Source organism: Crocuta crocuta, unplaced genomic scaffold (genome assembly GCF_008692635.1).
Source record: "Crocuta crocuta isolate KB4526 unplaced genomic scaffold, BGI_CrCroc_1.0 scaffold36, whole genome shotgun sequence".
Lineage (NCBI taxonomy): Eukaryota > Metazoa > Chordata > Mammalia > Carnivora > Hyaenidae > Crocuta > Crocuta crocuta.
In genome coordinates, this window is record NW_027532203.1 from 6,782,129 (window position 1) to 6,854,217 (window position 72,089).

General features: G+C 40.7%; 1 protein-coding gene across 6 annotated transcripts; it reads left to right on the top strand.

Annotated features, from left to right (window-relative positions):
• The first annotated feature begins 24,449 nt into the window (after window positions 1-24,449).
• On the top strand, window positions 24,450-60,704 carry LOC144242666 (uncharacterized). 6 transcript variants are annotated; one of them, XM_077777654.1, is made up of 6 exons: window positions 24,450-24,465; window positions 26,919-27,240; window positions 47,391-47,482; window positions 53,977-54,116; window positions 60,001-60,025; window positions 60,684-60,704. In XM_077777654.1, the coding sequence occupies exons 2-5, from the start codon at window positions 27,114-27,116 to the stop codon at window positions 60,014-60,016; spliced, it is 375 nt and encodes a 124-aa protein (XP_077633780.1). In that variant the 5' UTR covers window positions 24,450-24,465; window positions 26,919-27,113; the 3' UTR covers window positions 60,017-60,025; window positions 60,684-60,704. The 6 variants fall into 6 exon arrangements, 3 of the variants coding, with proteins under 3 accessions (XP_077633780.1, XP_077633779.1, XP_077633781.1); XR_013338410.1 differs by lacking the exons at window positions 53,977-54,116; window positions 60,001-60,025; window positions 60,684-60,704 and adding exons at window positions 32,704-32,846; window positions 49,668-49,807; XM_077777653.1 differs by lacking the exon at window positions 60,684-60,704 and having other exon boundaries at window positions 60,001-60,067.
• Window positions 60,705-72,089: the final 11,385 nt, after the last annotated feature.

The following is a 72,089-nucleotide window of genomic DNA, read 5'->3' on the forward strand; positions in this document are numbered from 1 at the left end:
AAATCATAATTAACCATTTGCAATTTTTGTGAGAAATTTTCATTTTATCCAGAATTTTGTGCCTTTAAATATCGGGCTCCATTTGCATATTTCATGATGTAATTAATGTATTGTCATTACATCCTTGTAAATTCTTTATAAGGTTGACATTTTTCAAACAAGCAGCTATGAGAAAAATCAATTTTTTTCTCACATTATTTTTATAATTTATTCCTGCTTCTTAGGAACAGAGAGGTAAACAAGTTGACCTCTATGCCTTAAATAAATTCTTTGTCCCATAAGATCTTTCTAATATCTCTAACGTCAGTTGCACCTTCCTGTAACATTCTTTATATGATTTTTTTCAAACCTCAGTATGTAACCCATTGCCTAATTTAGTCAAAAGCTAAAACCTAGCCAATAATCAAAACAATATCTAGCATTTTCAGAGGCTGCCTAAGTGCCAAGCGCTGTGCTATGGGGCTTTTATGGTGGGTTTTTAATCTTCACAGCAATCCTGTGAGATAGGTGCTGTTATTAACATCCCCAGTTAGTAGCCAATGAAAGAGCGTTTAAAGAAGGGAAGGATCAGAAGCTCTCTCCCCTGCATAAACAGGATTCAAACCCAGACAATCCATCCTTAGGGCACTGGATCCTAGCCACTCCAATCCATAGGGCCAGTCTTGACTTCTATAATGGATTCAGTGTGTTATGGACTGAATTATAAACCCCCAGAATGTAGATGTTGAAGCCCTAACACCTAATGTGACTATAGTTGCAGATAGGGCCTTTAGGAAAGTAATTAAGGTTAAATGATTTCATAGGATGGGGACCTAATCCAATAGAATTGGTGTCCTTTTAAGAGAAAGAGTTACCAGACTTGTGTGTGTGTGTGTGTGTGTGTGTGTGTGTGTGTGTGTGCGCGCGCGCGTGCACACAGAGAAGAGGCCATGTGGAGACGACACAAGAAGGCAGAAGTCTACAAGCCAGGAATGAAGGTCTCACCAGAAGCAACGCTGATGACATCTTGACCTTGGATACCTAACAATCGTGACTGTGAGAAAAAGAATTTTAATTATTTAAGCTAGCCAGCCTGTGGTATAGTCTTATGGAAGCTTAGGCAGAATCCATCAAGTTTCCTCTCCCACTGCATCCTCCCCACCCCCTTCGATGAATTGTGAAGAGTTAACCATGCTTTATTAATGCAGTTACGGAATTTACATAAAATTGATCATAATTAATTGCCTATTCAATATTCTTTTGGGCTTTCTTATTCTTTGATGCATTGAAAATTCACTATTCTCTTACACTAATATTAGACTTAACACTGTAATTACCTAGCACATATTAATGCTATTAATCATGTCATCCCTATATTTAAAAGGGAAATGTTGTCAAACAGAGCCTTCCTTCTTAGCTATAGAAAACGAATAGGACATCAAGCTTTATAGCACTGAAATATTAATGATCCTAATGCTTACTTAATTTTGAAATTCATTGGTTATGCCTCAAAGCAACCATATAAAGATAACGATCCCTGTTTTCTAGAGTCCTAACTATTCACGTGACTTAGGTCTGACCCTGCTAAATCCTGGCTCTGCAAATTTCTCTTCCTCTCTTGCCAGGTCTTGGCCAACATCATGTGTCCTAAACCATTCTGTATCCTTCTAGCCTCGAAATACCTATCGGTCCTGTCTTGTCTTCTATCAAAGGTTTTTTCTATTTGCAAAGATAACACAGTCTCTATAGCAAACATTTATGCTCTAGAGTTGGATGGCCTGAATTTTAGTGATTTCCCCACCACTGAATACAGCCAGCAAAGGCTGGTCAAGTTCCTGAAATTCATGTGCCCCAAGGAGCACCTGGCTGGCTTAGTCAGAAGAGCATGTGACTCTTGATCTAGGAACAATCTCAGGGTCATGAGTTCAAGTCCGACATTGGGTGTAGATATTATTTAAATATATAAAACTTTAAAAACAATTCATATGCCTCAGCATCCTCATTTGTTTTATATGGTAAGGACTCCCTGGTTACTATGAGGAGTAAATGAAGTGAAAAGCACTTAGCTTAGTGCACAGAACATAATAAATAATAAATCGTAGTTATTATTAGGGTTGCTGACTAGTCAGATTAGTCTGTTGATTGATTGTAAATGGGTGCCACCAAATCTAATTTTATGATTGTTGGTTACCTATTTTGAGACAGAACCTCTGATTGAAATGATGAACTTAAAGAAATGATTGAGGTTAAGAATATGGGAAGTTGGATAAACTAAGACTGAGATAAATGCTTGGAAGCAAGGAGGCATTTTGTTTTTCCTGCTCAAACCACACCAAAGAAACATTCTAGTTCCCCTAAGTAGAACAGAAGATCTCTCTTTGAGGTAGTGATTTCATTTCCTTCGGGTAAGTGCCCAAAGTGGGATTGTTGGATCATAGAGTAGCTCTATTTTTAACATTTGAGGAGTTTCCCTACTATTTTCCAGGAGCTGAACCAATTTACACTCCCACCAACAGTGCCCACATGTTCTCTTCTCTCTTTACCCTCACCAGCACTTGTTAGCTCTTGGCTTTTTGATGCAATAGGTGTGAGGGGATATCACTGTGGTTTTGATTTGCATTTCCCTGATGATTTAGTGATACTGATTACCTTTTCACTTACCAGTTGGTCATTTGCATATATTCTACAGAAAAATGCTTATTTGATCCTTTGCCCCTTTCTTCATTGGGTTATCTGGGGTTTTTTTAACTATTGAATTGTAGGTGTTCCTTATATGTTCAGGATATTAATCCCTTATCAGATAAATTATGTGCAAATATTTTCTCCCATTCCTTAGGTTGCTTCTTCATTTTGTTGATTGTTTTGCTATGCCGAAGCTTTTTAGTTTCATAGACTCACACTTGATTTTTCCTTATTGCTTGTGCTTTTGGTGTCATATAAAAAAAAGCATTGCCAAAATCAATATCAAGAACAATTTTCCCTACATTTTATCCTAGAAGTTTTATGGTTTCAAGTCTTACATTTAACTTAACTTTTGTGAATGATATCTGCAAATATTCTTTATCAACCTTAAGGAAGATACCTTCCATTGCATGTGTGTGTATACACACACACACACACACACACACACATTCCATACAATGGAATATTATGCCACCATAAAACAAAAGATGAGATTATGTCATATGCAACATGGATGGACCTAGAGGGTATTATGCCAAGTAAAATAAGTCAGATTGAGAAAGACAAATACCATGATTTCACTCATTTATGGAATCTAAAATAACCAATGAGGGGGAGCCTGGGTGGCTCAGTCGGCTGAACACCCAATTCTTTTTTTTTTTTTTTAATTTTTATTTATTTCTAGGGGAGAGAGAGAGAGACAACGAGACAGCACGAGCAGGGGAGGGTCAGAGAGACAGGAAGATACAGAATCAGAAGCAGGCTCCGGGCTATGAGCTGGCAGTCAGCACAGAGCCCGACGCGGGGCTCAAACCCACGAACCGCGATATCATGACCTAAGCGAAAGTCCGTCGCTTAACGGACTAAGCCACCCAGGTGCCCCTTAACACCCAATTCTTGATTACTGCTCAGGTCAAAGTTCCGTGGATCCTGAGATCAAGCTCCACATCAGGCTCTGGCCTGACAGTATGAATCTCTGCTTGGGATTCTCTCTCTCTCTCTCTCTCTCTCTCTCTCTCCCCCTCCTTTGCTACACTTGCTCTCTTCTCGCTCTCTAAATAAATAAACTTTAAAAAAATAAAATAGCCAATGAATCAACAAACCTAAGTCAGACCTATATGTACAGAGAACAAACTGGTGGTTTCCAGAGGGGAAAGGGGTAGGGGGTATGGGCAAAATGGGCAAAGGGGAGTGGAAGATACAGGCTTCCACTATGAAGTGACTTACTCATGAATAAGTCACAGGAATAAATGGCACAGCATAGGCAATATACTCAATACTGTAATACCATTACATGGTGACAGATGGTAGCTACATGTTACACTACATTACATCAACTACATAAAGAAGTTGAGTCACTACATCATATACCTGAAACTAACATAACATTGTGTGCCAGCTATACTCAAATAAAAATGTTTTTTAGGGGCGCCTGGGTGGCTTAGTCGGTTAAGCGTCTGACTTTCGCTTAGGTCATGATCTCGTGGTTCGTGGGTTCGAGCCCCGCGTTGGGCTCTGTGCTGACTGCCAGCTCAGAGCCTGGAGCCTATTTCAGAATCTGTATCTCCCTCTCTCTCTGACCCTCCCCTGCTCACGCTGTCTCTCTCTCTCTCCTAGAAATAAATAAAAATATTAAAAAATAATTTAAAAAAATAAAAATGTTTTTTAAATATTCTTTATCATCTTTACCAGTGCTATCATGGTAACCATTACAGAACTGGAGATGTTTACCTTGAAAAAGATAATATGTATGGTAGCATAATCAAGTCCTTAAATAGTTAAAGGGTTGGGTTTTTGGGAAACTGGACCAAAACTAATTCTGTGAAATGCAAGGGAGAAAAATTAGAATCTGTGAATGAAAATTATAGAAAAGCAGATTTAGTGAAATATAAGAGACTGCCAACAGTAGGAAATTATATAAACTAGTTATGGAATAGAAACCAAAATTAGATTTTTACAATTTTTGAGAAGTCATCTAGTCACCAAAGTCTGAGAAACAGAGTCCACCCCTTATACATCCAGGCATGTCGTGGCAAGATTTGAATGTCCTTTAAGGGGTATTTAGTTGGGAAGAACATCAGATACTCTCTTCCATCTCTGATCCTCTCATTTCTAATCAAAAGCACACTGAGAGGCATGGTTACAAAACAAAAAAAAAAAAAAAAAAAAAAAAAAAAAGGCTCACTATTCAAGGCATGATTGTTGCCCACAGAAATCTAATGCAACACACACAAACAGATTTTTAAAAACCCATTTACCAATAGCACATCTAGGAAACCATAGAATTGAAAATACTATCCCTCAAAGAAACTTTCTCCAAAATCTATGATCCCCATCCAAAATAAGTATCTAAATATATATTTCCTTTAGAGAAAAAAGGACTTGGAACAATTTATGTTTATAAACTAGAAAATGTTATTTGCTTGTTACAGAATCCAAATTCAGACTCCATAGTTTCCCATAAAGAAAAATCATGTGTTAACCGAAGAAGACACTACACATTTATTTGATGTTGTCTTTTTCTTTAAGAAACAAGGCAAAATGTAACTATTGTCTTGGAAATTTGAAACGCTGAAATGAGTTGACCATAATTACCAATTCTTATATCCACCATCTGTCCATGGTACAATTTGTTTAATTTGTATGCTAACCTTGATCCAGAAGCTACTATCCATTATTTTTATTTATTGAGAAACTTTCCAGTAATTATTAGTTTCCTATTTGTCAGATGAGGATCCAAGGGTTTGGAAAGATTACGACTTTCTCGTGGCCACAGATTAATAACTGGCACTAGTAAGTTGGTATTGTTATTTACACAAAAATATATGTTAATAACTGATATTAGTACAATACAGGCTTAAAATTTTAGTTCCAGTAACAAATGATTAATATGGCAGTAGAAGCAAAATTATCTACTTACCTTTTCTTTTGCAACATTGATTTCTATTCCATTGAATCAATATTTTTATATTACAGTTCACTTTTCAGTTAGTTTGCTCAATAACAGCAGTTTTAAATCCTGCTGGGAATACTATCTGTACATTTGAATATGTATGCTAATGTGTATGCACCACTTATGATAGAAAAGAAAGCTATTTCAAATACAGTATTACGTAAAGGAGAGGGGGAAATTGAGGCGCCTGAGTGACTCAGTCAGTTAAGCGTCCAACTTTGGCTCAGATCATGATCTCACAGTTTGTGGGTTGGAGCCCTGCATCAGGCTCTGTGCTGACAGCCAGCTCAGAGCCTGGAGCCTGCTTCTGATTCTGTATCTCCCTCTCTTTCTCTGACCCTCCCTTGCTCATGCTGTCTCTCTCTCTCTCTCTCTCTCTCTGTCTTTCTCTCTCTGTCTTTCTCTCTCTCTCTCTCTCTTTCTCAAAAATAAATAAAACATTAAAAAAGGGGGGGAAATTAAAATGGATTGGTTATAAAATGAAATGTTATTGTTTTAATCTATGTAATGAAAATTAAGATCCATCAAGTGGATTTTAAACTTTTTTTAAGTTAATTATTTTAGTAATCTCTACACCCAATGTGGGACTTGAACTCACAACCCTGAGATCAAGTATCATGGGCTCTCCCAACTGAGTCAGCCAGGTGCCCCCCATCAAGTGTATTTTAATCTCTTACTTTAGAAAACTATGAAATTACATCAGTGGGATTTTACCAGCAAGATTTTCTTGACTTGGTTATCTGTGTTCACAGCATCCACTTAAATTCATACAATGATAATGGACTTAAATTTTTAAGTATTTTTCTTTTATAGAATTTTAGATATCGAAGAACTTACAAATTTAAACTGATTTTTTAAACAAGGACATTGAAACTCAGAAAGTTGGTGATTTAAACAAAAAAATGTTCCTTTCCAAAATAGCCTACACATCATTATTTTGGCTAAGATTTAGTATCCCTTCTTCCTGGTAACAATCTTTTTTTTAATTTCAATTTTTTAAAATTTTTTTCTAATATTTTTATGTATTTCTGAGAGAGAGAGAAAGAGAGAGAGAGAGAGAGAGAGACAGTGTGAGCAGGGGAGGATCAGAGAGAGAGGAAGATACAGAATCAGAAGCAGGCTCCGGGCTCTGAGCTAGCTGTCAGCACAGAGCCGGATGCGGGGCTTGAACCCATGAACCGTGAGCTCATGACCTAAGCCAAAGTTGGATGCTTAACTGACTGAGCCACCCAGGTGCCCCTAACTTCAAATTTTGATTTAAATTTTAGTTAACATATAGTGTAATATTAGTTTCAGAGGCAGTTTAGTGATTCGCCACTTACATATAACACCCAGTGCTCAACACAAGCGCCTTCTTTAATACCCATCACCCATCCAGCCCATCCCCTGCCCACCTCCCCTCCAGCAACCTTCAGTTTGTAGTCTCTGTATAGTTAAGAGTCACTTATGGTTTACCTCTCTTTTTTTTTTCCTTTCCTCTATGTTCATCTGTTTTGTTTCTCAAATCCAACATATGAGTGAAATCATATGGTATTTGTCTTTCTCGGACTTATTTTTCTTAGCCTAATACAGTGTAGTTCCAACCACGTTGTTGCAAATAGCAAGATTTCATTCTTTTTGATGGCTCAATAATATTCCAGTGTATTCCATGGACATATCACATCTTCTTGATTCATTTGTCAGCCAATGGACATTTGGGTTCTTTCCACAAGTCGGCTTTTGTTGATAATGCTGCTATAAACACCAGGTTGCACATACCACTTTGAATCAGTGTTTTTGTATACTTTGAATAAACACCTAATAGTACAAGACACATAATATTTTGTACTCTTTGGATGCTAAAGTTTAAAAAAAAATGTTTTTAACATAAGGAACAAACTGCTAGAATCAACCTCACTGAAAAGTAGAGAGAAGGTGGATCAATCCCTTATGGTGGCCAGAAACCAACATTTCTGGCTAGGCTTTAAAAAGAAAGAAAAAAGAAACCCATTGCATTTTTCTGCTTCTGACCATGCCTTCCAAACATCTGTTCTCCCCAAGTTAGAGAAACTCTTTAAAATATATCAAGCCATGTCATTTCCCCTTCATTGACTTGCCTTCTGTACTCAGAGCCAAATCCAAAACCCTAGCATGGCCCTGTTTCGCCTCCTTGCCCTGCCCCCCATACACCCCCTTTTTCCATCTCCATTCTCTCTCCTCCTCCACACACACCGGCCTCTTTTCTCCAGCACACCAGGCACACTCACACCTTCGGCCCCTTCCACTTTCAATTTGTTTTCCTTGGAAATCTCTTCCCACCGATACCCATGTGACCTGCTCCCAGTTTACTCCACGAATGTGCTCATATGTCCACTCTTAAGAGGAAGGCCTTCCCTGACACCCTGTATGTAGTAGCAGCCTCCCTCACTGTTATATATATTTACTTGCATTTATGAGCTGCTACCTAACACATTTATATATTGATTTATCATCTATCTCTTCAACTACAACCTAAAATCCATAGGAGCAAGGACATCTGCACACCCCCAGAACCTGGCAGAACAGTGGCATGACAAAGGCACACAATAAACGTTTAATGAATTATTTGAATGAAGGAAATGAACCCCTTTCTAAATTTTTTTATTAGCTAAATCCAAAGTTTACATCAGGTTCACTCTGCACCATACAGTTCTATGGATCGTGCCAAATGCATGTCATATATCTACTATTGCACCATGATATAAATGGTCTCATCACCCTAAACATTCCCTGTGTGCCACCTAGGCATCCTACCCCCTCATGTCCCAAGCCCCTGGCAACAGTTTCTTTTTTTTTTTTTTTTACACTCTCTAATTGCCTTTTCCAGAATGATGTTATATGGTTAAAATCATACAGTATGTAGACTTCTCAGTATGTAGGCTTCTTTTGCTTAGCAATATTCATTTCTCATATATCCCGGTCTTTGGGGAGCTTGACAGCTCATTGCTTTTTATTACTGATTTAAATGCAACTGTAATACGTACCATGGTTTGTTTATTCCTTCACCTATTGAGGGATATCTTAGTTGCTTCCAGTTTTTAGAAATCCAGCATGACTCCTTTCCTTACTCCTCTACAGGTTTTCAAGACTTCTTCTTTGTCTTTGGCTTTCTGCAACATTCTACCACTATGGCTAGTTGTAGATTTTTTGGTACTTATCCAGATTTCTGGATCTACGATTTGGGGGTCTGCCATTAATTTTGAAAATTCTCAGCCATTATTATTAGAGATATCTTTGCTGCCCTCTTCTCTTCCTGCTCCGATTGATGTTCCTGTTCTATGTAGCCCACTTCTTAGTAGTTGCCCCATGGTTCTTTGACATTCTGTTCAATTTTTTCATTCTTTCTGTCTGTTTGTATTTCAGTTGGAGAAGTTCCTATGGAAAGATCCTCAAACCCACGGATTCTCTCCTTAGCCATGTCCAGTTTAGTGATAGCCCTTCAGAGGTATTTTTCATCTCTGCTACACTATTTTTGACTTACAGCATTTCTTTTTGACTCCTCAGAGTCTCCATCCCTCTGCTTAACTTACCCATCTGGTCTTGCATGTTGTCCACTTCTTCTCATTAGAGACCATAACATAGTTATTTTAAATTCCCAGCCACCAGGAATTTAAATTCTGAAGTCTCTGCCGTATCTGCATCTTACTGTATTGCTTGCCTTGTTTCTTCAAACTGGTATTTTGTTTCTTGTCTTTTAGCATACCTACTGATTTTTTGTTGAAAGACATGTGATGTTTCAGGGATGAGGAACTGAGGAAAGACCATTAGTTGTGAGGTTTTACGTTTCTCTTGCTAGGAGTTAGGCTGTGTTCACATGTGGGGTTTTTTCCAGCTTTACTGAGATAGGATTAACAAATAAAATTTGCGTAAGATTAAGATACACCCTGTGATGATGTGATACATGTATAGATCATGAAATGATCACCACAGTAAGGTTAGTTACCATACCTCACAGAATGACAATCATACTCTGCTAGCATCTTTCAGTCATTTAATACAGTATTAACTATCATCACCATGCTGTGTATTAGATCCCCAGAGCTTATTCATCTTGCAACTGGAAGGCTGTACCCTTTGACCAATATCTCCTCATTTTCCCACCCCACCCCCCACCTCAGTTGATCCCAATGCACAGACAAGTTTAGAAACCACTATTCTAAAGTAAATAGTCCACTGCACTGGTGGAACTTAATGGAATATCAGAGGTTCCTTGGCCAAAAGTTAAACTTCTTACTTCAGAAAATATAGTCGTAGTAGAAAATATAGAAGACCTATTTCAGGTACTACATTTTAGAAAATGTTTAGAAAAGAGCATATGAGCAAGTGTTAATTAATGAATTCATGCAAGACCAGATGGGGCAGGAGACCTAGGGAGAACCAAAGTCTAAAAGCACAAGCACCCATTGGTCAGGCACATAATAGGGAATAGATTAGTCCAGAGGTGCTATAGAGAAAGCTATTTCAGAAGCCAAAACAAGGTCCATGTCCACTAAGTACATGGAGGAAAACCACGAAACTCTTAGCACACTAAAGAGTATGATGCTCAGAAACAGAGAGACAGTCTCAGGCACTGAATGGTTCCTAGGCTTTGCTGGACATTGGAATCACCTGGCTCCCAGCCCCAGCCATTCTGGTGTCCTTGGTATGGGGTGCTTCCCAGGGCATCCAGGTTTTTTAAAGCACTGCAGGTGGTTCGAATGTGCATTAAAGTTTCAGAACCACCGATCATAGGTCTTCTCAGGAATTCATCGCCCCTGCATGCTAGTCAGTGCCTTCCGCAGTCAGATGAATTGAAATGGTTGTCCCCCCTGATGGATGGCCACCTTGGATACCAAACATGTGTTGAGTAAGAGCTAAACTTACAGGACAGCCACTATATCAGTTTTGTACTCCCATGAGTAGCATGTATAAATTTGCAAGTCCAAGGTCCAAGAATCTCATGAGAGCAAGAAACATCTCATTACTTTAGTCCTTGTAAAAAAATTCAAGTTTCCCACAGTGCCCCAGCTGACTTGGTAGAGAGCCATTCCATTTCAGTTTTAGAAGGGGCCTTCCCCAGGCCCTAACATTATGCAAAGTTCCAAAGATTCCTTCAGAGAGCAAAACAGCCTGAGAGGATCCCCTCCCTCCCTCCCTCCACTGGTAACACCAGACAACCCCGAAATGCACATTTTCCTAGTTCACACATTTTTAAGAAGAACATGGAAGTCATCCCATTGAAAAAAACATATTTTTTATCATCATTAATTAAAAAACAAATTTTGAATAAATCAATGAGTTGATCATTTGTTAGATTCATTTGGAACAAGTTTTGCTTCATTTCCCCAACGATATTTGTGAACACTTACTACACATGAGAAATTTCTTATAAATATTTTAGGCTGCAAAAGGATGACTTGGACATGAATTCTACCTTCAGAAACCTACACGTTTAATCATTCTAACCTAAAGGAATAAAGTTGCCATAAGAAGAGATAAGAACTAAAGAATCAGTAAGTGAAAGTGGCTACACAACGCAGGACAGATGAAAAAAGAAAGAAGATCAGAGAAGACTTTATGGTGAAAAACAGCGATTGAGCTATAAACTTTCAAGGGTGGCTGTGACTGGCCGATTCAACCTCACACTCATTATTTCATTTTTTTCCCCCATAAAACCCCAGTGTCGCATGTGGAGCGAGAATTGTTGTTATCATCATCATCGCCACAGTTTTTCAAGTGAAAAAAATGAAGACCCAAGGTGATCATATAAATTACCAAAAACCACAAAGCTTATCGGTGATAAAACTTGAACCTGAAATTCTACCTATTGACACCAAAAACCAATCTCTTTCCACTTGGCCAGACAATATTCATGGATATTTATATCTTCAGCACACTAAATGTTGTAAACAGCACTCTTTATTATCGGTGGAACCTCCAATCTGATTGATTGTTTTTGAAGATCTAATCACTCTTTTAAGTCACTCATGACTTGGGCAGCATCTCACTATCCCAATCTGATTTAAATGTTTGCCTTGGGAACACAAGCAAACTTCACGGTGCAGTAAGAGAAACAAAAAATTCAAAGAAATTGAAAGTAACTCATAAAACGTTGGGAATACCAGACCAAGAAAACAAGGGCCACCCAGAAGAAGCCAAACTTTAAATCATCAGCACACTGACAAAGAACTTTAGCAGGAGGACTTAATAGTCTACTCCATTCCATTTTCCCAGGAAAGAGCGTTTAGGATGCCACACTGTCATTAGTCAGGGGCCTCCTGAGAAACAGCGCCAACAGGCTGTGCATACAGAAAGAAAAGAGATTTAGGAGGAGGAATTGGCCCAGACAGTTATGGAGGCTGACAAGTCCAAGGTCTGCAGCCAGCAAGCTGGACACCCAGGAAAGCCGAGGGTAGAGATTCAGTCTGAGGCGGATGACCTGAGAAGCAAGAGAGCAGAGTTGATTCGCAAACTACCTCCCTCCGTGCAGTTGGAAAGGGCAACCTTTCCAGATCAGTGGGCGGCGGGTTTAACGAGCAAGGGAACTTACATCTGAGGCTTGTGTTAGGCGTGCAAGATGCAGTCTCCGCACCAGGCCGCCTGAATCTTAAAAGTTTACACAGAGACAACTTACCTGGGCCCGTAGCGTGTACTGTCCATTGATCTCTCAAGGCTGCAGTCCTTGCAAACGGCTCCGGCCTTGGATACAGTAGGCTAAGCAGTTTCCGAGGGCGGGGGAGGGGCCAAGAAACTGGTGTCCCGCGCGCGGGTCAGCCAGAGGTCAAGTCCCCTCGATGACCCCCAAAAGGCGGATGGTGTAAGTCCCTGTCTGAAAGCCGGCAGCCTCCAGATCCCGAAAGAGCCGATGCTTCTGCTTCGGTGTCCGAAGGCAAGCAAAGCTTAGCCCCCGGCTCAAAGCAGGCAGGCAAGACCCGAGGTCCTAGAGACCAGGTTCAGCCGCTCGCCCCGGACAAAATCTAAGGACAAAATCTAAAGGCAGAGAAACCGGGGGCGGTGAACCAAGACACGAATTCTTTTCCGTGAGGCCAACACCGCGAAGAGGGCAGACTAGCTTCTCAAAGCCCGTCGGCAAAGGGCCGAAGAAGCTCCTTTCAGGTTTATATGAGGAAGCTGTGGGGCAAAGCGGGGTGAGTGCTTGCAGGTGGGCAGTGGAGGTCAAATCCATCACTGCTTTGAGGTCAGTCGAGGCAGGAGTCTTGCTGACTCGGGGCGGTCTTCACCGCTGGAGGGAGTGGTTTCCGTCCGTCCCCTTCAGATGCTTTGCCCTCAGGGTGTCCTACCTGAGCTAAGCGAAGAGCTGGAAAGAACCTAACTATAAAGCAGGAAGTCAAAATGGAGGCAGTCAAATCTCTTTCAAGATGAATTTCTCCTTGGGGCACCTGGGTGGCTCAGTCCGTTGAGTATCCCAGTCGTTCAGTATCCTACTCAGTTTTGGCTCCAGGCATGATCTCACCGTGATGGGATCGGGGCCCTGCACTGGGTTCCACACTGAGTGTGAAGAATGTTTGAGATTCTCCCAGGCCCACTAACTCTCTCTCTCTCTCTTCCCCTCCCCCTCTCCCCTTCTGCCCCTCTTCCCTGCTCATGCACTCTCTCTCTCTCTGTCTCTNCATGGGATCGGGGCCCTGCACTGGGTTCCGCACTGAGTGTGAAGAATGTTTGAGATTCTCCCAGGCTCACTAACTCTCTCTCTCTCTCTCTCTTCCCCTCCCCCTCTCCCCTTCTGCCCCTCTTCCCTGCTCATGCACTCTCTCTCTCTCTGTCTCTGAAATAAAATTAAAGGCACCTAGGTGGCTCAGTTGATGAAGCCACAGACTTCAGCTCAGGTCATGATCTCATGGTCTGAGGGTTCGAGCCCCGTGTCTGGCTCTGTGCTGACTGCTCAGAGCCTGGAGCCTGTTTCGGATTCTGTGTCTCCCTCTGTCTCTCTGTCTCTCCTCCACTCACACTGTCTGTCTCTCTATATATATCAAAAATAAATAAACATTTAAAAATTCTTTAAAAATTACGTTAAATTTAATAATAAAAGATGAGTTTCTCCTCATTGGGCCTTCTGATTCTATTCAGATCTTCACTTGATTGAACGAGTCTCATCTCTATCAGGCAGTCAATCAGCTTTATTCAATCTACCACTCTAATCTCATCCAGAAACCCCCTCACAGGCACCCCCAGAATAGTGTTTGATGAAATGTCTGGGCACCCGTGGTCCAGTCAAGCTGACACATAAAACCCACTATCACAGGGACTTGAAGGAGACATCACACAGGGACTGGAATATGAGTCCAACGGGCCCTACTGGAAAAAATCAAATTCAGGCCATTCTTATTTTATTAAATTACAGTCATTGACATTTCTGTGATAAAGAATACAGAACAAATGCAAGTGAGAAAAGCTATAGTTTATGAATTTATATACAGTTCCTTTTCTAATGTAAACGCTAAAAAATAATGGGAGTTTCAGGGGGACCTGAGTGGCTGAGCCAGTTATGATCCAACTCTTGATTGCGACTCAGGTCATGATCTCACAGTGCGTGGGATTGAGCCCCATATTGGGCTCTTCACTGTCAGTGCAGAGCCTGCTTGGGATTCTCTCTCTCTCTCTCTCTGCCCCTCCCCCATAAGCTCTTTCTTTCTCTCTCTCTCAAAGCAAAAATAAACTTAAAAAAAAAATAATGGAAGTTTCAAAGGCTCCCTTTCACAGGTTCAACAAAAGGCACCAGCGGACTGATGGGGGAAGTCGCTACTTCTTATGTGACCCCACAGCAGCGCATGCTTGGGTTCAGGCCAGGACACCAGAGGGGTGTGTCCTCAGGCTCGACCTCCCTGTCTGTACATCAGCTCCCAGAGTCCTTGTCAAAGAAACCCCCAAGTGGAAATGAAAAGCTTACGTGCTGAGCTGCATTCATGGCTCAATTCAAAGAAACCAAACAAACAAACTCTATTTTGTTTTTCCAGAATTTACTTTATGTGATGGGAGTCAATTGTTATTGGGGGAAAAAATGTACCCAGCTATGAAAATGACAACAGAACAAAGTGCCCAAGGCCCATGAGCTTTATTAGGTTTCGACTTCCATGTACAATATTTAATTCGTAGTAAGCCTCCTCTCATTTTTCCCAAGAATTTGTAAAACTAAAATAAAAAGCGTGTGACAAATATTTACAGATAAGCCAATAAAATGTACATTTTAGTCAGCTTTTACTTTCAGTGTTTTGCTCGTGTGGTACCGTTTCTCTTATTGACGAAGTGAATCTCCCTGCTTGCTGGGTGATGGGGGAAAATAATTTCCTTTCAATAAAGAAGTATGAACACTGAGAAATTGTCTGAAGATTTTAATAACTAAAATGACAAAAGACTGCCTAAGAAAATGCATTTAGCTTTTGGAAATAAGCATCAATCAGCCTAGCATGTGGCCCTGGGTATAGGCAGCCGCAAGCAAACTTCCTTCCCCCATTACCAGTCAGAAATAGCAACCGCATGTGGCAAAATGAAGCTCAAAGTATTTTATTTTTTTTTTTAATTTTATTTTTGAGAGACACAAAGACAAAGCATGAGTGGGGGAGGGTCAGAGAGAAGGAGACACAGAATCAGAAGCAGGCTCCAGGCTCTGAGCCGTCAGCACAGAGCCCGACATGGGGCTCGAACTCACAGACTGTGAGATCATGATCTGAGCCAAAGTCAGACGCTCAACTGACTGAGCCACCCAGGCGCCCTGAAGCTCAAAGTGTTTTATAAAGAACCGTAACAGCTCTTGTTTTTCAGAGCTTCCTTCATGTGAGTTACCAAGCAAGGCTCTTTAAATGGTCATGTAATCGTCACCCTGCAACGTATATACGTTTGTCATACCTACACATAGAAAGGAAATTAAGAGAAATGAAGATTTTCAGCTCTTAAGCTAGTAAGTGGCAAAGCTAGGGTCTAAACGTTGGTCTATGTGCTTCTAGTGTTTGTACTACCCCACTACATGAAGAGCTGAGTTACAGATTTAGCGAAACTTTGGGCTTTATCCTAAAGCCGTATATAAAAACCACAAAAATAAAAGTACAAATTTAGGATAGAAAAGTCCAGTGTGAAGGGAACTTTGTATCAGCAACTATTCCAGGAGAACCTTTCTGCAGAAATCGTAGGAAACGTAGTTATAATAAAGAGTCCTTATCTTCAAGAAGAAAACTGAGACAAATACATGATTTAGAGCAAATGGGATAAGGCAATAGGAGTAAAAAGTCCTACAAAACATCAGTGGCAAAAGCGTAATGAGGAAGAAGGATTTGTGTGGTCCGAACAGACCAAGCCAGATGGATTTCAGGGCAGAGGAGGGATTCCCATGTGACCTGAGTCACTGCCATGGATCAGAGTCAAATTCACAGGCTCTTAACCCAGCATCCATGGGGACACAAGCAAACTTTAAGGAGCATGAAAAGCTTTGAAACTGTATGTGAAAATTTTGTGTGTCTGAGCATTTTTCTACCCTGGAAAAGGCACAAAGGAACGCCTGCACTTCAGCAGATTTTCTGCTTTGTCCATGACTCAGAGAGGTTAAGAAGCAGTGAGACAGGAAAGGAGGCTTAAAGGGGAGATTTTAGCTTTGGCAAGACGAAGAAACATGATTGTAGACATGCCATCCGTGTCATGGTTGGACAGTGAGTTCACAAGTCCTGCTCAAGTGCAAGGCTACACACATACACACACACACACACACACACACACACACACACACACACACAGGTAGGTAGAGCCCAGGTCCAAGAAAAGCTCACATCCCAGATCAGGGGCTTTGGAAATGATAGGTTAAGTTGGGCGGGTGGGAGATGTGATTTAAAGAAGAACATACCATGTGGTCAGTGCCTGGGGAATAATTTACTTTGTAGCCATTTCTAAAACACACCAGAGGAGAAGAGATTGTTTACATGCCTCATTTAATATAATAGGGAGGCTGTAACCTTGTTTTATTTAAATGTTGCACAATGGAGACACCTGCCTGGCTCATCAGAGGGGCATGGTACTCTTGATCTTGGGGCCATCAGTACAAGCCTCACATTGGCTGTAGAGATTACTTAAATGAATAAATAAATAAATGCTGCACCATGTTCAGACTTTAAATAGCAATAGCAAATGCATACAGATTTGAATCTCTATTAGATACTTCTCATTTGGTTATTAAACTGATCCTGGGCAGCTCAGTCAGTTAAGACTTCTGATTTTGGCTGGGGTCGTGATCTCGCGGTTCTTGAGTTCGAGCCCCACATCAGGCTCTGTGCTGGCAGCATAGAGCCTGCTTGGGATTCTGTCTCCCTCTCTTGATGCCCCTCCCCCACTTGTTCTCTCTCTCTCTCTCTCAAAATAAAGAAAAATAAACTTTAAAAAATAAAATAAAATGATCCTGCTTTACAAAAAGAGCAGACATTCTGTATTTCTGGCTGGAGGTAGTAAAACCTATCCAATCCATAGTCTTATGCTTAGAACAGCCAAAGAGAAAAGCTTAGCATATTAAAGATGCAATGGAAGATAATAAGCTGCATTCATTTGTTGCCCAGTAATTTAATAAATAACTTTAGATCTTACAGTGAATAAACTCTTTCTATGATGAATGAAAAAATTGATATTAGGAAATAAGAATATCGAAATCCCCAGTATCATAGGGTGCCTGGGTGGCTTAGTCAGTTGAGTGACCCACTCTTGATTTCAGCTCAGGTCATGATCTCCTGGTTCATGGGATCAAGCCCCATGTTGACTCTACACTGACAGTTCAGAGCTTGCTTAGGAGTCTCTCTCTCTCTATCTCTCTCTGACTCTCCCATGCTAGCATGCTCTCTCTCTCTCAAAATAAATAAATAAGCATTTTTAAAATCCCCACATCCTATTACCCAGAGGTAATCACTATTTGCCTTTTGACAGATTCCTTTCCAAATTTATTTTTATGTATCTTTGCATTCATGTATATTTTAAAGTAATAAATATTATAACACATACTGTTGCATGACTTGAATTTCCCACTCAAAGAGATATCATTTCCCTAATAAGAAATGTATCTCTCTACCTCATTTGAGTGATTTCATACCAAACACTGTAGAGATAAACTATCATTTCTGTAACCAGTCTGTGGTTTGGATTGTTTTGATTATTCCCGACCTCATCGATGCTATATAAAGTGATCGTCAGAAACAGCCACCAAAAAGTAGTCCTGGGTATAAAAGTAAGCAGGTGACGGAAGAAAATTGCAAGAAACTCTTGAATGTTTTCAAAATACACATGTATGAGTCTCCTAGGGCCCCCATAACGAATCATCACAGACTGGGTGGCTTAAAATGACATACATTTACTCCCTTACAATTCTGGAGACTAGCAGTCCAAGGTCAGGGTGTTGGCAAGACCATGCTACCTCTGATCTGCTAGCTCTAGGGAAAATGGATCCTCACTCCCCATTTCCGCCGGCGGCTGGCCATCCCTGGCTTGCAGCAGCTTCTTCACTCCAATTTCTGCCTCTGTTTTCTCATGGCCTTCACCCTATGTGACTCTGTCTCTTCATTTCCCTCTCTGTGTATCTCTATGTTCAAATGCCCTCCTTATAAGGCTAGCAGTCATTAAAGTAGGGCCCACACTAATCCAATGTGATCTCATCTTAACATGATTATATCTGCAGACAATTTCCTATAAGGTCACTCTCACAGGTAGTAAGGGTTAGGGCTTCCACCTATTTGGAGAGATGGGGGGGCGTGGTGGATGCAATTTAGCCCACAGAAACACGTGAACTTTGAAATAAAAGAGTGGTCTAGTCATCACCAGGACTTCATATTCTGGGCCCGTTCAGCAACAAAAGAGATCTGAGAGCCTTATATAGCCGATAAAATCTCAGAAATGCCCTACTTAGGGTGGTTCAGAAACTGGACAGGGGTTGAGTCTATAGGAGGCAGGGTCAGTATAGGCAGGTGGGGACAAGGGAACAAGGATGGAGTCTGACCCAATCACCCTATTTATGCACCCTCCCCGCACAGACAAATCCCATCCATCTTACAAAGTCTCGTCCCTTAAGAGTCATCTAACAGTGGTTTTTCTTTAAATTCCTGTGGTATATCCCATCCATTGTATATAATTTAAATATATCGTTACCACCCATCATGTCATATTTTTTAGTTGTACTTTCTCTTTAATAATTTACCAGATGCTTAAGATTAGGTGCTACCCTAATATTTCTATGCCAACCCATGACAGCAATCACCACAGTGGTAGGCATTTAGGAAAAAGCTGTTGCACATAAAACACTTACTAAAAAATAGAACTCTTTGACTGACCTGAGAGAGGGTGACCTAGCCAGAGGAAAAGGGCAGAGCAGGTGACCTAGAGCCTGTGTGTTGAGTCCTCACACTTGAACTTGGAGGAAATCCAACTCGCCTCCACTTGCAGCCACTCTTCAAATTTGCTCTCCGCATATAACCTTTGTCTGACATTTCTCTTCCCCAAGTTGGATTTCAATCACACACTTCAAGGTTTTCTATCAAAGCTGGACCCGGTAAATGCAAAGGGTTACTTTGAGAACTGGTATCTTTGTGGTCCAAACACAGCCTGGGATTTTGCACTCAATCAGCACTCAGAAGGGAAAGGCCCCGCACACTTCAGATCTCTTCCTGGCACGCCAACATGGCCGCCCCTTAACCCCTGACTTCCCAGTGAATGAATAAGCCAACTGAGATGCGGTGAGTCTTGAATACAGCCCGGACTGCTAGCAGGGACCTGTCTAAACTAATTTACAGTCCCCATCTGACTCTACACCCATGCATCTCAGTTAACAAGGGCATTAGCCCACAGCACTTCTTAAGAGCTAAATTGCTTTTCTAACAGCAATTATAAGAGTGCTAACAAAAAGCTAAGGATTTGGAGAATCAATGTACTTCTTTTACTTTCAAGTCATTGTATCTGATTTTCCTCATTGAATTTTAATTTTATGCCACGAATGAAGAAATTGCTTCCTTTCAAGCACCGAGTAAGAAGACATATTTTTGCAAATTCTATGCCTTCTTTTAAGAAACATCACTTTCATCTTCCTATTAAATAGGCATAAAAAGGGAAATCATATTTTGAATAATTAGAAGAAAGTTTGCTATAGATGGCAAATGTGATTTAAAAAAACTTATTGATGACAAGTAAACATTGGGGGGAATCATAAAAAGTGCCCATTTGCCTAAAAAACACATGTTCTCCTCCATATTCCTGTACAAGTAATTAATAGAGGATACTGTGGAATCTAAGCACAAAGGCATGTGTTTTAATTTTATGTCAACCGAAATTCTTAGCTCTTATTGTCTGATTTTAGGGATCTGTTGCTCAAAGTACAGTGGAATAAATCCTTATCTAATATTATCTGTGATTATACCACATATTGTGTCAATTAGGGTTATTATTGTATTTCTTTTTTTTTTTTTTTTTTTACGTAATCTCTATGCCCGACTTGGGGCTCAAACTCACAACCCCAAGATCAAAGGTCATATGCTCTAAGCCAGGCAGATATCCCAGGGTTATCATTCTTGTGCAATAAACAGATGACATACTTAAAGAAGCCCACTACACATAATACTTATCTGCAAATGATAATGTAAATCATGTTTCTCTTGGTAAGATGCTGCCAGATGAAGTGAATGGGTACTTAGACTATGAAGTGTTTGAAGGAAAAAAATTGATGGACAGCTTAGTTTCAGGGTAATTCTTTTCTAATATGGTTCACATATTATTCAAATGGAAATAGACTGGATAATTTTGAAAGTGTAATCAGACCTGAAATAGCAGTGAAATTCAAAATGTTATAATCCTAGAAAGAATCTACCAGTATTAAGTCACACGTGCTACTCATTGGCCACTGATCTCTAACGTACCCGCATGCTTGTCTTACTTTGCTCTTTGAAATACTTGCTGGGGGGGAGGGGCAGCGCCTGGGTGGGTCAGTCAGTTGGGCGGCTGACTTCAGCTCAGGTCATGATCTCGCGGTTCATGGGTTCGAGACCCACGTGGGGCTCTGTGCTGACAGATAGTCCAGAGCCTGGAGCCTGTTTCGGATTCTGTGTCTTCCTCTCTCTCTGACCCTCCCCTTCTCATGATGTCTCTCTCTCTCTCTCAGAAATAAATTTTTTAAAAAATGTGAAATACTTGCTGGGGGTTACAACTTTAGTAAAAGCATGTTGTTTTATACATTTCGTCTGGGGTGCCCGGGTGGCTCAGTCGGTTGAGTGTCTGACTTCGGCTCAGGTCATGATCTCTTGGTTCATGAGTCTGAGCCCTGCATCAGGCTCTGTGCTGACAGCTCAGAGCCTGGAACCTGCTTTGAATTCTGTGTCTCCCTCTTTCTCTATGCTCTTCCCCTGCTCACACCCTGTCTCTCTCTCACGAATAAATAAAGATTAAAAAATTTTTTTGAAACATTGGTCAACATCAGTGTAAGTCAGATAGGTTATGCAATAATTTATTATTTCTACTGTCTGATTCATAAATATAATGAACAGAACGCCCACAAGGTTGAATGAGTCACAGATAAGGTGTGCCTGGTTTCCTGCTGTGCTGGGATTTGAGTAGAAAATTAGAAGGAAAATGTAAAGACACTGGATCTGGAGGTCTAAGAGAGGGAACTTGGGTAAGATTCAAGAATAAACCCCCATGTGAAGTCACCATTAGTACAAACTGGATATCTGCAGATAACTGGTGAACTTGGATTTGATTCAGCAGTATCCTGGGAGTCTAATCAACTACTTGAGAAGTGGCTGCAAGAGTGTCCATGAAGTGATAAAACATAAGGAAGGAATTATACACAGTGTGACTCCCAGAGGATTTATATTGAACCAAACTCTAATACTATCATTCCGGGAAGACAGAGAGTATTGAGAAGAACATCTATCCTTGAGGAAGGTGATTGGCAAAGCTAATCAAGGGCGACAATGAAAAGGTTTCAGGCTGGGAACCTAAGCGCAAATGAAGGCGTAACTGGAGTACACATTGAGAGGCTGGGGCAAAACCTCAATCAAAGATGAGGAGTGTGGTCAAGCTAGTGTGAAGAAAGGCCAGCTTGCCTTGATTCTAAGGATGACTTTGGGCACACAGACAACTGTGACTCTAACAGATTTTTTGTCACTTGAGACCATTTACTTTTGAAGATGATTCTTATATATTTCAGGATTGACTTAGAAACTACGTCAGGGAGGGGCGCCTGGGTGGCTTAGTCGGTTGGGCGTCCGACTTTCTCTTAGGTCGTGATCTCGCGGTTCGTGGGTTCGAGCCCCGCATTGGGCTCTGTGCTGACAGCCAGCTCAGAGCCTGGAGCCTGTTTCAGAGTCTGTGACTCCTTCTCTCTCTGACCCTCCCCTGCTCACGCTGTCTCTCTCTCTCTCCTAGAAATAAATAAAAATTTTAAAAAATTTTAAAAAAAAGAAACTACATCAGGGAGATGATAAATGAGCCCAAAGCAGTAAATAAATGACCAACGATTTCAGAAGAAAAAGAATAGTTAATTTCATTGGGAGGAATAAGGAGGAACATGATAGTGGATACCATTCAACACAACAAATGAAACAAAAATTGTTTTGATTGACCTTTGGAATACATCCTACAGTTGGCTCATCATTTACCAATTTATGGTTCATATTTGGCCTACTCCCAAAGGAAGAGAAATATTTTCTCTATTTATATGTATTTATATAGAAGGGTCTCCCATGGTTATTTATATGAAATATAACTCCCATAATTGTTATATGAAAAATAAAATGTAGGGGTGCCTGGGTGGCTCAGTCAATTAAGCATCCAACTCTTGATTTCAGCTCACAGTTCGTGAGATTAAGTCCTGAGTCAGGTTCTGCTCTGGTAGCATAGAGCCTGATTAGGATTCTCTCTCTCTCCCTCTTCATCTGCCCCTTCTCTGCTCACACTCTCACTCTCTGTCTCTCTCGCAAAATTCAGAAATAAACTTTAAAAAAAGAAAAGAGGGGCACCTCAGTGGATCAGTTGGTTAAGTGTCCGACTTTAGCTCAGGTTATGACCTCACAGTTCATGAGTTCGAGCCCCATGTCGGGCCCCGTGCTGACAGCTCAGGGCTTGGAGCCTGCTTCAAGTTCTGTGTCTCCCTCTCTCTCCGGCCCTCCTCAGCTCACACTCTGTCTCTGTCTCTCTAAAATATAAATAAATGTTAAAAAATTTTTTTAAAGAAAAAGGAAATGTCAGAGCAATATGTTTGACTTGTTACCATTTGAGTAAAAAGAGAGGTGGAAATAAAAATAAATTAAGTAAATTTGTATTTTTCTATAAGCATTTAAAAAAACTTCCAGCAAGAGCAACAGGAAATGGGAGGATTCAATACACAGAGGAAATTCAATACATAGGGGCAGGCTGGGAGGGAGACTTCTCACTGTATACATAGTTTATCCTTTGGATATTTTAATTATATGATTGTGTCACCTATTTTTAAAAGTAAAACATTTTAAAATATAAATATCCTTAGATTATATATTTAAATATGTAATAGTTNGTTAATACATAAGCACCATATTATGAGGAAGAATAATGGAGGGAAAATTACTGAAAAGGAGGCGCCTGGCTGGCTTAGTCAGTAGAGCAAGTGACTCTTGATCTAGGGAGGAGTCATGAGTTGAAGTCCCACATTGGGTGTAGAATTTAGTTTTTTAAAAAAAAAAAGTAGCAAAAGCTAGTCACTGTTAGGTGGCACAAAATTTGACTTGAGTTCCTTGGACGTCAAAGAATCCGGGAAAACAAGGTGAGTTACAATAACTATTATAATTTGTAACCGGAGGCATACTGTCCAGTATTCTTACTATGGATAGCCTAGCTACGTATGGGTTCCACAGGGCAAAGCCTGGGGATAGGAGCATCTCTCACCTGAAGTTCTGGATGTATTAACATGGTAAGAAAAAAAGAATCAAGTAGTGTGGTACTTTGTAGTTGGCAACACTAGAACCACATTTCCAAGAACCCCTTCCCTGTAGGATTCCAAGTCCGATCTGGCCCAAAGAAAATATGATGACATTTGGATGCCAGAAGTGAAGTAGCCGTGAGTCCCCAGGGTCAGTGTGGTTACGTGTGACAGGCAAAGTGGAGATGCCAGCGGATTCCAACTTGGGTCCCTTCTCCTCCACTCCAAGTTCATCTCTTCTCAACTGATAGCCTGCATATCAATAGTCACCCAAGAACCACCACCAGATACAGAGGCAACACCCTGCAGTGGACTTCACCAGCACTCTGCAGTCTCATCCCGGCAGCTGGACCTGCTTGGCTTCCCAGGGTCCCCTGTAAGCCCCAACTTGTCCTCCCAGGTCTTCAGGACACCTGGTTAAAGCCATGTCTTTGATCCACAAACTCTCTTTTTGGACACTTCTTCCCTGAGCTTCTTCCAGCAGGGTCTAATGCCTATAGTCAAGTGCCTGACTTCATAACCTTCATAGAGGTTCTGTTTTCCTAACTGACTCTGAGAGATGCATTGGCATAGGCGGGGCTAGCAGGCCTGAAGCACGCATCCAAGCGTGGTGTCAGGAGTATTCAAATAAGCAAGAACCGGAAAAGAAAACCCAAGTGAATGAAGAAACAAGGCAGCAAGAACAGAGAACCAAGGATCAGGTAGATGAGCCAAAAAGACCACCTGGGAATGAAGCAATGTTTATGGGTGGGTGGAAAACTGGGGGACAGTTGTGTCACAAAGGGACACAGCTGTGACGTAATCCTGCCACCTTACACTGGACCACAGATACTTTCCCACTCACATGCATGCACACACTCTCTCTCTCTAAATTAAAAAGAAAGAAAGAAAGAAAGAAAGAAAGAAAGAAAGAAAGAAAGAAAGAAAGAAAGAAAAGGTACTGTTTTAACCCAAAGATATACAATAAATAAATAAACAAACAAACAAACAAGGCTATTTCACCCATGAATTAAGATAGATTGCTGGAGAACATATAAATTTGTCCTAAATCTGTTGTCTTCAATCTCTTCCAATATTCATAATACATACTTTATAAAAACAAATATTTGCTGTAATATGGTGAGACCACACATTTAGTTCCCCTAAAAACTGCCCTGAGTTAGGAAAACAAAATTTAAAACTATAGGATCTAAGATGCAGCCCTGCTTATAACACTTAGTCCTGGGAGTTTATCCTCAGGGCGCTGTCTCTATTCCCTCGGGTTGTCATGCAAGTATCGCGATAAAAGCTTTGGGGCACGTACATCCTGGAATACAAACCCTGGTCAGCAAGACTAGCACATAGCATGTGTTTATCCAAGCAATTGAAGATCAATAAATTCTAAGGAATTAAATATAATAAATTCTAAATTAATTTCAATAATGAATACCTCAGGAATCCATGATCAATAAATTCTAAAATTAATCTTAAACTGGACTTTCCTCAATTAAATGAACCAAAGCAAATAAAAACGGTAATAGCAAAATATCTGTGCCCCCAATCAGCTGGTTTCTCATCTAGGATATTAGATTGGGAGTCCCAGAACTGCCATTTACTGAGCATAAAGCCAGACTACAGATGTGAGAGGATATGCAGAAGGCTGATGGGTGTGTAATTTAGAAAAGAAAACATCATTTTTCCTTTAATTTTCCTTTTAATATGCTTCTATTAAAGCAAATCATATTTCTATATTTAGAATTACTCTGCAATCCATGACAACACAGAAGTTGATAAGATATCTCAAATCAAGTTAAATAGCAGAGAAAAGCCATCTTGGACATCAAAATTTGCCATAGCTATTTATAATACTCAAATCTGGATAATCAACTACTAATGCAATTTATTCCCTATTTGTTTATTTCACCAACATGCATTATTGAGCCATGATACATAATGAGCTTTCAGAAATGAGTGAGACAGATTCTCTGACCAAAGCAGATCTTAATATGATATGACAAGGTATTTATGAGAAAAAAAAACCAAATGTGGCAAAGTATGGGCAGTAGAGGGCAAGTAAGGCTGGGAAGTCTTCGCAGAAGAAAAATTGTTTTAGTTTGATCTTATTCTTAAAGGATAAATCATTCAGCCTTGAAAAAAAGAATATTCTGGGAGAAAAGATGCCATATACAAAGAAAATCAACTTGGAACAGGGTGGAAGGTGGACAATGGGCTGGAAAGGGAGTGGATTCAAGGTAGGGAGAAAGAAGAGAGACATAAAGTGATGGAGAGAGAAAGAGGAACAGAGAGGTAGAAACACACACATAGAAAGAGAGAGAGGAGAGAAAGAGAGAAGAGGGGAGTATAATGGGGAGGGGAGGGGAGAGGGGTTGGGAAGAGAGAATCCCTGAAAGAATGGTTCTTGATTGATGGATTATTTATTCCAGATTGTCCTTATTCCGGTTAGTATTTTGTTGTATATAAGAGTAGAAGATTTGGGTGGCTCAGTTTTGTTGAGCATCCAACTCTTGATTTCAGCTCAGGTCATGATCTCATGGTCATAGGATCGAGTTCTGCATCAGGCTCCAAGCTGGCAGTGCAGAGCCTACTTGGGATTCTTTCTCTCCCTCTTCTCCTCCCATGCTCATGTTCTCATTCTCTCTCTCTCTCTCTCTCTCAAAAAAGAGAGAGAGAGAGAGTTTTCCCAGCATTTGGTGGAAAAAAACTGCCCTTTCCCATTTGAACAGTATTGACTCTCTTATTGAAAATCTAGTGACCATGTATGTGAGGGTTCATTTTTTCTCTTTAAAAGAGAGATTAAAAGGCTAAAACCAAAAGGTTGGCCTTAAGGACAAGACGATGCCAAGCAATTTTGTAAGCAAAGCTTTTAGCCAGACTGGTTTAGCTGCAAAAAAGAGAAAACTGATTTTGAGGAGATAAGGAAGAAATACAGACCAGGATCTCTAATTAAATAGGGAAGACAAACTAATGGCATTATTATAATATCATATATGGCAATATATGGTATAGTACATAGTATAATACCATATACTATTTTAGTACCAATGCCACAATTTTAAATCTAAGATTCTGTCACCTACTTTCTCTTCTAAATTAAGGAATTACATTACAGTATCTTCCTTAGAAGTGCCACAAGATAAACCAGAACTCTACAGTAATAACTACTATAGTTATTACTATAATTTGAAAACTCCATAGCACATAGAAAGGAACTTTACTCTGCAAAGTAGATCACGTCTGTTTGTCTGTCTGTTTTAACATGCAAGAAATAGATCAGGAATCAAGGAGGTTCTGTGCCAGTGTGTCCTAAGTGCTCATGGGCTGACCTCATCATTCTGAAGAGATGTTACACAATGAAAGTTGGCACTTAATACCATTCTTTTCTTTCCATAGGTTTGAAAGTACAAGATAATTCCAATGATATAAATTATAAATTAATAGTGAAACAGAAACATATCGTAAAATGTGCACAAACAGAAGACCTGAGAACAACAGAAAGAATACATCACACTGTTTGTCAATTGCAGTCATCTAGAAGAAAGGAACCAAAGTGTAAATTAAGGCAGTGTGAGTGGCAGTGAGACCGACATGAGAGATGCTGAGAAGACAGAACCGAAATGGGTAGTGGGAGGTTGGAAAAGTTTCGGTGGAGTAAATGTGGTCAGCAATCAAAATTCGGTGTTCCAGGAAACACAAAGGATGCAAAGAGAAAACGGTGAGTATATCATCTTATAACAAATAGACCATTTATTCTTCTGTATTACGCTTATTTTCTATTGTATGAATGAGGTTGAGAAGAAAGAAGATTTGGAGGAGAAGATAAATAGTCCAATTTTTAACAAGATGAGGTGTCCACAGGCATCTGGATAAAATTCTCGGTGAGCAGTGGGATGTAGTGATTTGGAACTCAGTGGGGGGTTTTGGGGCTATGAGTTAGAAGTCATAGGCATGCAGGTAGTAGTTTATGCCATGGGTAGAGATGAAATCACCCACAAAAGTATGTATCAGTCCAGTAAGAGCTCTTTAGTATGTAAGCAAAAGAAACTGTGGTTATCTTAATTTTTAAAAAGAGCCTTATAAGATGCATTGTGTGTGTGTGTACAATTTAATATTATGTAGCCATGAGAAAAAAGAAGTCTTGGCATTTGTGATAACATGGATGGACCTTCAGGGTATTATGCTAAGTGAGGTAAATCAGACAGAGAAAGACAAAAATCCTTTTTTTTTTAAGTTTATTTATTTATTTTGAGAAAGAGGGAGAGAGCAAGTGCACGAATGCACAAGCATGAGAGGGGCAGAGAGAGAGGGTGAGAGAGAATCCCAAGCAGGGCCCATGCTGTCAGCGCAGAGTCCAATGTGGGGCTCAATCTCATGAACTATGAGATCTTGACCTAAGTTGAAACCAAGAGTCAGTTGCTTAACTGACTGGGCCACACAGGCGCCACAAGAAATACAAATTCTGTATGATATTACTTATATGTAGAATCGAAAAAAGCTCAACTTGGAAAAATAGAGAGTAGAATGGTGCTTACCAGGGGCTGAGGGTTGGCACAATTGTGGAGATGTTGATTAAAGGTACAAACATGCGACTTGTAGAAAAGTCTGGATCTCTACTGCCCGACATAAGGATCATGGTCAAAATACTGTGCAATAAACTTCAAAGTGATTAAGAGACTAAATCTACAATTGTTCTCCACACAGAAAGAAATGATATGCGAGGTTACAAAGGCGTTAGCTAACACTGCATTATTAATCTTATGCAAAATATAAATGTACCCAATCAACACTGTATACCTCAAACTTACACAACGCTATATGTCAATTATCTCTTAATAAAATATGACCATATAAAAATATTTTTTCATTTCTAAAGGAACTTATTGAACATCTGTCAAGGACTCATAAACTTTGACTGGCGATTGGAAAACTAGAATTGGAAAATGGGCAGAAACCAAGGGGACTACCGTGGCCCAAGAAACAGGAAGCACAGCAATGATCTCACAGCACTTCCGGTCTTCCCAGATACTGACACCCAGACAGGACACCTCCCTTGTCCCTGAGGACCACTTCCATTGTGAGGAAATTATCAGCATTCCTTCCCCTTTGCAGCACTTTCTCAAAGACAGAATTCCATGGCAAGTTTGCTAAGTCTAGGCCACTTATCCATCCCGGCTATCAGTGTATAGGAAGAGGGAGGAACCAGGTCTTCCTCTACCTTTCACACAAATGGAGGCTCCCTCCAAACAAGAAGGAGATTGGAAAGCTGAGCCTCCATGGAAGCCCCACACCTGTCCACCCCATGGTATAGAACGATGAGAGTAAAAAGCATAGCAGACCAAAAATGTGCTCTCTACATTGGACGAGGTGGATGGGAGATTAGAAGCCAATGATGAAGACTGAGGAAGAACAATGCAAAGAACAGAAAGTGAACCTGGGGGGCTCAGTCAGTTAAGCATCCAACTTCAGCTCAGGTCGTGATCTCATAGTTTGTGAGTCCAAGCCCCACACGGGGCTCTGTGCTGACAGCTCAGAGCCTGGAGCCTGCTTCAGATTCTGTGTCTCCCTCTCTGTCTGCCCCTCTCCTGCTTGTACTCTGTCTCTCACTCTGCCTCAAAAATAAGTAAACATTAAACTTATCACACTCAAGAAATTAAAAAAAAAAAAGAACAAGAAAGTGAACAAGGAAAAGTGAGGTTGCAGAAAGCAAAGGAAATAACGTGAAATAATTCCTAATGCCACGGGGAGTTCAAGTTAGGAGAAAAAGTGGGAAAGTGATCCTTAAATTAGCCTTTGAAAAAAAAAGTTTCAGTGGAATAAATGCAAAAAGAAATCAAAATTCAGTGGTCCAGGAAATAAAAGTGATGTAAAGAACAAAAACCGCGAATATAGACTATCCTTTCAAGAATCATTGTTCTCAGGTCATAATTACATGCCTCAGCATTTCTACTTCTTGAAATAGATGAAAAGTAAATAACTATGTATTTATGCAAATAGCCACTTGAATGTTCTTTTACACTCTGTTAGTGAAAAAAGTGATGTGCGTTACAGATCCAAAACTAGGGGCTTATACATGTATTTATTATGCATATGCTTATTCAATAGAATATTATATAACTTTTTAAATAATGGAGTAGTAATGAACTTATTCGTGCAGAAATCTGTCCATGATCCATTGTTGAGTTGATAAAACCTGAAATATTATGTTGGTTATGATTTTGGCTTTAGAAAAAATTAATTTCTTAAAAGATGGATAGATAGATCAATAGGTAGGTAGGTAGTCTGGGTATTTGTATAACATTTAAGATGCTCTAGACTACAAGAAACAGAAGACCACATACTAGGAGGGTTCAATAATAAGACCATTTCTTTTTTTTTAACTTGAGCAAAATTGCGCATACACACAAGTTGGGGGAGAGGCAGAGAGAGAATCTTAAGTAGGCTCCACACTCAGCCCAGAGCCCATTGCAGGGCTCAGTCCCACAACCCTGGGATCACGACCTGAGCCAAAATCAAAAATGGGGCACTCAGTGGACTGAACCACCCATGTGCCCCAATACCATTTCTTATTCTATCCATGGGGAATCTCCAGTGATAGCATCAAGGAGCTTTCTAATCTTTCACCTTGATATTGACCCTTATTATGGTCAATTGCACCTTAAAATCTATTGTTGCTTCTCTCTTCAAGGGTACTTCTGGAAGGAAAGGGGCTGTGTCCACATTATGTTAAATTAACATCTCTCTTCACTGTCATCAATCTAACTAACTCCCACAAACACAATGATTCTTTTACTTAGATGTGTGATGTCTAGACACATTTGTCAAAAAGACTAGAGTCCTTGACTCTAGAGCATTGTTACCTTGTTATGGACTGAAAGTTTGGGTCCTCCCAAAATTCTTCTGTTAAAGCCCTAAGTCCTACTTCCCTGAGTGATGGCACTAGCATATGGGACCTTTGGAGGGTCATTAGGTTTAGATGAGATCATAAGAATAGAGATACATGATGGCATTACTCCTTGTGTGTGCTGCTCTCTCTCTCTCTCTCTCAGCCACAGCAAGAGAAAGAGGCAGCCATCTGCAAGGCAAGAAGAGTACCCTCAACAAGAACTGAACCTGCCAGCACCTTGATCTTATATTATAATATGTTTATTATACTCTTTATTAAACTTTAGGATATCACAAATTTCAGCAAATACAGGGCATGATAACATACAATTATATTTGCAGATATATATATATTTCCCAAAAAAAGCTGTAAAATTCTCTTAAAACTTTGTTTTCTCTATATTAAACTCTAAATTAATGATTTGTGTTCCTTATAGCGTATCTCATTTCTATAAATCAAGAACTCATTAGCCGAATTTTGTACAAATTTTATTTCTGCTTTTATTCAACCAATAAAAATGCAAATTAATGTTCAAAATGTCCTTGGCAATCTAGAGAAACTAATTTATGTATGCCTGAAATTATAAAACAGCAGTGAATAAAAGAAATAAAAATGGTGATAATGTTTTAATGCAAAAATTGAATATCCAAAGCCAAACTGGAAAATATTAGAATATAACATTTTATACTTCTTGGACTCTGATGAAATAGGTTGCAGAATTTAAAACTGTGTCCTCTATACAAGAACCAAAACAAGTAATATCAAGCATATGCTTGTATGTATATCTCTCTTAAACTTCCAAAAAATTTGAAGAAGCTGACAGTAAATGACAACTATGAAAGAGAGGTGCCTGGTGGCTCAGTCAGCTAAGCATCAGACTTCGGCTCAGGTCATGATCTCCCGGTTTGTGAGTTTGAGCCCCCCATCGAGCTCTGTGCTAACAGCTCAGAGCCTTCAGCCTGCTTTCGATTCTGTCTCCTTCTCTCTGCTCCTCCACCACTCATGCTCTGTCTCTGTCTTTCTCAAAAATAAACATTAAAAAAAAAGTTTAAAGACAACTATGAATGAGAAGCATTAAAATAATACAGAAAAACAAAAAAAAGCCACTGATGAAAAGATGAAGAAAATGTTTCCCAAATTTTTTTCTTTATGATAATTTCCAGGACTGAACAAAATGTCCCTGAGCTTCAGCCATTTTGTGCCCCTTCAACACAGCCAAGACACAACAAACTCCCATGAATTAAGTCACTCTCTTTAAGGTGCTAACTATAAATACAACTAGTAGACCTGGATATTGCTATTGTGAAAAAAAAAAAAAGATTTCTTACCTCAGAGTCCCCTCTTATTGGATGGTTAGATTGTTTCATGTCAATTTTTCAACAAGTCAGGTAGCCCTGAACGAAATTATGGCGCAATTCTCAGGTTTTTTCTCCAGCCTCCATTTTGAACATCTCTATGAGCTCAGGACTCGGCTGCCTCTGGTCAGAAGTTGAATGAAGTCACACTAATAAAGCAGTGGTTCCCAAAAGTGATTCAAAGCTTCACACTTGAAACTTCATACTTGAAACTTATTAACTAATATGGTGACGGAGCTCTTATCCTTCTGGGGTAGCTTCATTCAACTGAAGCATCTTATATCGAAAAAAACAAATATTTTACTATTGTTTTTCTAGTTCTTCAAAAACATATATTCTAGAAAAAGAAAGAAATATATTTAAAAATGTATTCTACTACACAGAATTACCCTTTGTTAACATTGGATATCTTCCATAATTTTTTCTATGCATGCATATGAACAAAAAGTAATATTTAGCATCATGTTTATAAAATTGAGGTAATGCTTTTTTTAACTTAAAATGGATATTTTCAAACATCATCCAAAATTCTGAAAATGTAGGGGGTTACTGGCTAGCCCAGTTGGTGCAGGATAGGACTCTTGATCTCAGGGTCATGAGTTCAAGCCCCACATTGGACACAGAGATTCTTTAAACAAACAAACAAAAAAACACACCTCTCTGACAATATAATTATTAATGGCTGTGAAATATTTTACTATATGAATATGCTACCCTTTTTTGGCTACAATTATTATTATTGGGATTTACTTAGCTTTATGGGCAAATATTTCTGGGTTTTATTGTTTGTTTCTTTAACCAAGAAAGTCTTAAAAGTATGGAGAGGAGAATATATGCGTGTGTGTGTGTGTGTGTATGTAAAATAGATCAAGACAAGTATGCCTATTTATGTAAGCAAATGAAGAATATTTTATCCCTTGTTCCCCATTTGTAACCCAAGCACCCAGTTGCCTAAACCGCAGAACAAAGAAGAACAGCTGTGGCTCTGGGAAGCAGCCTCGCACATGGTACATGGTCTCACTTGCTGACCCATTTTGACATTCTCTGGGAGGATTCTATGGTGACCAACATTCCTGCACTTTGGTAAGGATTCCCCTGAGCAATGTGTCAGCGAGTCAATAGTTCCAAAAGATTGAGCAGATGACTTCTGAAAAAACAAATCAATAATTAGAAGTTCAGGCATCAAGAAGCCGCACATAGGGGACGCATGGGTATCTCGGTCGGTTAAGCATCCCGACTCTTGGTTTCGGCTCAGGTCACGACCTCACAGTTCTGAGCTGGAGCCCCACATGGGGCTCTGTGCTGACAGCGAAGAGCCTGCTTGGGATTCTCTCCATCTCTCTCTGCCCTTCTCCACACTCACTCTCTCTCTCTCTCAAAATTAAAAAAAAAAAAAACTTTAAAAAAGAAACAGCACATAGGTTGAAGGTTTCAGATGCAACTCCTTGAGTTTCCTCTGCAGAAGAGAAATTTGGAGGCTAGGCGGCAGCTAGGGGTGACCCACTTTTACAGTATGTGGAGTTAAGTAAATTGTACCAGGAGCACTCTAAGGACTGATGGGCAATGGTCTCAGCTGACGTGGCACAAAGCAGCACCCCAGGGTTAATCGGGGTGACTCATTGGGGCTCTGAGTCAGTCCCAGATTCTGTAAATTACAGGGTGCCATTTTATTCACTTTGGGTTATTACCGTGTTTGCTTTCCCAAACAATGAAAATGAGTTAAAAAGCTTAAGGGGGTAAAAAATTTGCAGAACTTTAAAAAAAAAATGTTTTATTATCCAGGTTAACCTTATCTTCAATATCAAGAAAAAAAAATAGAGAAAATTTGAGAGCTAATAGAAAAGTTACGGAGTTTAAACCAAAGAAAGGGATAAAGGAAAGGTGACAGCAAATGAAGATGAAAATAAGCTGTTCCAGGCATCAGGGAGGGGGGAGCAGGGAAAGGGAAGGGTAGGGTTAGTGGGGGAAGTTACTGGAGTGAAAGATGCAAGATGATTATGGCATCGTACTAAAAAATATAATAAATATTTAAACTTGAATTTCTATTCAAGCAGTACATCGGAGTCGTCATTATAGAACTTGAACTCCACTGCCTAACAGTGGGTTCCTTCCTTCCTGAGCTCTGTGGGGCTGACGTACTTGCTCTCTGCCTCTCTGCTCAGTCATAAGCCAACATATGTCGAGCTCCTGCGATGAACTCCATCCTGCTAACCCACTCACTATTTGTACCTTTCTGTGTATGATTGGTACAAAGACATGGAAAGGAACTATATTGCGTACATTTAACTTCGGCTGTTAATTAGATCAGGGAGTAAGGGAAATGGGATAAAGGCATTTGGGAACCATTTATTTTCTTTTGGACTGAAGCAGCACCGGTTGAAAAAATTAATAAATGATGAGCTAAGTCTAACTAACGGCAGGAAAAAAGAGCAGCATTCTAGGCTGGGAAATTCAGGTGAATAAATTAACTTAGTATAGAATAAACTTGGATATGAGCTGGGGATAATGAGGATACTCATAATGACGGAAAGAAAAAGCTATATAGGGAGATGTAGGGACTGGCGGGAAATAAGGAATAGACAGTAGAGGCTTTAAAGGCAAGAAGACTGAAATGAACCTTAAAGGCAAGATAGAGATTGTGTATATTGCTGAGCAACAGTGAAGTTACAGCCCCAGTATTTTAGCCTGGAAAGTATATATAGAATAGATTTGGTCACCAGGAACCTTCAACAGGAACACAGCTGTGAATGGATGTTGGTCTAATTTATTTTTTTGTTAATTTATTTTGAGAGAGAGAGAAAGTAAGCATGCAAGCAAGGGAGGGACAGAGAGACAGACAGACAGAGAGAGAGAGAGGGAGAGAGAGAGAGAGAGAGAGAATTCCAAGCAGGCTCCATGCTGTCAGTGCAGAGCCAGATGCAGGGCTCAAACACATGAACTGTGAAATCAAACCTCAGCTGAGGTCAAGAGTTGAATACTTAACTGACAAAGCCATCCAGGCACCTCTGTTGGTCTAATTTAAAGTGCTGGCAGTGAAAAGGTAGAGAAAAGAGAGAAATTTTAAACTTACTCCAAAGTAAGATAAAATTTGATTAGATATTAAAAACCAAGATGCAAACCCAATTACTCCCATGTTTCTAACCAAACATGGCTTGCTATGAGCAAAGTATTGGCTACGGGTAAGCCTTAGGCAGAAAAAAAAAATAGTTCCCTATCTCATACAATGCCAAATCTAACTTTTTTGGCCTGGCAGCCAAAATCCAACAAAAGTTGTCTTTTTCTCCTCATAACACATTATTTCAGGCACAACTAATACAGCATGTAATTAGTTTGTTACTGTGTGCCCAGCCTGTGAAAGGTGCTAATATCCAATATTAATCCAGACTTGGTTTCTCCCTCAAACATTCCACCCTGTGATATTGTGTCCTAACTTAGGTACCAAGCAGCAATGTGCATTGTCATCATCGGTTTTGTAGTTTACTTTATCTTTGAGATAGAGAAAGACAGAGCGTGAGTGTGGGGGAGGGGCAGATAGAGAGGGAGACACAGAATCTGAAACAGGCTCCAGGCTCTGAGCTGTCAGCAAAGAGCCCCATGCGGGGCTTGAACCCACGAACCGTGAGATCTGACCTGAGCCAAAGTTGGACGTTTAACCGACTGAGCCACCCAGGCGCCCCTGTCATCATCAGATTATACTTCACTGTGTGTTCACTTTTCTCTGCCTATTCACAGCAAATTCATCAGTATGCTCAAATCCCACCAATATTATGAAGGACACCATGAATACTTCAATTTTATGTATCCCTCCTTTATCATCCATAGCGTATCTCCTTCTCTCATCAAAGCAAAAAAATACCCACACTGTTCCACACTAATTTAGTGTTACTAAGTTTATCCTCCCCATCAAATGGATTGGAATGCCCCTGAAAACAGAACTCCATATTCTATCTGGTGCTGGACAAATACTAGGTATAGTACATGCCATTGAGAAACAGAAAAACTCATAGCCAAAAATTAATTTTAAAACTTCTATTATTTCGTTAATTCCCTCAGATCATGAAGGATAAGAGTATCTGCATCACAATGGGGAAATTAAAACAAGAGCAAAATACCAACCAAAAAAATTATTGTGGAATATTTTTCTCGTCTGGGAATATATATAAATATAAATATCAATCTCCTTCTGGAATTTTCTTTAAATTCTTTAAGTCTGTAAAAGTGCAAGCCATAAATAAAATATGGATAAATTTTAATTAACACTAAAATTGCCATGGATGAAGCAATAGAATTAAACAATTTTTTAAAAATGAGAAAAGGTATTTGGAATACATATAAGTAACACAAAAGTATAGCAGATGTATATGAACTATCACAAATCAATACATTAAAAAACAAACAACACAGTCTGAAATGGAGTAATAGATACAAAAAGGTAATTTACAGAAGAAGAAACCCAATGGCCAAATGTATATGAGGAAATGCTCCACCTCACTAGGAATCAGGGAAATGAAAAAAAAAAAAAGATATTATTTCCTACCCATTAATTTGACAAAAATGAAAATGTTGGTAATACTATTTGCTGGTGGGAAAATAGAAAAGTCCAACCATTGCTGGTAGGAACTTAGAAATCAGTAAACATAGTTGGAAAGCCACTGTCAGGATTTAGTAAAGCTTAAGATAATCCAACAGGGGTGCCTGGGTTGCTCAGTCAGTTAAGCATCCAGCTCTGGATCTTAGCTCAAGTTTTGATCTCAGGGCCATGAGTTCAAGCCCTGTATTGGGCTCCATGTTGGGTATGAAGCCTACTTTAAAAAAAAAAAAAAGGCACACCAGACAACCTACCAGTTGTACCCCTAGGTGCAAGCCCTAGAAAAATTCTTGCACGTGATGCCAAACAGATATGTGTAAGAATTTCATTCAGCATTATTTTGATGACAAAGAATTGGATACAGTCCAGATGCTCATCAACAATGCAATGGATAAATTATATATTCTTACAATGAAATTCTATACAACAATGAAAATAAATGCACTAAACCTTCATGTATCAGCATGGATGAATCCCACAAACATAATGTTAGTAAATATATATATATATATGATGTGCACATATTAGTGACTATGTAGTGTATAGTATATGGAGTGTATATGCATATATATGTTATCTATATAATATATAAGTAAAAACATAATAATGCATGCTGCATATATGTTAAAATATGTATGTGTGTATAGTATGCTACCACAGATACAGTTTTTAAAACCATGTAAGCAGGGGCAGCTGGCTGGTTCGATTGGTGGAGCAAGGGACTCTTGATCTAGAGTTGTGAGTTCAAGCCTCATGTAGAGATTACTTAAAAATAAAATATTTTAGGGATGCTTGGGTGGCTCATGATTTCAGCCCAGGTCATGATATGGTGGTGAGTTCGAGCCCCTGGACCAGCCCTGGAAAGAGCTCCTTGCTGGGTGTGGAGCCTGTCTGGGATTCTCTTTCCCTCTCCTTCTGCCTCTCCCTCACTTGCACACTCTCAAAAATAAAATAAAATAAAATCTTTTAAAAATAAAAAGTAAGGGGCGCCTGGGTGGCTTAGTTGAGCATCTGACTCTTGATTTCAGCTTAGGTCATGATCTCATGGTTTCATAATTCAAGCCCCACATCTGGCTCTGTGCTGACAGTGTGGAGCCTGCTTGGGATTCTCTCCCTCACCCTCTCTCTGCCCCTCCCCTGCTCACACTGTCTCAAAAATAAATGGAGAAACTTTTAAATAAGTAAATAAATAAGGGGCACCTGGGTGGCTTAGTCAGTGAAGCGTCCGACTTTGGCTCGGGTCATGATCTTGCACTTTGTGAGTTTGAGCCCCAAGTCTGGCTTTCTGCTGTCAGCACAGAGCTAGGTTCAGATCCTCTGCCCCCTCACTCTTTGCCCCTCCCCTGCTCAGGTACATGTGCGCACTCTCTCTTCCAAAAATAAACATGGAAAATAAAATAAAAACGTACAAGCAATCCATTGTATATTTTAGAGATGCACACCTATGTAGTGAAACTTTTAAAAACTTACACCAATGGGAGTAAAAAATAATAAATTCTGGAAAACAGTTCACCTGACAGTGAGGAACTATGATGCAATCGGGGAAGGACACACAGGGATGTTCAGCTAAATCCCTAATATTTTCCTTTTTTTTAATTAAAAAAAAGTTTATTTTTGAGAGAGAGAGAGAGAGTGTGTGAGCAGGGGAGGGTCAGAGAGAGAGGGAGACACAGAATCTGAAGCAGGCTCCAGGCTCTGAGCTAGCTGTCAACACTGAGCCTGATGCGGGACTTGAACCCACAAACCATGAGATCATGACCTGAGCTGAAGTTGGACGCTTAACCCACTGAACCCCCCAGGGGCCCCCCTCATATTTCCTTTAAACTGGGAGTTGGCACCTGGGTTGTCAGTATAGGAGGATTTATATTTTAAATCTGTTTTAAATTTGATTGTGGAATATTTCAAATATATACACGGAAGTAGAAAAAACTGTACTATAACACCATGGATGCATTGCCCAGCTTCAACAATTTGATAGTCTGTCTTGTTTCTTACACACGCCCATCAAAATCCCGCACAAAAATTATTTCTAAGAAATTCCGAGCCATCATATGATTTTACTCATTAATAATATGTGTCAGTTTCCTTAAAATTTTGCTAACAAATAATTAAATCTGTAAAAAGCCTCTGTTTAGGGAGTTGTCATTATCCTAAACCCTTATATTTATATAGAGTTTTAGAGTTTAAGAAATATTCCCATTCATATTATTTATATATTTCTTTTGAGCCTCATAATAGCATTGTGAAGTATAAAGAATAGGTTAAGGGGTGCCTGGGTGGCTCAGTCGGTCAAGCATCTGACTTCAGCTCAGGTCATGATCTCACAGCTTGCGAGTTCGAGCCTCGCATCAGACTGTGCTGACAGCTCAGAGCCTGGAGTCTGCTTCGGATTCTGTCTCTCTCTCTCAAAAATAAACATTAAAAATTTTTAATAATTTTTAAAAAAGAAAGAATAGATTAATATTTTAATGTTAATTTTGCTTACTCATAGTATCTGGGAAATAAACTCTTCTAGATTAAAATGTTTTTCAGGTTTTTGTACCTTATCATCAGAAGGGCATAAGTTCAGAGAGAGAGAGAGAGAGAGAATTCCCATATGCACACACAGTTACAGTGCAATATTCTCATAGAGTTGTGAAGCCTCCACATCTCCAGCAAGAAGGCCGCCCGGTGTCAGACTCTAATGAACTGAGCTGACATCACCCACAGTCATTTGCACGTGGGTGGATTAAGCCTTCCCTATATACTTGCACTGTGACATATCCTGCCTCAATCATGGCCAACAGACTTTTGTAAAATCAGTGATGATTGTTTTAAAGAGAGCTTTTCTATAACAATTTCCAATGTTTGGGTGTTTGAAGTATTTAGCCTCCCACACAAGTGATTTTTTCCGCCACATATTTGTAACCTTGGTGAGGCAAATTTGTAATGAAGAACAATTTCAACCCATCTCTCATTTCACACACTTATTCAAATGATACTTTTTGACTTCTGGCTTCTGAGGAGGATGTAAAAAGCTGGAAAGAGTGTGCTCCAACTTACCAAAAAAAGCAAGCTGAAGGAGCTGGATCATCACAGCTGTTTAAAATCCATCAAAAAGCCAGCTCACAGGACAACCAGTTCACCCAAATCTAAAGAAAGACAGGTGTTTCCAATGAAAAACAGGCTGTGAGCACAGCTGTGTACCCAGGGCTATTGAAAACCATTCAAGCTGGTAGGACGAATTCAGCTGAAATTCTGTTTGCTATTCATCTCTGATCCATTCGTAATTTATTTTGTGTTCACTTTTAACTGAAGTAAATTAATTGAAAGTTTGTTGAATTGAATTGAAATACTTTTCATTGAATAAGAGTTGACATACAATATCATATTCATTTTAGGCATGTAACGTAATGATTTGTCAGTTACATACGGTTTACCATCTGTTGCCGTACAAAGTCCTTACATACTATTCACTGTGTTCCCCATGCCGTACTTTTCATCCCTACGGTTTATTTTACATCTGGAAATGTGCACCTCTTAATCGCCTTCATCTATTTCGCCTATCCCTTTCCCCTCCCCTCCGGCAGCCGTCAGTTAGTTTCTCTCTGTATTTATGACTCTGTTTCTGGTTTTTTGTTCATTTGTTTTGTGTCCCGCAGTGGCTGCGCTAATTTACATTCCCGCCAGCAGTGCATGGAGATTTCCTTTTCTCCACATCCTCATCAACCCGTGTTATTTCTTGTCTTTTTATTTGTTTGCTTGTTTTAAGTTTATTGAGAGAGGAGCGGGGGCAGAGAGAGGGGTGGACAGAGGATCTGAAGCAGGCTCTATGCTGATAGCAGAGAGCCCCGTGTGGGGCTCAGATTTATGAACCGTGAGATCATAAGCTGAGCCCAAGGCAGACGCTGATCCGACTGAGCCACCCAGGCGCCCCTCTGGTCTTTCTGATACTAGCCATTCTGACTGGTGAAATTCTTAACAAGTTACTCAAGTCAGGCTGCAGGATGGCAGGAGTGTATGGAAGGCATGTGGAAGCCACAGACAGAGCAACGCAATAAACGGGCTTCTTCCAGCATCTCTTGCTGTTCCAGGCATTCTCGTAATCGCCTGGTAGGGTTTGTGGAGAAGAGCCTGCAAGGGGGGACTGGGGGGCGGGGAGGAGTGCATTCTCCAATGTCTGCAGCTCTCAGGGCTTCTAGCCTCTCCTTCTGTTGGTAGGTGGGGCAAGTTCTGCATGGTTGCTTATTGTAGGCAGTTTCTATGTCCCTGAACTGGGTGGGGTCTTCTCAATGATCCTGCTCCTTACTTAGTGATAAAAGATCTGGCGGGGCACCTGGGTGGCCCAGTTGGTAACCATCCAGCTTCACCTCAGGTCATGATCTCATGGTTCATGAGTTGAGGCCCACGTCCATCACACTCTCTGCTGAGAGCTTAGAGCCTGGAACCTGCTTGATTTTCTGTCTCCCTTTCTCTCTGCCCCTCCCCTCCTTGTGTGCCCTCTCTCAAAAACAAATAAATACTAAAAAAAACCTGGAATGGTTTGTACCCGGGACTTACCCCTATTCCTCACACAGGAGTAGAGAGTGTTTTTTCTTTCCCTCTACTCCTCCTCCCTAACCCCACCCCATGCATCAACTCCTCAGCCGTGTCCTGAGGGTGACAGGATGTGTCATCCTTTCTTCAGCAGATGAGGCTTTTGTTCTATAGAAATGATCCAAAAGAAGGAGCTGAGTGAGACTCAGTGTCTTCCCCACCTGCCTCCTCCAGGCAAGATGGCAGATTTTAATCCAGCAATATTAACACTTATATTAAATATAAATCCCCTAATCATACAAATTAAAAGATTTATGGTACAGCAATTTGCCATCTTATGCAAGATGAGAAAGTTCTAGACACTTGCCGTACAGCATTGTGCCTCCAGTTAATACTGCGTTGTGTGCTTAAGATTTTTAGTGAGTAGGGTGCCTCCGTGGCTTAGTTGGCTAAGCATTGGACTTTGGCTCAGGTCATTGTCTTACGGTTTGGATGGTGAGTTCCAGCCCCACATCAGGCTCTGCACAGAGCCTGCTTCTGATACTCTGTCTTCCTCTCTCTCTGCCCCTCGCCTGCTCATACTCTTTGTCTCTCTTTTCAAAATAATTTTTTTAATTTTTAATTTTAGAAAATTGTTAAGTGTTCTTACCACGATAAGAACATCATGTTAAGTGTTCTTACCACGATAAGAAAAAAAAAATTTAAGACAGAAGTAGTCATCTTAGATTTTTTTTAAATCTTATACCATGAAATGAATATAGTAACATTCCAGGATACAACTTCAATATACAAAAATCAACTACCTAAATAAATGGAAAGATAGATTGTGCTGATGAATAGATTACAAGACTGAATGTCTCGGACATGTTTCCTCCCCCCCAAACTGATCATGAAACCTTTAGAATATTTTTGTAGTTTGACAAGATGATTCTACAAGTCACAGAGAAGTGCATAGGACATAGCATAACCAAAACCACTTTGGAAATGACAAAGTTGGAAGACCTACACCATCTGATTTCAAGAGTTAACGTAAAGCTTTATTGAGACAGTGTGGTACTGACAAACTTGGCAATGAGACAGAATAGAGAGTCCAAAAGTAGACCCACACGTATATAATCAATTGATAACACAGCATAAAGGCAATTCAGGGGAGAAAGGATAGCTTTTCAACAAATAGTTCCAGAACAATGAATCCCATCTATAAAGAGACACAGAGAAAGACAGAGACAGAGAGAACTTTGCTCCGTATCTCTCATAATACGCAACAATTAACTCAAAATGAATCATAGACCTAAATGTTAAAACTGAAAAAAAAAGAAAGAAATGTTTCTTAAATAAGACATCTAGGAGCATGATTCAGAAACCAAAACAGTGATAAATGGACTGTCTCAAAAATCAAGAACTTTTGTTCTTTCGTTGAATGTTACATGGGTGAAAAAATAAGCCACAGACGTGAACAAATAAGTGAGTGAAAAAATAAGCCACAGAATTGAACATTTGTGAATTACATATTTGCAAAAGGATTTGTGCCAACAATATATAGAGTTCTTACAATTCGATAATGAGAAGTTACATAGCCCAATAAAATATGGTGCTGAATATTTCAACAGTTCACCCAAAAAGGTAAGTGAATGGTAAATAGGCTCATTCAAAATGATTAGACATTAGGAAAAAGCAAATCAGAACTATAATAAGATACCATTACATAGCTATTGAGATGACTGACCCTCCCAAGTGTTTGAGAGAACGCAGATCAACCAGATGTCTCCCACTCTGACGGCCGGAATGCCAATATGCTAAACGACCTGAAAATACTTTGATGGTTCCCTAAAAAGTTGAATATATACATACCATATAAAGTCATTCCTCTCCCAGGTATTTCACAAAAGAAGAAGAAAATGTATCATCATACAAAAAAAAAATAGGATGCAGATGTTCATAGCAATATTATTTATAATAAGCCAAAAGCTGATAACAATCCAAATATTTATCAACAGGTAACCAGATAAACATAGTGCGGTACATCCACACAATGGCATAGATACATCCATAAAAAGAAATGAACTATTGTTGTAAGGAACAACATGGATTAATCTCAGAGTAGTTATACTGAGTGAGAAAAAAGCCAGAAAGTAAAGTGAGTATATACCAGATGATTCCATTTGTTTTTTTTGTTTGTTTGTTTGTTTGTTTTTTAATATTTTTATTTATTTCTAGGAGAGAGAGAGAGAGAGACAGCGTGAGCAGGGGAGGGTCAGAGAGAGAGGGAGTCACAGGCTGAAACAGGCTCCAGGCTCTGAGCTGGCAGTCAGCACAGAGCCCGACGCGGGGCTTGAACCCACGAACCGCGAGATCATGACCTAAGCGAAAGTCGGTCGCTTAACCGACTAAGCCACCCAGGCGCCCCCAGATGATTCCATTGGTATACAATTCTACAAACTGAAATCTACAGTGAAAAAGCAGATGACGACTGCTTGCCCAGAGGACAGGAGGTCAGGGAAAGGCAGGAAAGAGAGGTTTCCAAAGAGCCATAGGAAACTGTGGATACGGTTGCCAGGGTAGGTACCTGTCAAAATGTATCAGGGCACTTGTGTGGCTCAAGCATTAGGCATCTGACTTCAGCTCAGGTCATGATCTTACAGTGAGTGAGTTGGAGTCCCTCATCGGGTGTGCTCGAGCCCCGCTTCGGGGAAGTGTGAGCTCTGCTTTGGGTAAAATAAGAGCGCTGGGTGAGTCCTGCTTCTCTGTCTCTCTCTCCCTCTCTCTCTTAAAAAAACAACAACAACAAAAAAAAAAAACAAGGGCGCCTGGGTGGCTTAGTCGGTTAAGCGTCCGACTTTCGCTTAGGTCATGATCTCGCGGTTCGTGGGTTCGAGCCCCGCGTCGGGCTCTGTGCTGACTGCCAGCTCAGAGCCTGGAGCCTATTTCAGAGTCTGTGTCTCCCTCTCTCTCTGACCCTCCCCTGCTCACGCTGTCTCTCTCTCCTAGAAATAAATAAAACATTAAAAAAATTTTTAAAAACCCTATCAAACTATACTATTTTATATGCATAATTTATTGGATGTTAATTATACCTCAATAAATCTGTGAAAATGATAATAGCCATTCTTAAAATTTTGATACAAAATAAGAAGACTAATATACGTACTCTTCTGTAATCTCCTTTTGTTTTGGAAGCACAAAATTTGTCCTAGCCCAAACAATCAGAAAACAATTTGATCGAAAGGTAATCAACAGGACAATTTTATTAAGACAAACATTTGATCTAAAATCATTGTGTTTGTCACGCTTTTATTCTTTCCCCATTATTGCTAGTTTCGGTGTGCCAAAAAGACAATTCTACTACATTTATGCGTTCCTCCACATTAAATTTCACATGCAATGTCAGAAAAACTTTTTCTACACTTTCACCTTTTTCTTTCTAATTTTCAGTCAATTTTCTTGTTCTGCATTGGGGGTAACAGTAAAAATTTGAAAAATATGATGTCCATTATTTGAAAATATATTGTAGCATAACTACCATGCAGAATGGAAATAATCTGGAAAACAACAATTGAAAGTTGCAAAAGCAAGGGACACCTGCGCGGCTTACGTGGTTCAGTCAGCAGCCCCTCCAACTCCTGATTTCAGCTCAGGTCATGATCTCACGGTTCATGGGTTTGAGCGCAGAGCCTGCTTGAGATTCTCTCTCTCTCTTGCTTTCTTTCTCTGCCCCTCCCACTCTCTCTCAAAATAAACAAAATTTTTTAAAAAGTTGCAAAAGCAAAAAGGATATTTTGTTAACTTCCTACAATATTCTTGCTTAGTTCATTACTCTGTCTTATTTAACAATAAAATGAAACGTGTAAGATGTGATTTTTTTCTCTCTGATTACTGGTTTCTCCAGAATGGTTATGCCTTGATATAAGTGCTTCCCATATCTAAACATGATATGAATCTCAAATAATTAAAACACCTAAACATTAAAATCTTCACTTAAACTTTAGTAAAAAATGATTAGATTTTTAGTTAAAAATCTGTGATTAATTTTTACTTATATTTCATCTTATACGGTAAAAGAAAGAGGTCTGTTTAAATTTCGTTTTGATGGGGGTGCCTGGCTGGCTCATCTGTTAGAACATGCAACTCTTGATCTCAGGATTGTGAGTTCAAGCCCCATGTTGGGTGTAGAGAGTACTTTAAAAAAATTATAAATCTTTAAAATAAAAAAATTTAGGGGCACCTGGGTGGCTCAGTTGGTTAAATATCTGGCTCTTGATTTCAGCTCAGGTCAGAATCTCACGGTTTGTGAGTTCAAGCCCCAATGTTGGACTCCATGCATGCTGACAGTGCACGACCTGCTTGGGATTCTCTTTCCCTCTCTCATTCTGCCCCTCCCCCATGCCTGAGTTCTTTCTATCTCTCTCAAGATAAATAAACAAAAAGAAAGAATGATAAAAAGTAAAAATAAAATTTAAAAATTTAGTTTTGGCATTTATTAAGATTTTCTCCAGGTTTGATATATGAATGGTTTTGTAAATGTTACATCGACTAGAAATGAAAGTACAGTCACTTAGAGAGGTAAAAAGTTCAATATTAAATCAACTTTATTGTAATACTTGTATCCTCCATGTTTTTCCTCAGATACTTTATTTTGAAAATTTTCAAACCTATAGTAAAATTAAAATATCCCATGTACGCTTCACCCAAATTCACCAACTATTAGCATTTTACCACATTTGTATATAGATAGATACAACTTGTGTATGTTTTTATGTATCTTAACAGAGAGATATTTTTTTGAAGAATCATTTAAAAATAACTTTTAGACATAAAAACTTCAGCATTTATCTCCTGAAAACTAGAACATTCTACGTAAGCACAATTCTATTATGATAATGAAGAAATTTGATTTAATTATGTTTCCTAATGCAAAGTCCATATTCACATTTCCTCAATTGTCTCAATATTGTCCTTTATAGCTTTATTTCTATCGAATTGATAGAATAAATGAGAGAAATTATATGCATAAAATGCATTTGATCAAATTGAACATCCTTTCATGATTAAAAAATAATTTCAGCAAATGAAGTCTAGAAGGGAATAGCTTTCTGATAAAAGCTACCGATGAAAAACCCACTGCTAACATCACACATAATGAAAAATCATTGAATGTTCTGAGGGTGCCTGGCTGGCTGGTTTGGAAGAGAAAGCAACTCTTGATCTCTGGATTTGAGTTTGAGCCCCATGTTGGATGTAGAGATTACTTAATTATAAAACAGAAAGAAAAAGAAAGAAAGAAAGAAAGAAAGAAAGAAAGGGAGGGAGGGACGGAGGGAGGAAGGGAGGAAGGGAGGAAGGAAAGTTCATTCTCTTTCCAAGATCAGAAACAACACATGGATATCCACCATAACCACTTCTAAACATACATATATGAGATCCTAGCCAATGCAATACACAAAAAAATAAGTATATAAACAGTCTAATTCTGTCATTACTCACAGATGACATGACTGCATACATAGAAAAACTAAAAGAACCCAAACTGCCAAAATTAAAAAGAAAATTTAGCAAAGTGCCCGGTTAGAAGCTTAATATATGTTTTTACCTATTTAAAATAATCACCCCCCCACCAAAAAAAAAAAAAAAAATATTGGAGAATAAAGTAAAAATCAATACCAACCATACACAGTAGCACCAAAAACTATCAAGTCCATAGGAGTAAGCTATTAAAAGATGTACCACACTGATGTACCAAGAACTTTAAAACACTGCTAAGGGGGGGCATTTGGGTGGCTCAGTTGAGTAAGCATCTGACTCTTGGTTTCAGCCCAGGTCACAGTCTCACAAGGCTCAGGTCATGATCTCACAGTTCCTGAGATCCAGCCCCGCATGGAGCTCTGTGCTGTCACTATGGAGCCTGGCTGGGATTCTCTCCCCTCACCCTCTTCCCCTCTCCCACTCACATGCTCTCTCTTGCTCTCTCTCTCAAAAAAAAAAATAATAATAATAATTAATTAAATTTTTAAAATATTTTGACTAAAAATAAAATTCATGTGTTAAATAGTACTTAATTTTTAAGTAATACACATCATATGCTTTTGAAGCTATAAACACTAGGCTAGCCATTAACATTTGTTTAATTAGGGAAGAAAGAAAATTAAGTATTTGGATGACAGTTTCTGGCCAAATTTATTTTAAATCAATGTTTATTCTGAACCTTGTCATCATGAATTTCATCCTCTGGGTATATCTTTAATAAGAGGGCTGTGATTTGCATTACCTAGAAACCTGCTTTCATAATTCCAGAGCCTGCTGACTTGTAATGTGAAACAATAAGTATTTGTTATAGAAAATTACAAGTAAGAAATGGTTTACTTAATGTTTACTTAATGGTTTACTTAATGATGAAAGCAATGTCATCAGAGGTTAAATGTTTTTATATGTTTATTTTCCATTTACAAGGCCTTCCTTACATGATCACTTTGCCTTGTTCCCTGCCCTAATCTCATTTTTTTTTTTTCTTTCTCTTATTCCCTCTCCAGACCCTTGGGCTTCTCAGCTCTTCCCAGAACACTCAGACGCATTCTCAACAAAGCCCAGCTCGATCCTTCTGGACCATCTTGTTCTGCTATCTGTAGGTTGATTCCCTACCTCCTTCACACCTTTTCTTAAAGATAAGTTTCTCAGTGGAGCTACTCACTCTGATACCCAATCTAAAATTATGACCTGACCACTGCCACAGCCCTTCTCGTCCTTCTTACCCCGATCTTTGCTTTTTCTGTTCTATCACTGATCACTGTCACCTTTCACCCTCTAAAGTAGTAAGTGCTTTATTCATCTATGTCATGTAACTTACTGTGTTTACTGTCTGTTTCTGTGCACGCACACCACCCTTTGGCAGGGATCTTTGCGGTTCATTGTTGTTTTGTTATTGACACTCGTAAACGTCTCAAGGGCAGAGATAACGTATAGAACACAGTAGTTGCTCAATAGATGGTTGTTGAATTGAATCTTTGGAGCCTTATTTTTTTTCCCATTGACTCGGGCTTCACTAATATTACAATAAATTTTTCAACCAGTAGAAGAGTACTACAGAGTCTCTGAAAGTTGGGAAAAGCAGGCTTAACACTGTCCTATCATATACGTTTGTGAATAAACATAAGTAGTGGTGGCAAGCATCATCTTAAATGCAGTGTAGGTGTTTGACTTTATGAAGATTAAAATCTATTAAGAAAAAATCTACCAGGAAAAGAGTGTTATGGAATATTTAATTTAAAAGAGTATTTCATTTCATTAAGTCATAAGAGAATATTTAAATAATTACAAGAGTGTAATGTTCTGCAAAGAGATATTATCACAGGAGTAAATTTATAACATCTGGGTCCTAAGAAGTGTGTTCTAGCCTATGACTCCAGCGTTCTAAGTCCAGAGAACTAATACTGGCCAACAGTAAACCACATAGTCTCTCTGAGCAAACGGAGTAATCTATGCAAGCCTTGTCTTCTCTGAGATCTATTTTTTTAATTTTTTTTAAATTTATTTCTAGGAGAGAGAGAGAGACAGCGTGAGCAGGAGAGGGTCAGAGAGAGAGGGAGTCACAGACTCCGAAACAGGCTCCAGGCTCTGAGCTGGCAGTCAGCACAGAGCCCGACGCGGGGCTCGAACCCACGAACCGCGAGATCATGACCTACGCGAAAGTCGGACGCTCAACCGACTAAGCCACCCAGGCGCCCCTCTGAGATCTATTTTTAAAGTTTCCCAAGTTTATATATTTTGGAGACCAAAAAAACATGCTAGTCAGTTGAGTGGCTCAGTCAGTTGCGTGTCTGACTCTTGATTTCGGCTCAAGTCATGATCCCAGGGTCATGGGATGGAGCCCCACATCGGGTTCTGGATGAACATGGAACCTGTTTAAGATTCTCTCTCTGTCTCCATTTGCCCCTCTCCCCACTCTCAAACTCTCAAATTAAAAAAAAAAAAAAAAGGACACCCTGGTGGCTCAGTCAGTTAAGCAACCAGCTCTCAGTCAGTTAAGCAACCAGCTCTTGATCTTGGCTCAGGTTATGATCTCATGGTTCATGAGATTAAATCCCATGACAGGCTCTACACTGAGGACGTGGAGCCTGCTTGGGATTCTCTCTCCCTCTCTCTCTCTGAACTTCCCTCTGCTTGCAGGCTCTCTGTCTCAAAATAAATAAACATTAAAAAAGAAGAAGAAAACGAAACGTTTAAAAGAAAAAGAAAAAAGTAGCTTGAGGAATTTTCATAATTTTTTAAATGCTTGTAGACATCCACCTTGTCCATGAGGAAGTAAGATAGTTCAGAATTACCCCAAACTGCAAATGAACAATCGGACAAAAATATAACAAATGACGGTCTTCTGATACAGAGAGCAGGCAGCACAAAGCTGTGTTCCCTCAGGAAGAGGAAACACACAGGCGGGTCCCCTACTGCCTGGGCGTAGGCATGCAGGGACTTCCCCAAGAGCCCCTTACCCCCATATGCCCTCTAATGTAGCCCTAACCATATGGTTCTTTTTCTTTTTAGGTTTATTTATTCATCTTTGAGAGAGAGAGAGAAGTGGGGAAGGGGGGGAGAGCGTGTGCAGGGGAAGAGCAGAGAAAGAGGAAGAGAGAGAATCCCAAGGAGGCTCCATGCTGTCAGCACAGAGCTCCACACAGGGCTTGATCTCACGAACCATGAGATCATAGCCTGAGCTGAAATCAGGAGTCCGTGTTTAACCAACAGAACCATCCCAGCACCCCTCACCATATTGTTACTGTATTGTTCTTTAAGTAGCTGTTTCTCTTTCTCCTTAGACTATGAAGTCCTTCCAAAGGGGGAAATCTTCCCCACCTCTGTATTTCTGGAACATACCACAGAGAAGCCCCTCAGTGAATACAACTAACTGAAAAGCATCCCGCAAGGAAAGGAAGTAAAGGAACCAACATTTACTGCACTCTGGAGCAGACATTTCTTCTTCTTTTTTTTTTTTTTATAGTTTATTGTCAAGTTGGTTTCTTTTTTTTTTNTTCCTCCACGGTCTTCCACTAAGTTCCTCCTAATCCACCTATACATGCAAACATATGGTATCTGTCCTTCTCTGCCTGGAGCAGACACTTGTATACTTTCCCTTTGAGCAGCCACAGCAGCCTCGTTGCAAACATGCTAACTTTACATTTGGAAATTTGAAGTTCATTAACTTGCCAGAGCCACGGAGCCAGGAAGAGGCAACCTCAAAGCATGTGCTCCTCCTGCCCTATCCCGCCTCCTCTTTCTTAAAACAGGCCACCTCCTATAAATTCTGCATCATTCATAAATGCTTAGTCATAAAAGCAGAATCTCTATAGCAAGGAGTCTAAAGTCTTCTTGGACTGTCTAAGTGAGCAAAGTCAGGTAGAAAGATGAAATGATCTTATGAGAAATTTTTTAAATGTATGGAAAAACATGTCCAAGAGCTATTGGTTTCTCAGAAGAGGACTCAAAACGCATTCTTCAAAGTGACAGTACACTTGGCCAGCTCGCCAGCTTACTTCTGTGGACGCTGCCAGACTGACCACACCACTTCCTTCCTGAAAGATCTGCCGTGGTGTCGGACTCCCCCAGAAGCTGTAGATTCCCGGCTGGTGAGTGTGCTTCCTGTCCTGACTTGCTTCCCAGGATTCCACAGCCACTTGGGAAAATTCTGCTCACTAAATAATGTGTATAAATAGAATAATGCTAAATAGGCATGCCAGTGAGAATATTATGCCCTTAGTTGAGAATACAGCTTCTGAAAGGGTATTTAAAATGAAATATAACCATTTGAGCATCCATTCTAAAATAGGCAATGGGTGAAGGAGAAATCATTTGGGTAGTATGAGATTGCTTCATAAATGACTAAGGTAATTGACTGTGGTCCTATTTGCTGACCTATTAATATAGAGAGTTCATATGTACCTAATTGTTTGTGTTCTGCTTTTATTACTTGTCAACTCAGTATTCTTTCTTGTAGAAGGGTTCTTTGAATTATTAACCACAAGTTTTTGGCTACAAAGCTGTTCCATCAGAAATTTCTGTATCCTTGAAGATTATTTTTCACAACAACTACATTTTCAAATTTCAAATTTCCGTAAAATTGAAAGCATTTGAATACACCTGATTCCTTTAGATGGTCTTTAGTATTTTCAACAAAGATCTCACCTCAAGCCTTTCCCAGAAAGAAAAAGAGAAAGAGAGAAAGAGAAAGGAAAAAAGAGAAAGAGAAAGAAAAAGAAAGAAATCAAAAGAGAAAAAAATCAAAAGGTAAACAGAAAGAGAAAGAAATCAAAAGAGAAACAGAAAGGAAAGAAAGAGAGGAAGGAAGGAAGGAAGGAAGGAAGGAAGGAAGGAAGGAAGGAAGGAAGGAAGAGAGAGAAAGAAAGAGTGAGTCTGCAAAGTGCCATGTTTTCTCAGGTAGTGCAAGGGCATTCTTAAGATGGGTACATACCATTCCAAGACTGTGGGTTTTACATGACAAAAATGGCAGTGACATCACTAGCCCAATCTCCCCCTTTTCATGCTTCAAAGTCCAGAATGGACAGATTTTACACAGAAATAAGAAGAACCACTATTCTTCTCCAGCTACCATCCCTCTTCATCACTTCCACTTAGGACAGTGGTTCTCACAATGTTGACTCTGACCAGCCACCGCCAGTGTCATCTGGGAACATGTTAGAAATGTAAATTTGTTAGCTGAATCAGAAACTCTGGGGATAGGACCCAGCAATCTGGGTTTGACAAGCCCTCTGGTTAATTGAGAACCACTGATTTAAAGCAGCCAGTTCAAACGTGGCTACACACATTCGAATCATCTGAAAAGTTTAAACCATGGGTACCTGGGTCGGAACTCTTAAAAGCTCTACAGGTAATTCTAATATGCAGCAACATTTGAGAACCCCCACCACTTTAGACCTTATTTTACTCCTTGCCAATGAAAATAAGTCTGTCTGGAAAAAGGGACCAGCTCAGGGGGCAGGACCCACTTATTTTTTTTTAAATGTTTTATTTATTTCTAGGAGAGAGAGAGAGAGACAGCGTGAGCAGGGGAGGGTCAGAGAGAGAGGGAGTCACAGACTCTGAAACAGGCTCCAGGCTCTGAGCTGGCAGTCAGCACAGAGCCCGACGCGGGGCTCGAACCCACGAACCGCGAGATCATGACCTAAGTGAAAGTCGGACGCTTAACCGACTAAGCCACCCACTCGCCCCGGGACCCACTTATTAAAAGAAACCAAGCACAGGTACCCCTCCCGGAGAGACCTTGGTTATATGTAAATGCAGATGCTGGGCATCTCTGATTCCCCTGGGCCATCGGAATCCCATATGCTTCTCTGAGCGCCCAGCTGTCCCAGGTCATACCCGGAGCTCAAGTCCAACAGATGCCACCTGAGAGCAACTGGTAGCATATTGATGGAACTGGAAGGAACATAGGCTTTGTATCTTGGTGATTATGTTTCTATTTGTTACACAACAAATTATACAGGAAGATGCAATAGCCATAGGTTAGAAAAAGCTTCACTCCCAAATCTGGAACTCAAAAATAGCATCAAATATAAGAATCAAGTTTAGGGCCACCTGGGTGGCTCATTCGGTTGAGTGTCTGACTCTTGATTTGAGCTCAGGTCATGATCTCAGAGTTTCAATAATGTGCCAAAGCCTATGTTCCTTCCAGTTCCATCAAGTAGCCTTGATGGGACCTTCCCTGCACCCCCAGAGTTGCTTTATTTCAGCGCACAGGAGACTGTTTTCCAGGGAATCACTTCACATCTCTCGCCGCTGGTGGGCTACAAGCAGGCAATGCATTTTAAGCATCTCTGCATCTGCAGGACCCAGTGCTCAACAGGCATTCATTAATCCTTGTTGAACAAGTCAGCGAATGAACTGTGAAAGCTGCTCTCAACTGCTAAGCAAGCATTCGTATATTCTGTCGGCCGTGACAAAAGGCACAGATTTCGTGGCTTTCAGCGAGGCAGGGGCTACAAAACTGGTTTTTACCACACAGGACCCTGTGTGTCCCTTTTCTTAAATTCCCCTTGTTCCCCACCACGTAACTGATCTTTAGAAAAGCAGAAGGTTGACTATTTTTTAAAAGAAGTTCTGATCTTTTAGGAAAGAGAGAGTGGGATGCACTTAAGTCCCCTCATAATCAATGCAATGATTTTGGACAGAATATGCTCCTGGAAAGGCTGACTCTGTGGCCTGTACGTGTATGGAGTTTTGTCCACAAAACTTGCTCACATATGTGTGTTGAGGGCAACAGTGACACAAAAATATGTTTTTGCAAACAATCAAAGCCATAAATTACTTCCTTAACCATTTACTTAGGACCTATGTTCTAAACATATTCTGTAAAATAAAAGGGGAGGGAGGCGACACACTTTTTTTGTAAGGGACCAAAGAAGGACTATGTAAGCTTTGTGAACCCTGTGGTCAATCGGGGCAGCCACTCGACTCTATCTGTGGCAGCACAAAAGCACCGCAGACAACATGGAACTAAGTGGATCTGGCTGTGTTCCAATAAAATTTAATGTACAGGAAAAGGCAGTGGGACAGATTTGCCCATTGGCTGTACTTTGGCCACCTCTGATCTGAATTAAAACTTAGGGACGCCTGGGTGGCTCGGTCAGTTGAGTGTCCGACTCCTGATATCAGCTCAGGTCATGATCTCAAGGTTAGTGGGATCAAACCCGAATCAGGCTCCATGCTGACAAGCCCACAAGCACAGAGCCTGCTTGGGGCTCTCTCTCTCTCTCTCTCTCTCTCTCTCTCTCTCTCTGTCCCCCCTCCCCCACTCATGCTCTCTCACTCTCTCTCAAAAGTAACATTTAAAAAAAATAAAAATAAAACTACGTTGATGCTTATACTGGGGCCTATTTCCCTTTTCTCTACATTATGTTTACAGACAGCCTGGATTTTCAGCTTCTAGGTTGCTCAGGGATCCATAAGAGACATTCCAGACCCTTCCAGAGCATTCTGCAGCAACCGTCATTACATTCAGAACACAAAGCCGAGCAAAGCCTGCCTGTTCAGCCCTCGGCTCTGAATCCCCTCCTTCTTACCGGTCATTTCTCACCTTCCCTTTGCACGCATCTCAATTATTCTTTCCTCCAGAACCCAGACTTTCTGAAAATGTGGAGTGCAGACCATTTGCATCAGAATGACTCGGATGCTTATGAAACATGGAGGTTCACAGCCCCTCCAGCATCTCACCGAAACAGAATTCCTGTATTGGGAGCCCATGAATCACTCAGGTAAGCGGGATCCTGCTAACATTTGAGATCACTGCTAATCTGCCACCTTCTCTTCCAGGACCATCTCACGGAGAGTAGTACCCTGTAAGTTTGGGGGCTTCTCACTGGGGGTGGGAACAGATCTCCTAGCTCCCCATTTCAATGTTCCAAAGTCTACGGCGGTAGCCATAGTTCTCAGCTGAGTTTAGACAGTAGTGTCCCGGGCAGATGGTACATAATAGAAAGACTTCCATCTGTGGAGACAGACGGACAGACAGCTTCCCCCCTGTTGGCACATTATTGAAACTCTCTGGGTCTTTCTGGGTCTAAATTGGCTCAACGTTAAAATAATGATAGTATTGGGGCACCTGGGTGGCTCAGTCAGTTGAGCCCCCAACTCTTAATTTCAGCTCAGGCCATGATCCCAGGGTTGTGGAATCAAGTTCCATGTCAAGCTGAGCATGAAGCCTGCTTGGGATTCTCTCTCTCTCCTCTCTCTCTCTCTCCCTCTCTCTTCTTCTCCCCTACTTGCTCTCTCTCTCTCCTAAAATTAAAATAATGTATTTAAAAAATAAAATAAAATACCAATAGTATTAAATTCTTACAGCTTGTTGGGAAGGTAAAGTGATATAAAACATTTAAAAGCACTTGGCACTTGGTAGGGATTCCATAGTGGTTCATTGTCACCCCCAAACCCCCACCCCTTCCTGTATTTTCACTCTCTAAATGTAGCTCAGAAGTACTCCTTCCTCTCTGCCACTTTCATCTCCACACTCCCTGGGGCTCAGAAACCCCTGCTCAGCCATCTCTTTATTCAGTTGTTCAACAAATATTTGCCCAACATCTGGGAAGTACTGTGCACTGTGTTCTTGGGAATCTAGAAGGGAGAGAGAAAAAAAAAACACGAGGTCTTGCTCTTCTCGAGTTTATAATACAGGGAGAGAGAGAAACTAGATATAAAATAACCAATGAGTTAGAGCCCTGGTTCTCACTGGGGTGGGGGGTAGTGGTTGGCTCCAGGGGACATTTAGCAATATCTAAGGACATTTTAGGTTGTCACGCCTCAGGGAAAGGTGCTTCTGGCATCTAGTGGGCAGAGGCCAGGATTGCTGCCAACTCTCCGACAATGTGCAGACGCCCCACAACAGAGATAATAATATCCAGCCCCAAATGACAATGGTGCTGAAGGTGAGGAACCGCAAACCAGAGACAGGACACATGCAATAAGCAAACTGGCAGCCATGACAGCTCCTGATCGAGATGAAAGGCTTCGGGAAGATGTCCTTACAGAAGTGACACATGAGTCCTGAAGGATAAATAGGAGCTTGACAGATGGGAGGGGAGCATACGAGGAGCATTTGGGAATACTGATGCCTGCACCCCGCAGTGATCAATTAAAACAGAAGCTCCAGATTCTACTGTTGTCAAAGCTTATCAGACTAGGACAAACCTATCTGCTTCGGAAGCAACAATGAGGGGCGCCTGGGTGGCTCAGTCGGTTAAGCATCCGACTTCTGTTCAGGTCATGATCTCACAGTTCATGAGTTCGAGCCCCACATCAGGCTCTGTGCGGATAGTGCAGAGCTGCTTGGGATTCTCTCTTGCGGCCTCTTTCCTGCCCCTCCCCCTATTGCACGTGCACATGTGCAAACATGCACACATGCTCTCTCTCTCTCTCTCTCTCAAAATAAATAAATAAACTTTAAAAAAAAGAAACAAAATGACATGTGAATGAATTCTCATACATTGCTAATGGGAATGCAAAATGTTACAGCCACTTTGGAAAACAATTTGGCCTTTTGTAATAAAATTAAACACACCATATGACCTAGCAACTTCATTGCTAGGTATTTACCTTAGACTCAAGACAGCTTTGCAGAACCTGGGTGGCTCAACTTATTGAGAATCCCGCTCTTGATCTTGGCTCGGGTCCTGATCTCAGCTCAGGATGTGATCTCATGGTTCATGAGTTCGAGCCCCAAATCAGGGTCTGAACTGACAGAACAGAGCCTGCGTGGGATTCTGTCTCTCTCTCTCTCTGCCCCTGCTCCACTTGCACTCTTTCTCTCTCAGAAAATAAACTTTTTTAAAATATTCAAGAAAAAAAAAGACGACTTAACATTCATGCTAAAAGAAACTTTATTCATGATTGCCAAAAACTGGAAACAATCCAAACTGTTCAACTGGTGAATAAACACTGGGGTACCTCCATACAAGGAAATAAACTCAGCAGTCAGAAGGAATGAACTACAGATACACACAACAATGTAACTAAATCTCAAATGATTACTACAACTGAAAGAAGCCTAATTTGATTCTGACACCATATGATTTCACTTATCTATCATTCTGGAAAAGACAAAACTGTAGACACAGAAAACGTGTGTGTGGGACTGAGTGTGAACCCTGTCCCAGCCCTCCCGTTATAACATAGCCTAGATGGTCACTTTGATTCTGTCTTTCTCTCTAAATGTGCAACCATCCAGGCAAGCTCTCTTCGTATTGTCCAGGCTCTACTTCCTTGACTTCCTAAACAAACCCACTTTGTTCAAGGTGACATTCTTTTTGTCACTTGATTAAAAAAGGCTCCAATATTTTGCTCACTCTGTTCCCCATACCTGGAAAAGCTCCTTAATCACGCCACACCTTTCAAATTTCTACTAATAATTGAAAACTCTCAAACCACTGCAGGCTAAGTAACTATGCCTGTGCAATCCTAGATCATCACGGGTCTGCCTCCCATGTTGTGGCTCCTAATTATAATATTTGCTTTCATTTGAATAGATGATTTGCATGTTACCCATTGCCCCTCATTACTTCCACTTGGTATAGCCAAAATCTCCATTTTATACATGACAAAACTGAAGCTCAGAGGTTAAGTTTCTTCCCCAAGATCAAAGAGAAGCTGGGCAACCTAGAAAAGCTGAATCCAAAGGCTGTCTTCTTTGTGTGATAATTCACTATCTCCTTTGTATTGTTTTAAATTCGAATGTCAATAATTCCACACCTAAGCTCCTTGAGGAGAAGCATATAGTTTTTTAAAAACATATACTCCTTTTGTATTCCTCAATATGCTAAATAAAGAAAATATTTCTAAAATAAGTGTCTTAAGGATTTAAAATTATCACCCAGAGGAAACACACATCTCTGAGGCTATTGCCCTCATTTAATAAATAGTAAACCAAGGCACCTTTTAGTTAGCCTGTATGAACAAGTGTCGACTTCGTGTGTTTGGCATATAAACGTTGAGTATGTTCTCATATAAAATAAAAGGATAATTCTGATGTTATTTTGATAAGGATTGCATTGAGTGTGTAGATTGCTCTGGGTAGCATCGACATTGGTGCAGCCACTCTGGAAAATGTTATGGAGGTTCCTCAAAAAAATTAAAAATAGAACTAACCTATGACCCAGCAATTGCACTACTAGGTATTTATGATGCTGATTTGAAGGGGCACATGCACCCCAATGTTTATACCAGTGGGTATATCAACAGTAGCCAAATTATGTAAAGACCCTAAATGTCCATCATCTGATGAATGGATTAAGAAGATGTAATATATATACAGTGGAATACTACTTGGTGATGACAAAGAATGAAATCTTGCCATTCACAACAATGTAGCTAGAACTAGATATTATTATGCTAAGCAAAATAAATCAGTCAGAGAAAGACAGATATTGTATGTTTTCACTCATATGTGAAATTTGAGAAACTCATCAGGTGAACACAGGGGAAGGGAAGGAAAAATAAGATAAAAACAGAGAGGGAGGCAAACCATGAGAGACTCTTAAATACAGAGAACAAACTGGGGATTGCTGGAGGGGAGGCGGGTGGCGGGTATAGCTAAATGGGTGATGGACTTTAAGGAGGGCACTTGTGATAAGTGCTGGGCATCATATATGAAAGATGAATCACTGGGTTCTACTCCCGAAGTCAAAATTACACTGTATGTGAACTAAGTTGAATTTAATTTTTTTTAAAGGGAAATTCCAAATCCTCAAAAAAAAAATTGCTCAACTTAAAACTAACCAACACGAGGGGCACCTGGGTGGCTCAGTCGGTTAAACGTCCGACTTCAACTCAGGTCACGATCTCACAGTTCGTAGGTTCGAGCCCCGTGCTGACAGTCAGCTCAGCGCCTGGAGCCTGTTTCAGATTCTGTATCTCCCTCTCTCTCTCTGACCCTCCCCTGCTCACGCTGTCTCTATCTCTCTCTCAGAAATAAATAAAACATTAAAAAAAAAAACCTAACCAACACGAGAAGAAAATGCCCTCCTCCTTCTTACCACAACCAAAGTCATGTGTGCTTGTAACATGCCTCAAACATTCTTTGAGTTCTTGAATTTCATCAGTTTTCTCCTGAGTCTTGGATTTCCTGTTATTTGTCCTTCCTTTCATCTCTGGGTATTATTTTTTCCCTTCCTTTCCTTCTGTTAAACTCAAACACAAATGGAGACCAGACCAGAAAATTCCCTGAGTAGGCAAAACAAGTTTAGCCATTCTATCAAAGCTTATTTTGAAGGACAAGTGAGGGTCGATTGACCTGGGTCCCTTCTTGCTTATGCCTCTGGAAATCATGAGCCAAACTTAAATTGTTCCATAAAATGTATAGGAGGTGGCCAGTAATCAATTCCCTTTTATTTAAGAAAATTCTCCTGTTGGATCCAATCACTGTGAAGAATGAAGTTACTTCCTCTACACTATATAAGCCGCTTCAGGACAAAACACCTCTGAGCCTCTTTCCATGTTTTGGTGTGAGCGGCCCTGGTTTGCAGAATGTCTTTTTTGGGGTGTGCCCAATACATGTGTACTAATTACCACTTCAGTGATTCAGTGTTTTTTTTTTTTTTACAAATAGTTTATTGTCAAATTAGTTTCCACACAACACTCAGTGCTCATCCCCAAAGTGCCCTCCTCCATGCCCATCCCCCCCTCCCCCCACATCCATCAGTCCTCAGTTTTTGTCAGCATTCAAGAGTCTCTCATGGTTTGCCTCTCTCCCTTTCCCCCACCATTTCCCCCCTTCTTCTCCCCCACGGTCCTCAGTTAAGTAGTGATTCAATGTTTTTATTGGGGAGGGGGGGCATAAGAGGGGGTTGGTATTTTATTTTCCTGAGTTTTTGACACTTTTATTTTCAGTTTTATGATTTCTGCAAACAACTTTTCAAAAATTAAATTCTCTCAAATATCACAATGGAACCAAATTAAATGACAAAACTGTAATTCTGGAAACGGACATTCAGTGACACAGAACAATACCTCCACAGTTGCAAGATGATAAAAAAATTAGTTGTCATCAGAATTTGTTTCATTTTAAGTTTGTTTAAATCACTGGATAGTTTGGGAGCTCCTGGGCGGCTCGGTTCGCTAGGTATCCGACTCTTGGTTTCAGCTCAGGTCATGATCCGAGGGTCATGAGATCAAGGCCTGAGTCAGACTCTCACGGAGTCTCTCTCTCCTTCTGCCCATGCCCTCCCCCACATGTGTGCCCTCTCTCTCTCTCGCTCAAAAAAAAAAAAAAAAGTCATTGGATGGTTTGAATTTTGTTCAACTTCCNTGTTTAAATCACTGGATAGTTTGGGAGCTCCTGGGCGGCTCGGTTCGCTAGGTATCCGACTCTTGGTTTCAGCTCAGGTCATGATCCGAGGGTCATGAGATCAAGGCCTGAGTCAGACTCTCACGGAGTCTCTCTCTCCTTCTGCCCATGCCCTCCCCCACATGTGTGACCTCTCTCTCTCTCGCTCAAAAAAAAAAAAAGTCATTGGATGGTTTGAATTTTGTTCAACTTCCATTTATTTTTTAAATTTTCCCTTGTTTTTCCATATGACATAGGATCTATTCTTTATCACCAAGGAAACTAAGAGAAATAACCCTTTACCTCTGCCTTTCCTTCCTGAACAGGAGACAGCTTGGCTGAGATCCGAAGGTTTGGAATACACTGAATTGACAATATAAAGCTTAGACATGAGACTTTGCTGTTCTGGAAATATTAGAGACCCTCCCACTTGAACCTCAGAGCTACAGCCACAGCCTGGTTGGATACAGGTTCACATTAGGTTAAGGGTTCCACCTAGTGGCCAAATCCAGCCTGGTATGTTTTCTCCAGATCCTTGGATATCCCTTAAAAGATTAAAGCAAGCTGGCTACCTTTCTTTCTCTAAAAAGAAACCTGCATACAGTAGGTAATCCAACCTACGTATGAATCCTGGCTCTGCTATCTGCTAGCTGTTTACCAGCCGTTTGACCTTGGCAAGTTAATTTACACCTGGAAACCAGGAAGCCTAAATTCTAGTCCTGGGTCTGACACGATAGTTGTATATAATCCCAGGGAAGCCCTGACAGGCTGCACCAGGCAGTGGAGATTTCTATAGATGGTGTCTCTGCTAACTTACCTACATCAATGGATTGCCCTAGATCTGAAATTGGTAATTTGGGATGTGGCCACGATAGTGTTGGCTTCATGAGCATGAGCGGCAGGGAGATCGGAGAAGGTAAAAATAGCTGGGCGCGTCTAGTTAGCTAATGACAATCACACCAGCAACCAGTTAGCCTCCTAAACATGGCACACCTCCACTTCCTCTCAGGCTGTTGCTGCTGCGATTGCTTGGACCCTGTACGAGCTGCCTCTCTCCCGACCCAAGGAAGATGATCTGACATCTCAGGGGAATGTAGGCGCCCAAAAAGGAGTTTCTCCTCCCCATTCCAGCCAGAGGCTTGAGTCAGCTACTGCCAACAGAGGGGTGTGGGAGACAAAGCCTCTGCAAAGGACATTTCTTCTCCCTCCACCCCCGAGCCTTAGTGTCATGGAAAGCATGAACTAAACGTAAGCTTCTGTGTTTAACCCAAATAACATGTGCACGTTACATGTACCTTCACAAAGTCAAAGCCAAAGTGCCCCAAACAAATATGTCACCAATTCTGTGACCTGAGTCACTTTCATCTACCTCATCATTTAGTGGTGAAGGACGAAACACTTCAGGCCCCCCAAGAAATTGGTAGTGATCTTGTTTAGTCAAAGACTGGCTGGTCGTGGAGAAATGTGTGCATTTGATTGTAAACCTTCTGCAGTGTTATTTCTTTCCTAAAACATTGGGCACGAGGTGGTCCTAAGCTCCTTCCAGCTCTGAGATTCTAAGTGCCCAGGTGTGTACGCACACTAGTCTACCACCTCTCAAAAGCCAAGTGTCAAATATTTAGACATTTCACAAGCCAGTAGTTAAATCACAGATAACACGAAATTGCTGTGTTTGGAATATTTACAGCACAGAAGTTGGCAAATGATACAAACCAAGCCTTTTCTTTTTTTTTTTTAACTGGTTTACCAGCATGTCACTGAATATGAGTGATTTAACCAAACACTGCCCGTGTGCAGGGCGCTGTGTTAGATGCCCTGAGAAGGTATTTCTCAACCAGACCTATGGCCCCCCTCCCAGGTGGCATTTGAAATGTGAGGATATATATTTTTTTTTGTTAAAATAACAGACGGGCACTACAGACATGCGATAAGCAGAGGCTTGTTATGATAAGTATGATAAGTAAAGGCTTGTTATGATAAATATTCCACAGTGTGTAGGGTAGTTTCTCCAAATGAAGAAGCATCGTGTCCAAAGCATCAAGAGCATCATGGAGACACAGTGCAAATGGCATGGATTCCTCTGAACCCCAACTTGTGGTCGTCTTCTCTGAGCCTCCATTGGAAATCACGCTTGTAGGAAAACCATTGCCTGTTGGTCTAGGAAATAGCAGAGGAGAAGGCATCCCAGAGAGGAGCCTGTCGGCAATTTGTTCCCTAATTTCCTAAACTCACTCTCCAGATGCCACCTGTCCTTTCTACTCGAATCTCTACTTGCCTCATTGCTATCTTCACTCTAAATCTTTTGTGAAAAATTCCTTTCAGCCCAGTTCTGTTGGGACAGTGACTCAGAAAGGGGTTGTGTTAGGCTACAAGTAACAGAAACCCCAACTCGGAAAATTTCAAGTGTGTGATGATTTTTTTTTTCCTCTCTCATACTGATGTCACGAGTAAGACAGTTGCTAGCTTTGTTTTAGCAGCTCAAAGGTATCAGGCCTGAGGCTGTGGCCATCTGGCTCTTCATGATGTTTAAATGTGACCTGAGAAACTCCAGAAATCAAGACCATTGCCCCTGAAGGAAGATGAGCAACCAAATCAGAAAGAGGAGGCCTCTGTTCCTAAGAAGCACAGCTTTCCCAGAAGTCGCTGGTAGACTTCTGCTTCTCCCTCAAGGGCCAACTCTGTCACGTGTCCACCCTAGTGGCCAGAGTCTGAGGGGGGATTGTGGCTTCCTATATTCTGGGATAAGACAGAAGGGAAAGCAGGGTGAAGCGGTAAGGAGAGAGTCAACCACAACGTGTGTCCCAGGTAGGACTTCGGGGACACTGAGATATAATGCAGAAATAGTAAAGATATAGCAATAGGCTTACTCAGAATGGAGTTTTTGTTGTAACACAAATACAACATAGCTGCAGGTTAGTGGCCACATTTATGGGCACTTCTATCTAGAATTGCTTTCTTCCACTTTGATTCATTCTGAAGATCCCTATGGAAAAGGTTCATTCTTGGGCACCTGGGTGGCTCAGATGGTTAAGTGTCCAACTCTTGATTTCAGCTCAGGTCATGATCTCACAGTTTCGCGGGTTCAAGCCCTGCATCAGGCTCTGTGCTGACAGCATGGAGCTGGCTTGGGATTCTCTCTCTCCCTCTCCCTCTGCCCCTCCCCAGCTCATGCCCTCTCTGTCTCTCTCAAAATAAATAAATAAATGTTTAAAAAAGGTTTGCTCTTTACAGTCCTTAAGTAAATCAATAATGTACATGCATATATCAAATCATCACATTGTACACTTTAAATATCTTACAATTTTATTTGTCAATTATATCTCACTTGTTTAAAGCCATGGGCACATTAATTAAAGAGACACAGAAGCAAATATTGACAGCGTGCCCCAAAGTACTCACCATGAAAAATCTTTCCAATGGATTTTGCACAGTCTATTTCCACCGGTGTTCTGTTTCTACTGCACAAAGATGAATCAAGTTGCGTCAGCCATCAATCATTTGATTCCTCTAAGTCCCCTCTGTTTCAAACCAAACATCCTAAAGAAATGATTGCATTTCTCCAGCAGATCAGCCTCCAGGGAGGAAACGCACTGGTCAGGAGGACTTGGAGTATCAAAACCGTCAAGCTCAAAGCAGTGATTCTCAAGCTTTTGCATTCCCTGGGAGAGCCTCATAAATCACAATTTACTGAGCCCTCCCACAAAGAATCTGATTCGGTCGCTCTGTGATGAGGCCCCGGGTTTACATTTTTTAACAAGCTCCCAGGTGAGGATGGTGATGCCAGCCTCAGGACCATACTCTGAGAAACAGGGCTTTCATTGAAAAGTAGGGAAGAGAGGCACCTGGCTGGCTCAGTCTGTAGAGCATGTGATGCTTGACCTCAGGGTTATGAGTTCAGCCCCACTTTGGGTGTAGAGTTTACTTGGAAAAAATAAAAGGACATGGAAAATGAATGAAAGGTGGTGGGGTGCTGAGAAAGAATACAGCTAAAATTGCGCCTGTGAAGGAAAGGACATGGTTACCAGCAAAAGGGAATAGAGCAAGAGACAGTGGAAAAGATTTAAAATAGCCGCTGTAGGGAATTGTGAGCACCTGTATAGTGGTTTTTGTTTTGGTTGTTTTTTTTTTAATTCTTTTAATGTTTATTTATTTTTGAGAGAGACAGACAGACAGAACATGAGCAGGGGAGAGGCAGAGAGAGAGAGAGGGAGACGCAGAATCAGAAGCAGGCTCCAGGCTCTGAGCTGTCAGCACAGAGCCCGACACGGGGCTCGAACCCACGAACCGTGAGATCATGACCTGAGCCGAAGTCAGATGCTTAACCGACTGAGCCACCCAGACGCCCCAACACCTGACAGTGTTAATGCCCTAACCGGGGTCATTATAGGAACGGTTTTCACTGAGCAGGGACTATCTGCCAGGACTGTGCTAAGGAGTTTGTGTACATCTATTCCTCCTACAACCCTAGGCACTAGGAACTTTTACTCTCCTCATTTTACAGGGAGACTACACTCTCACAGGCCTACCAAATTCAAACCCAGGATTTGAATTTGCAAAGTTTTGGGGGTGGCTTTTTGAGAGAGAGAGTGTGTGCACTCACATGCACAAGCAGGGGAGGCGCGAAGAGAGAGAATCCCGAGCAGTTTCCATGTTGTCAGTGCAGAGCCAGACGTGGGGCTCAATCCCATGAACAAAGATCATGACCTTAGCTGAAATCAAGAGCCGCTTGTCCGACTGAGCCTCCCAGGCGCCCCTAAGTCACAAAGTTTAATTGCAGTGCTTATGATCACGGTAACCATGCGAGTCTGAATTTAAATCATTAAACTTCTTTACTGAAATGAGTGTCATCCAGAAGGACCCATGGGACTTCTTTCTGCGGCAACACAGAGAATTTCTCCTGAAGCATCTTTTAGATTCTCTCACTCTCTGCTGTTGACAGTATCAAGAGAGTTGTGAGAGACTGAGTGAAACAGCACAGGGGAGGGCAAGCTGGTTTCTGGGGAAGGGCCTCACAGTTTGGAGGGTTCGCCACCAGAGAGCCGGCCCTCAGCCCCCCTCATCAGCGACTAAACTCTCATGTCACTGAGGGATCAAATGCCAACTCATTTGCTTACAGTCAAGGAGGATAGCTCCTTACCGTGGTATCCAGAACACTTATACTCCATCTCCAGAGCACATTCTTCCAGCAAGCAAAACGCCTGGGACCCAAATTAGTCATCAAAATGCAATTTGTTGAGCCGAGACTCAGACCAGAAGAAGTAAATAGAGGTGCCGATACAAGTGTTTTCCGCCAACATGCGTTCTGATCTCTACATCCATGTCATAATCATCGTTAAATAATTTTTGTGTTTAGATCACCTAAATGGTAAAGCACAGAAAGCCATAAATCACAGCGGCTCTATAAGAACATTTAGTTTGGAAACTAGCAGCACCCAATGAAATAATGATGAATTCATTATAAAGTGAACATCTCATCAAGGAAATATATTATTAAATATTTAGTGTACTTCGACATTAGGAAAATATCCAAGGACTTTTCCAGTGAAATCGCTTTTTAAAATATTTATGTAACTTGGCTAAGAAATAATCTTCAGTTTGCTGGAAAATTCACTTATACACCAAAGTGAATTCCCACAGGATATAAATGAGCATATGTACCAAGAAACAAATGACTAATTGTAAATTCCCTGATGCTTTCTCACCTGACTCCGTCTTCCTTGGGACTAAATAAATGCTATAATCACATGAGTACTTATCCAAAGATAAAGAACAGCTACATGTAAAGCAAATAGTTTAACAGATGTAAAAGAGTCAAATGTCAGTTAAAGGCCCACATATAAAGGCAGATAATTAATTTTTTTGTTATTTTAATGTTCCTCAAGATGTAAATATATACTTGATATGTGCAGCTAATAATTATGTTCACACATAAAGTCATACATTTTAAAGATGCTCAGACGGGGCGCCTGGGTGGCTTAGTCGGTTAAGCGTCCGACTTTCGCTTAGGTCATGATCTGGCGGTTCGTGGGTTCGAGCCCCGCGTCGGGCTCTGTGCTGACTGCCAGCTCAGAGCCTGGAGCCTGTTTCAGTCTGTGACTCCCTCTCTCTCTGACCCTCCCCTGCTCACACTGTCTCTCTCTCTCTCTCCTAGAAATAAATAAAACATTTAAAAAAATAAATAAAGATGCTCAGAATATCATTTTTCGAAGATATTCACATGTAGCCCAAACCCTCCTCAATTATGTAAAAACGGGAAAATGTTGATGTAGCATTATCCACGCAGACATGCCGAAATGTTGAAGTAGCTATTTGACTGGTTCTATTCAAGTCCCAAAGCTTCCCATTGACTTAGAATTTCCTCATTCTGAGCTAACTGTCAGCACAGAGCCTGACGCAGGGCTCAAACCCACGAACCATGAGATCATGACCTGACCCGAAGTCGGCCGCTTAACCGACTGAGCCAATCAGGAGTTCCTCATTCTGAGTTGTTGCTACAAAAAAGAAAACTATTATCGATGAAGTAGCTTTTGGTTTTGTTACTCCATTTGCCTAAGACACATGCAGCATTACACACAGTGATCACTGAATTCTGTTCACAGGGAGAGTCTTACAAGATGAAAGCTTTTTAAAAAGCTAATTAAATCAGCCTCATCAACATAGACCACAGGCAATTTTTTTATTGTTACACTTTAGAAAGTATTTCAAACTCTACAAAAGCACAAGGTGTTCCTTTAGCACATAAAATGAGTACCTCTAAGAGTACTTTTATTTATAGAATTTTCATAAGCATGGCCAAAAACCATTTAAAGGGGCGCTTGGGTGGCTCAGTGGGTTAAGCATCTGACTTCGGCTCTGGCCATGATCTCATGGTTCATGAGTTCAAGTCCCCCATTGGGCTCTGCACTGACTGTGAAGCCTGAGATTCTCTCTCTCACCCTCTCTCTCTCTGCCCCTTCCCACCTGCATACACGCTTTCTCTCTCTCAAAAATAAGTAAATAAACCTAAAAAATAACTATTTAAAAACGCCCTAAAATAAACATTTTTTCTGAGCGTGGAATTTCTAAATGTAAAGCTTTGGACTATAGGGCAGTGGTGCCAAAAAAAGTAAACTAAATAAATTTGATATTCCTTTTACAAATGAACAAGATGTTACCACACTTAGGAAATCTATTTAGCTTTTAAATAAAAGAAGTTTAAAAATGGACTGATTGGTAAGCCTGTGTCTGGCGCCACCTACTGGTCACCAACGACAACTTGCTCGTAAATGTCTCCTCCGCTACTGGGTCAATTATTATTTAATTGACATAAGCAATGAGGACTCGTGAAAATAACTCGAAAGCAATCTGAAAACATAAAAATGATTGCTGTGTTAAGAGTGGCACTTTGTTGTTTCCGAATGGCCATTTTTTTCCCCTAAGAAAATATGTTGATTTCAATATCTACAAAATACAAACGTACAGAAGCTTGAGAGATTTGGGCAAAAGGGGAAAATGAATAGCACCAAGTTTGGGAGTGAATCTCGGCCTTCACTCACCGCAGGGAGGCGGGCACTGTGGATTGCCACAGATCTGGCGCTGGTGACCCAAAGTCATCTGAGCAGTCAATATTAAAGACCTACTTTTTCTTTTGTTTACAATTAAAGCTGGTTATCTAGCATGATATAAATCAAGATCGCCTATGAATGAGCATTATGGGAAATTTATTATAATAGATTTACCACCTGGTGGTAATAGAAAAAAGCTCTGAAGGCATTCTTTGAATTACCGAAGAAAAATAAACACACGCGGGGCTCCTGGGTGGCTCAGAGAGTTGAGGGGCCGACTCTTTGTGGGGGCTCAGGTCGTGATCTCACGGTTCTTGAGATCAAGCCCTGCTTCCGGGCTCTGCACTTACAGCACGGAACCTGCGTGGGATTCTCTCTCTCTCTTTCATTTTCTCTCTCTCTCAAAATAAAATAAACTTAAAAAAATAGTCATAAATAAGTAAATAATATAAATGTAAATAATATCAATAATATCAATAAATTTATCTTGACTAGAAGTTCCCAGGATCGACTGTTCTGGGGAGGATGGGGTTCCAAGACTTTGCTTGGACTCTGTCAACTACCACCTTGTGGGAGACCAGGCACTGATATGTGCTACTACCTGAGAGCCATTCTTTTTTTTTTTTTTTTTATTTTTTTTTTTTTTTTTTTTNTTGACCGACTAAGCCACCCAAGCGCCCCTGTGAGCCATTCTTATGAATGCTCCTTTCCCACACTTTATATACTGACCCTCAAGCACATGCCTTAGACATGTTTGTGGGTATGTTTTCTTCATCGATCTTATGGAAGCTGTAATATTATATCCTTGTGTTTATTTCTTTGTTTCACACCTGCCTCTAAGAAGACCAACGTTCGATCGTCTCTACTGGGTTCCTCATTCTGTCCTTAGTTGCCCCCACGTGCCTGATACATTGGCACGTGTCTTCATACAGTAAGCATTCAATAAACATCTTAATAAATTAATTAAAATGTAGACCTGGGGCCAAAGCTAAGGGAGTAGGGGAGGGACAAAGCAAAGGAAAACAAAGACAGGACAATGAAAGAAAAGAAAGAAAAATCAAGAGGTCTATTTACTGACCCTCCTACTAGAAGTAGAAATTGCTCGAGGCGTTTGCAGACACTGCCCCCAACTTCAGTGATGAGAGCGGCCTGCAGGGGAAGCAGGTCCTCTTGTCATAAAGCTAAATGCTCAACATTAGCATGGAGCTGGCAGATATGTGGGCCTGGCTCCTGCCCCTATAAACCAGGTGAGCCAGCAAAGGGGCAATACCAGGCATGAGCAGAACAGCTGGGACCCCGCCGCACCTGCTCCCGGAGCATGGAAACAGTCTACTGCTGCTTTGCTTCTCCCTTCCAAGTTTCATGTGTAAATACCGTGGATGATATTAACTCTAGGAAACTCGACAGAGAAGGGAATTATAGAAATATTTGATAGAACACCTACCAGTCTTCTTTGCGGAAAGATTTTCAACTACAAAATCAATTCTTCGTAATAGATATAAAGGCCAAGTTTATTTATTTTTTCTTGCTTGAGCTTTATATTTGGTATCTTTCAAGGAGTATGTCCATTTTATCTAACTAGTTGAATGTATTGGCTTAAGGTTGTTCACAACATTCCATGTCATCCTGTTAACGTAAGTGGACCTGTAGTGATGTCTCCTCTTTTCAATCCTGGAATTTGTCCCTGCCATCTTGGATCCAATCATCCTTGTTGCATTTAGGTTTCTCAGTTCAGTGACTGCTGTTCCCACTGTAAGTTCTGGCCTACAGAGAACAGCAATGACCAAGTTCTTCAAGGATGCCAGAGCTTCTTTTGCCAGTTTGTTACCCCCAGTACAAAGGATCTTCTGGACCCACCCAGTGTGGGTAACAGGTGTGAAGGGACAAATTCACTCTAACATTCCAATCTCCTTTAGCCATGTAATGCATTTAATAGATTTCTAGCACGTTAGCTATTGTTACTTGTTAGCTATTAAGATTATTTCAAATTTGTCATGTGTTAATTCTTGTAACTTTACACTGAGATTAATATAAATAGGCTTTTCCTCCTGCAGATGTCATTGGCTTTAACTGTAAATATGATTTCAGCACTTGCATATGTTTGACTTTGTCAAATTCCAATCAGGCCAAAGAGGATGACTAGCGTCCAATGGAGCAAGCAGGCTCCATTCAAGGCAGACTCTTTAGTGTGCTGCATCTGCCGGTATGAGATTCCTGATATCCCCTGGGAGCAGTCAGTAGAGTCACCTGCAGTTAAAACAATAAAACAGAGAGGGGAAAGGCAACTTACGGAATGGGAGATGTTAGGGCGGATATTATCCAAAGAACCGACAACAAAAGACAAGTGCCGGTGAGAAATTGGAACCCTTATATGCCATCGCGGGGGATGCACACTGGTGCAGCCACTAGAGAAAACAGTTTGGAGGTCCCTCAAAATCTTAAAAAATAGAAGCACTATATGATCCAGCAAGTCCACTTCTGGGTGTATATCCAAAGGAAATGAAAGCAGGATTTTGAAGAGATGTCTGCACTCCACGAAAATCTACTATTCACGGCAGCCAAATACGGAAAGTGTCCACCGACAGATGAATGGATAAAGAAGGTATGACATAGATATACAATGAAATATTATTCAGCCATGAGACAGAAGGAAACCCTGCCATCGCGACAAGGCAGATAAGACTGGAAAGCATTCTACTAAGTGAAATAAGTCAGACAAAGACAGGAGAGCATGACTGTGGGGAGGTGTGGTCCAATGAGGAATTATATAGGCTTTGTCCTTGGTTCTTGGCACAGTGCTTCAGAAACTCTTGGAATTTCCTGAGTTTAAAAAAAAAATGCCTTGGGGCGCCTGGGTGGCTTAGTCGGTTGGGCGTCCAACTTTGGCTCAGGTCATGATCTCAAGGTTCATGGGTTTGAGCCCCGCGTCGGGCTCTGTGCTGACTGCCAGCTCAGAGCCTGGAGCCTGTTTCCAATTCTGTGTCTCCCTCTCTCTCTGACCCTCCCCTGCTCTGCTGTCTCTCTCTCTCTCTCTCTCCTAGAAATAAATAAAACATTTTTTAAAAAATGCCTTTGTTATGCTGATAAAGTAGCTTAATGTGGGCCCCAGGGAAGGTGAAGGATGGGGAGGTCTACAGAAAGACCAAGCACATGACTGAAAGTCTGGGACTATCAGCTGCCAGAAGTACAGGGGAGAGAGGGGGACTGGACACTGCGTGCAGTCATTCATCAGTGCTTTAATCAATCGTGTCTGCATGATACCCTGGGCACTGAAGTTCCGTGGTGCCTCCTGGTTGCTAAAGACATTCAGCTGGTTGATTGAAGGCTGCCGTGTCAGGACGGTGACGTGCTCTGACTCCATGGGGCGATGGCAGAGAAGCTATGTGTTTGAGACCTTCCCCAGACCTCACCCTATGTACATCCTGAATAATAAAAATGTAATCTTGAGGATTTACAAAAATCAAACAAACTCGTTGTAGTGAATTTGTAATTTGTATTGAGTCCACTTAGCTAAGCTGGGATGAGAGTTGATACACACAACATAGATGAATCTCAAGAACACCATACTGAGGAAGACAAACAGAAAGAGTACACACTGTGTGGTTCCATTTTTATGAAACCTGAGAAGAGAAATCTAATCTCCAGTGACAGAAAGCAGACCAGTTGTTGCCTGGGTGAGGCGTCAGGGCTGGGGCACTAGCATAGGGCACAGGAACGTTTTGACACAATGGAAACGTTCTGTGTTTTGATCTTGGTGGGAGCAATACGGACGTATAAATGTTTCGAAATCATTGAAATGCAACTTTTTTTTAATTTGTTTTATAAATGTTTCGAAATCATTGAAATGCAACTTTTTTTTTATGCAACTTTTTAAATGCTTATTTATTTTGAGAGAGAGAGAAAGAGGGAGAGAGTGCGCACTCGGGACAGCTGGGGAGGGGCAGAGAGAGGGAGAGAGAGAATCCCAAACAGACTCCATGCTGACAGCGCAGAGCTCAATCCCATGAACTCTGAAATTATGTCCTGAGCCAAAATCAAGAGTCAGATGCTTAACCGACTGAGCCACCCAGGCGCCCTGAAGTGTATCTTTTTAACGAACACATTTTATTGTGTAAACTATACCATAATGGAGCTGATTTATGTTAAAATTGGAGTGAATAAGTCCAGCTTTTCCCCTATCAGTTGTAGGATATTTTTCACTTCATCTCTCCCTGGGCTAACTTTGAAGAATTCTGAATCTGAATACTGAGGAATTATTTACTAAAAAGGGAAAAACTGAGGAGGTCAGACAGTCCTAGGAAGTGGAAAAACTGTACCAAGAACAGGAATGATCAATCATTCGGCACTATAGGTGACACAAAATAATTAGTCCAAAAGGGCGTTAAGCCAATCATTACCAGTGGTCACTCATAATGGCCAAATAGAAAGACCACACATTTTAAAGTTTGAAAAAAAAATTTTTGATGTTTATTTATTGGGGTGGGGGAGAGCATGCACGGGGGAGGAACAGAGAGAGGGAGAGAGAGAGAATCCCAAGCAGGCTTCACTCTCAGCCCAACACATGGCTCAATCTCACAACTGTGAGATCATGACCTGAGCCAAAATCAAGAGTCCGATGCTTACCTGAGGGAGCTACCCAAGTGCCCCTAAAGTTTTAATACTAACATTTTAATACCACCATTGACCAAGAGATTGCTGATTTGTGTGAGATCATGACAACCTCAGGCAACACACTTAAGGTCAGAGCCACCTTTTAATCTTTCTATCCTGTATCNAGAAAATCACATATTTTCTTCCTCCTTTGGCAGCTAGATTAACTTTTCATCACTGGCAAAAAGAGAAGCTACTGCGTTTGTATTTCACACCTAGGA

Bases quoted from the DNA above. Each gene is read 5' to 3' on its own strand.
- LOC144242666 (XM_077777654.1), top strand. From the start codon at position 27,114: ATGAGAGATGCTGAGAAGACAGAACCGAAATGGGTAGTGGGAGGTTGG. The intron at 27,241-47,390 runs GTGAGTATATCA...TTCCCTCTCCAG, and splicing joins AAGGATGCAAAGAGAAAACG to ACCCTTGGGCTTCTCAGCTC. The intron at 47,483-53,976 runs GTAGGTTGATTC...TCTTTCCTCCAG, and splicing joins ACCATCTTGTTCTGCTATCT to AACCCAGACTTTCTGAAAAT.